At 41.5% G+C, this 72,089-nt stretch overlaps 1 protein-coding gene across 5 annotated transcripts; it reads right to left on the bottom strand.

The window, feature by feature from the left end:
* Window positions 1-18,566: 18,566 nt before the first annotated feature.
* On the bottom strand, window positions 18,567-31,436 carry LOC111149218 (cyclin L1). 5 transcript variants are annotated; one of them, XR_002640751.1, is made up of 11 exons: window positions 31,012-31,436; window positions 30,632-30,706; window positions 30,046-30,155; window positions 24,265-24,385; window positions 23,120-23,184; window positions 21,309-22,879; window positions 21,100-21,204; window positions 20,860-21,001; window positions 20,305-20,416; window positions 20,102-20,200; window positions 18,567-19,383 (listed from the first exon to the last, which is right to left on the bottom strand). XR_002640751.1 is itself a non-coding variant. In XM_022506169.1 (11 exons), the coding sequence occupies exons 1-11, from the start codon at window positions 31,312-31,314 to the stop codon at window positions 19,035-19,037; spliced, it is 1,581 nt and encodes a 526-aa protein (XP_022361877.1). In that variant the 5' UTR covers window positions 31,315-31,436; the 3' UTR covers window positions 18,567-19,034. The 5 variants fall into 5 exon arrangements, 3 of the variants coding, with proteins under 3 accessions (XP_022361877.1, XP_022361884.1, XP_022361890.1); XM_022506169.1 differs by having other exon boundaries at window positions 21,309-21,408; XM_022506176.1 differs by having other exon boundaries at window positions 18,567-19,371; window positions 20,102-20,194; window positions 21,309-21,408.
* Between the last annotated feature and the right edge of the window lie 40,653 nt (window positions 31,437-72,089).

The raw sequence follows: 72,089 nt of genomic DNA, 5'->3' as shown, positions 1-72,089 counted from the left end.
CATAATGCTGTGTCCCCTTGCCTCAGCCCTGGCCACACTTCACCAGGGACTCCTTGTTTCCAGAACCTTCTTGGTTCCTTTGAATCACAAAGATGCTCTCTGGAACTCTCTGTGGACTTTTGCCACATCCATTCAGTTGGGTTCTCGTGTTTCCCCTGAAAAAGTGAACAACCCTTTTCTGCTCATCCAGCAGAGAAATCTACCTTTTATTTTCACAGGGCTCAGGCACTGCCCTCACTTTGAAAGAAGGAAACTGAACACAAATTATCTGTGTTGTAAACTAGCTTCCCCTTCAGTCCAGACCCCAGTGCAGAGTTGGCCTGCGTGAGCTGGGCTCTCTTCCTCCTGGGTGTGTGCTTAGCTGCCTAGGAGAGAGAAAGGCCTATTGTTCGAGCATAGCTGGCACTCTCCATCAGGCCACAGGCTGGGTGTTCCCCCTGGGACGTGGGAAAGCAGCCTCCAAGATCCCATCATCTCCTGCCTGTGCTCTGTTTGCTTTTGTTTCTGGTCTTTCCTTGTCTGCTGTGTGCTTTTGCCAGGCACTTGGTGCCTCTCTAGTGCTTATTTCTTCCTTTAGCCTTTGCACAGTGAATGCCTTTTGTATGCTTTTGGCGTTGCTTACCCTTCATGGAGCAGAGTGAACGTCTCTCCCACCTAAGAGGCCTGCTCCTGGCTGGCCAGTGGATCAGCTGGGCCTAGGGAATGAACAAAGGCCCATTTGGCCCCCAGGGAGCTTGGGGGTAGGACCTGGGTCTGGAATGTTGGGTCTCCTCTGCCTGGATTCAGAAGGAGGGCTGCTGCTTCCCAGAGAGTTGGGGTGAGGAGTGGTGGCCGGGGAGGCTTGGGGGTTGAAGGTTGAGCTTGGCCTTCTGGTCCTACCCTTATCTGCTCAGTATCCAGCCCAGCTCAGCGTCTGAGAGAGAAGCATGGCAGGAGGAGCCAGGAAATTCTAGTTGGGCCCGCCTCTGCCACCGTGTGACCCAGGGCCCCACGGGGCCTCCCAGGGTGAGCCTTCCTTCTCTGTCCCAAGTTGGGCAGTAACTCCAGCCCCACCCACCTGCTTCCTGGGGCTGATGTGAGGAGCGAACACAACACTCTGTGAGAAGCAAAAGCCCTTTGTGAGTCAGCGGTGGGAGTCATTGCTCTGTCTTTCCCCATTACTTACCAGGCCGCCGCTCCACCCGGGGCCCCATAAGCATCTCGTGAGCTCGTGCTGCCCCCTAGTGCCCAAAGTGCTCCTCAGCCTGCATTTCTTTTAAAGTAAATTTCTATTAAATCCTAAAAAGTAATCCTGATGAATATACAGTCATGGCCCCGCCTGGATCATACCCATTTTTATATCAATTCGTCATAAAATTTAATTTCAGATACCATTTTAATGGAGCAAGTGGCCTACGAAGAAAAAAGTGCCTACTGCAGCACTAGACTGGAAGGGGGAGTGTGTGTGAGCTCTGTGTCCCCCATCTTGCTCCCCAGGGGCTGGCTGGGGCCTGATGGTGGCCTTTCCCCAAAAAGGCCCATGTTCCTCGTAAGATGCTGGGGATGAGGAGGAACATGTGAGAGAGCAAAGCACTTGGCTCTTCTTCAGGCCAAAGATGATAAAAGGCCTTGATAAATCGCTATCTTTCTCTTTGCTGATAATGAGACAATGCTAGTTGGCCTGGAGAGAAGTTAGAGTTCCTACAGATTAGAAATAACAAGTGAGGGCACCTGGGTGGCTCAGTTGGTTAGGTGACTGCCTTCCACTCGGTCGTGGTCCTGGGGTCCCGCGTCAGGATCCCTGCTCGGTGGGAGTCTGCTTCTCCCTCTGACCCTCTCCCCTCTCATGCTCTCTCTCTCGCTCTCTCTCAAGTAAATAAATAGAAAAAAAAGAAAAAAAGAAAAAAAGAAAAATAACAAGTGACCCAGTAGCTGTGATGTTCCCTTCTTTTTGAGAAGCCTCCTCACACATGTTCTCACAAGACCGCTCACTGCAGCCTGGAGGTAGCAACTGCTTTTATTTTCAGGTGAGGAATTTGAGGTCTCAGGGTCACATGTGGGTCAGAGGGGAGCAACAGCTTGAAACCGGGTGTTTTGGCTTCAAAGCCCTCACCTTCTCACCACACTGAGTGCTTGGAATTGAGTTCCCCCAGCCTTGCAGGATGAGAACAGTCCACAAGGTGGGGAGGAACCCACTGCACACAAAAAAGTAACAAGCTTTTCCCTCCATACCTGTGGAATGAAATAATCTGGTCAACAGTCCCCCTCCAGTCATGATGAATAGTAGACTGAAAACTCATGCCCTTTGACCTGGATAACCACTTTCCTTTTCCTTTCTCATCTGACAGATTGCTTCACAGCATTCAGCATTCCAGTAACTCTTTACTTCCCTTACCAGCTTTTTCCCAGGCCTCTGAGGAGTTTCCTTTTAGACTCAGCTTCTGTCATTGGGACAGGGGTGAAAGGCTGCTGGACTTCTGGAACTTTCACCCTGTGTCCTCCCCTCCTGCTCCATGCGCTCTCTGTCCTTCTCCTCCTAAGCAGGCAGGATGGTAAGCATCTAGGGATTCACTGCCCAACTAAGAATTTTGTCCACTGGTGCCAAATATCATCCTGCTTTGAGGGAACCAGGGAGCATGACCCTGAAAAGCTTGGAGGGGGCCTGACAGTGGAGGGGCAGGTGGATAGCTCGTCACAGAGGCCTGGGGGACCCAGGAAGGCAGTCGACAACCCATCATGGGAACTGCTAGTTCCAGGACTGGGTTTTCTGAGATGAGCCTCTGACACCCACAGTGCCGAGAAGTGACCTGAAGGCTTGCTTCTCTACCCACAGGAGACAGGTACATTCCAGCACGTGTGTAGAAAGCCTTTTTCCAGATCCTCCATCCCTGGGGTGGAACTAAGTGAAATTATACCTGGTTTCCTACCTGATCTAGGAAATTTCACATTTTACAAACCTCTCTCGCATGCCAGCCCCTGGCATTTTTGCCTATGGCACTGCAGTTAGCCCTAGCAAAAGCCTGTGAGGTGGGGGTTCTTTGTCTTGTAAATCCTGGTCCGGAGAGCTTCAGAGAGATTTAGCCGAGATCACAAAGCTCACAGGGAGAGTACCAGTGCAAGGCATGATATAAGCTTCAGCAACATTGTTGAGACTGTAGTTTGCCTGACCCCACACACCTCTGGATGCTTTTCTACTTGGGGCTGAAGGGATCCCCTTGTAACATGTTAGTGGGGTGCCTGTGAGTTTCCCATCAACTGGATTTATACTTTGGTGACTTAGTGACACATACATGTGCCTGCCACCGGCACTGGCTTTTGTTCTGGTTTCCTGTCTCCTTCTGCCCCTGCACGTGGAGGCCAAGGCATGAGGGCCAGTCCCTGTGGCCTCATTTGTCTGTCTCCCACAGACGTCTGGGCAGCATGGGGCAACTGACCCAGATAAGCATGGGAGAGAATATGTGCTTTGGAGCAGGTGGGGTTAGGTTTAAATTGAACATCTGCCATATTTTGAGGAGAAACAACGCTGTTTCTAGGATGGGGGTGAGGGCAGGGATGAGGAGGAGGGATGGAATCCTGGGGTCTCAGCCTGCTTCTGAGGAGAGGAAGGAGCAGGTGACAGAGCCAGTCCTCTCCAGAACCACAACCAACAGGACCCTCCTGCCCAGAGATGGGGACTGGGGCACTGCTGGTCACTGGTAATCCTCAGCTCCCCGGGACGCAACTTGCGGAGCCCAGACGAGACTCTGTGGCTCCTGTTCTCCACTTTCTCTTCCATACTCACTTTTAAGGCTCCAGGTATCGGCCAGAGGGAACTCTCCCTGGAAGGGGGTGACACGCTAGTGTCAAAGCAGCATGTAATGCGGGGAGGGCCCTGGTATGGAGCCCACCAGAACGTAGGCTCTACAAGTGCTTGTGTGGCCTCTGTTTTCTTATCTTGAACACACAGTAGCTGATATTATATAACAGTGACTCACACTTCCGTAGGGCTGCTCTTAGCACTTTTTACATGAGTTAACTCATTTAATGCTCACAGTAACCTGATCCTCGTTTTCCTGGTGACGTGGCCTGTAGGTCAAATCACCTGCCCAAGGTTACAAACCTGGACTTGAAATGCAGGCAGCAGCATCTCTGCTCTTGACCTCCACATGGTGCCAGCTCTTATGGTAATAATGGGGCCTTCCTCTAAGGTAGCAGGGCCAGATTAAGAAAGATCATGCTTCTAAAGCTCCTGGCACAAAGCAAAGACTCAGTTCATGCTCTTTTCCTTCCCCGGTCTTTGGGTTTGAGAGGAGAGCGCCACAGCCTACCTCTCCTAGGAGGGGTCTGTCTTGCACATATACATGGTCAAGCAGTATCTGAGGGACAAATGGAAGGGCAGATTTGGATAAAGTCAGAGGTGGTAGTTGGGGCAGGTGGGAGGGGTGGGCACTAGAAGTAGAGGCCTATATGTGAGGCCAAGGTCAGGGGGCTAAAGCTGTGGCAAGTGATGTGGTTTTCCTGGGGACTCCCTGCCTGTTCAGGAATCACCAGGCTGACTAGGGGGTTGATGCCCTGATGTGGGCTTCAGCTGTTAGCCATCCTCATGTAGGGGTGTGTGTGTGTGTGTGTGTGTGTGTGTGTGTGTGAGAAACTGGATCCAGCACGGGGTCTGGGGGACGGGAAGGAGGCACTTGCCCCACCACCCTTCTGTTGCTGAGAAAAATGTGAGGCTACTCATTGGGGGGAGGGGCAGCGTGGTGGCAGGGATGGGAAGCTGGTGTAAGGAAATAGAGCTGTCCTGTTCCAGGCTGAAGATAGCCCAGGCCCACACCCAAGCTGTGGCTGCCCCACCCCTGCTCTGGCCTGCGTCAGCCAACCACTGACACAGGAAGAGTACTTCTTAGAACCGGCAGAAGAGGTTCTGTAGGGGCAGACAGAGCCCAGCTCTCTGATGGAAGGTCTCCAAGCCATCCTAGTCCAATTCAGCCAGACCCCGGCTTCACCAATACAGGCTGTCTGGGCTGCGGTTATGGAGGTGGATTCCTTTCTGTTTATCAAGATCACACTGGCCAAGGCCAGGTGTACCCGGGCCAAAACAAGCAGACCTTGACCCGGCAACATACCAGCCCATTGGTTTCACCGTGTTCTCCCTGAATGTCTTTCAGCTCGACTGATACATCACGATCGGGATGGTTTATGTTGACTAAAACCAACTGCACCCTCCAGCCCGCCCCCCCACCCCACCCCATGCCAGCTTCAGCCATTTCTGTTCATAGGCGCAGCCTGCGTGTCTGTGCAAAGTGAAGTAAGGTGGGTTTTTTCCCTTCAAGGTGGAGGCACTGAATCCCCATTGCTTGGAATGTTTTAAAAATCCTACCCACTGCTTTGGTTTGCTCTTTGAGAATATGTCCCAGCTCCAGGAGAGGTTAATCCACTGTGCTTGTTGTATTCCGTGTGGCCAGCTGAATGGGGCTTTTCTTCTTCAAGATTTGCAAAGGATAGTCAAGATCCTGCTTCAATCACTGGCATTTCAGAAGGGTTCTTGAAATAACAGAATGGTTGCTTTGCACTGTCGACATTTTCGTCAGTGAATGTTTATGAAGTGCCCACGCCGATGTTGCTTGCCAGTTCTGAACCCAGATAAGAGGGAAGGTTCTTTTTTTCTGTTGCAGAGGGAGGCTTGGTCAGTAAATTGCATTTCTTCTAATTCCTGAAGGCCTTCCTTTTCCTGAGAGGGGGGTGGGGGAGAGGGGAAGTCATTTTGTTTTTGCAAATGAAAGAGTAAAGTTTTTGCTAATGCATTGTATTTCCTCACTTATCTCTTGGTTTTCCAGATGGTGCTTTGTTTTCCAAAACCCTCAAATCACCTGTCTTTGCACTAAAAATAGTCAAACATTGTTTGAACTCATACTGTAGCAACTTGTGAATTCAACAGATAGTTTCAGTTTTTCTGACCCACTCTCTCTCTTTTCATCCACTGCACCCAAGAACAAATCATTCAAATGCTGCATGGCTGGAATGAGTCCCAGGGAGGGAGTCCATCACTGACCAACTTCTCTAGCCTGGGCGGTCTTACACTGACCCCTTGTGGTGAGGACAGCGTGGGCTGTGTCCTTGTGCTCGCCATGGAGGGCAGGGGCTGCTGGGCTGGTCTTAAAGAGCAGGTGGCAAAAACAGCTTGTGAGGTCCGAATGGCCCCAGGGTCCTCGGGCACTCAGTGCCATCATATGCACTCTCCACAGTGAAAAGGCTCTGGGCTGTGGACTTGGCTTTACCTCTTGAGACACAGTAAACCAGACTTCCTCAACAGAGGAAGTCATTCCCTGGGACGAAAAGGTGCGTTACCCGTTCTAGGCCTTAGCAGGAGCTTTTAGTCAGAGCAGGAGCTCCTTTGGCTGGGCTTTAAATCACCTCACTCTTCTCAGAGCCTGGCCCGTTGCCCGACACTTGGTAAACACTCCATAAATCCTTGCAAAGTAACTTCTGTTAGTCTCTCATCAACAGTCCTTTACTGACCACTTACTGTTTGGGGTCCTTGGTTAAGCCTAGGGATATGAAAACGTGTAAAGGACAGTCCCAGACTTGAGTCTAGTTGGAGAATGAAGCCAGGCACAAGAGAGGACACTCACCGGCATGGAGGGATGTGTTTTCATTGCTCAAGGAGTAACAACCGGCAGAGAGAGGCACTAGTGTTTGGGGAAAAGGCAGAGCCACCTAGGACACGACATCAGTCAGTCACTCAGATTGGGAATAGGGCTCTACTTTTAAGGAAGTGATAAAAGTAAAATCTACCAAGTACCTCCTACCCTGCGCCAGCGTCCTTTACGTACATCCTTAATTCTCACAACATGCGTGCTGGGAAGTGTCTCCATCGTCTACCAGGGGATGAAGGAACTCAGGCTCATGGAGCTAAGCAGCTCTGCCCAAGGCCACACAGCACTGAGGAGCACCAGGCTTCTGATGCAGTCCGATCGAACACCAGAACCCATGCCCCCTTTCACCACCCTCTCTGCCAAGGAGGAGAGGTAAGGAACCTTATCAAGTACCTTGGAGAATTATTTGAAGCTTCTTCCAAAGCCAGATGCTGCAGCTCCTAGGAGGCAAAGGCCAAGCTGGTGGCCTCAGGTTGTCTGAGTGCAACACTGAATGGGGTGGTGGTGGAGCTGCTGGGTTCCTGGGGTTGATCCCAGGACCTGGCCAGCCTGCAGCCACAGAGGTCACATTGGGCTCAGGTGTGGGCACAGGCATGCCTCCCCTGGACTAGTTCCCAGTGGCACACAACTGATAAGAAGCATCCACCGCTAATCTCCAAAAGACCTCTGATGCTTTATAAAGAAGCCAAAGTTTCCAGGCTTGAATATAGAAAGATTTAATTACAGTGGGACTCTAGAAAAGCCACACAGGTTGATGCACAGTAGAGTGGTTAAGGATGTGGACTCTGGAACGAAGTATTTGGGTTTGAATCATGGCTAAGCCACTTACTGGCTATGTGAAATCACCTTTCATGAGTTCCCCCCAACACACCCCATAGGGTTTTTGAAAGATGTGAAATGAGTTAACATATGTGAAACATAGTGCTTATGTAAACAGGCGTCTCTTGTCTTTATTTTTCTCCCAGCAGAACTTAGCAAAGTTATGTACCCTTCGGGTTGTCATCCAGGATTCAAATCTGGATTAAGGATTTAAATGAGGCTTAAGTGGACACGTCTAAAGACATTAGTGTTCCTTTGGAAATAGACAAATCCTTATTGTGCTCAGAGTACAACTTGCCAGTCAGCTGGTAAGAGATTTGGAGAGAAATCTTTCACATCTAGCCAAAAGTGACCTCTAATGGGCGGAAGTACTTATTGCTAACTCGTACTGCAAACTAAAATGTTCTTGTAAGGGAAAGACAGACTGTTGGGAGTATGGGAGCTGATCATGGGTGAGGAAGGCTGTCATGGGCCAAAAGGAAACTGTCGTGAGAAGCCCTATACGTTGGCATTGTGGTGACCATGACCTTTAAAAGTCACTCTATCTCCTCTACAGCCAGTGCTGATGAGAAAGCCCAAGGGCTTCTCATAACACACTCCTAGAGAACGTACAAATGTGAATATTTTGGAAAGTCACATATGTGAAGAATAGTCTTAAAAATATTCATCAGTTGGTTAAGTGGCCGACTCTTGATTTTTGGCTCAGGTCATGGTCTCAGAGTCTTTAGACTGAGCCCTGCATTGGGCTCCATGCTCAGCATGGAGTCTGCTTGAGATTGTCTCTCCCTCTCTCTCTGTCTCTCCCCTACTTGTGCTCCCTTGAGTGTACTCTATCTCTCTCTAAAATAAATCTTTTAAAAAAGTATTCATCTCAAAAGACAAAGGAACTAGCTTAAAAGCAATTCTTATTGGCCACATCTTAGATAATTATAGCAAAATAAACGATGGTAATGGATTATGACCCACAAGATGGGTACACACTGATATACATAAACAAATGAGTAAATGAAGAAGGGAAAGCTCTTCCTTACAGTAGGATTCCAACTAATAAATATGGAAGGAATGCTGGAATTAGAAAATCTTTTTCAATAAATGTTTCAGGCTAACATCAGTAGATGCTAAAATTAGTAGGCAGAATGATGATAAAAACAGCATTTATGTGATCTCAAAACACCTCTTCCATAAGGTACTATTACTTATAAAGGGGGAACTAGTAACATTTAAGTAGAGAACACTGGTAGACACCACCTTCATCGATGACCAAAGTTAAAACCATCAGTCATGGAACCAATCAACATGGGCCTCCTAATCTGATGCACTGAGGAAGATACCACCTCACTTCTGTTGTACTCCTACCAAAAACACAAAACCTGAGTCTAATCATGAAACACCAGGCAGACCTCAATTAAAGAGCATTCTACAAAGCTCCTGTTTTACCCTGGGAGGAAGGAGCAAAAGAACTCTATAGTGATGGAGTAGAATTGGAGGTTTCATACGAAAAGACGTAAAAACGATGATACCAAGTAGCAATGAGTCTACCTTCTGCTAGAATTTGGTCCCTCACTAACAGGAACTTGTATTTCTTAGAGGAATGGCTTGTTCCGGGGTTGAAGCAGAGAAAGTACAAGGCGAACCTGGACTATCTTGTTGTACAAGAAAGTAACATAATGCCCAAAACTAATGGGGACATATCGAAAGGTCGAAGGAGCTAGCCTACAGGAGTCTCCACTGGCCTAATTTGGGATGATGTCAGCATCACAATGAGAGGAATTTTTTTTTTTTTTTTTTAAGATCTTAAGAGTCTATAGATACTTGAAATAGTAAGGGATGAAGGGAAAGCTCTCTTCATAGAAGAATGCCAACCAACAAATGTTTAAACAGCTAGAAATAGAAAAACCACCATTTTCCAACTGCTATAGTAAAAAATAAAACAAAACAAAAACTTGATTCAGGTAAGACCATTAATGGATGCTAAAGCCATGGGTGAAAACTATCAAGGAACAGGGAATTCACTCAGTCTTCATGTATAACCCCACAGAGTACAGATTAAAAGTACCTTTATAATGGAGGACTATGGTAGACACCACTTTAGTCAAATGACCAAACTTAATGATAATGGGACAAATTGACATGTGCCTGCTAAGTGATACACTGAGAACACAGTATCATCTATGTAGTGTGCCTACCAAAAATGTTTAAACATGGATCTAATCATGGGGAATTTTCTAGATTAATGCAGCTTAGGAGATAGTAAACTAAATACAATATATAAACTTTGGACCCTGCATCAAACAACCAACCCCCAGTTATAAACAACCACAATTACAACAATCTGGGAAATTCTAAGATAACTGTATATTACATATCTTTATCAATGTTAAATTTCCTGTGATGACAGTTGAGTTGTGGCTATGGGGGCAAATGTCCTCGATCTTTGGTGATATGTGTTAGAGTATTTAAGGGTGAAGTGACTTAAATGGTTCAGAAAACAAAAATATGTGGCTACATATATATACCCAGAGAAATCATGCGTGTGTAGCAAAATATAATTACTCATGAACCTTGGGTGAATATAAAGGTACTGGTTGTTACTACTCTTAATTTTCCTTAGAGGTTTGAAATGTATCAAGTTATAATGTTGGAAAAAATAAAGCTCTTCAAAACAAAAAAGATTGAGGCCATGAAAGACAGACAAACTGAGGAACTATTTCAGAAGAAAGTAAATTAAAGGCAATATGTGATTCTAGATTGGATCCTGGACCAGAAAAGGGCATTGGTAGGAAAACTGGTAATATTTGATTAGGTCAATATAATTTTTTTTAAATTTCCTGACTTCAATAATCCTACTATGGATATGTAAGATAAAGATCCTTATTTTTAGGGAGTATACACTGAAATACAGGTAAGGGGACATCATGACTGCAACTTACTCTCAAATGTATCGGAAAATCCAGTACATACACACGTGCAGAGGGAGAGAGAGCGATGAAGCAAGTTGGGAAATCTGGGTGAAGGCTACACAGTAACTCTTTGTACCATTTTTGCAACTTGTATTTTGTAAGCCTGAAATTATTTCAAAATGAAAGTTAAAAAAATGTTCATTTCAGTTTTTTTCAACTTGGTTTTCTTATGTCACTGCAGTGGGTTGAAAAGTGTCCCCCACCTCCCCCAAATTCATTTCATCTAGAACCTTAGAATGTGACCTTATTCGGAAATAGTGTCTTTGTGGCTGTAATTAGATGAGGTCATACTGGATTAGGGTGGGGCCCAAATCCAGTGACTGGTGTCCTTATAAAGAGGGGAGAAGACATAACACCGAGAGAAAAGGCCACATGAAGAGGGAGGCAGAAAATGCAATGACATGGCTACGAGCCATGGAATGCCAGGGACAGCTGGGAGCCACCGGTGGCTAGAAAGAGTCAAGGAAGGATTCTTCCCTAGAACCTTCAAAGGGAGCACAGCCCTGCCAACACCTTGATTTCAGACTTGTAGCCTCCAAAACTGTGAGAGAATCCATTTCTTTTAAGCCAGCAAGTATGTGGTAATTTGTTACAGTGACCCTAGGAAGTTAATAGTCACCCACCTGCTTAACACAGTGGCTCTCTGGTCTACAAGTCACCACAGTCGGGCATCCACAGGCCTCTGACAATGCTAAAATGGTGATACCACTGACTGACCATTCACTACAGGTCTGACACTGTGCTAAGTGCACCACATACATACATCACGTCTTTTAACCCTCGTACCATCTGAATACAGCAGACTCAATGACTCACTCTTCAGATGGGAAATGGAAGTTTGGAGACATTAAGTAGTGTGTACAAAACTAGATAAAAACAGTGACCGCCAGCAGTCCGACTCCTTAAGTCCACTATTGCCTGCCTTCTCTGGCCACACAGGGCTGGTGTTCCCCCAGCACACACTCCACAGTCCCCCTTACACGCTACCTCAGTATTACATTGCCTTTCCTTCCTGGCCTTTCAAACTCTTTCCCATCCCAGGCACCCCGCATGTTTCCTGTTCCCTGTGAAAACTTTCCAGGGTCTTTTAGGCCACAGGGGTCCCTCTTCCTTCTTTAAACTCAGCACTCATTATACTGCTTGCCTGGCCCTAAACTATACTGAAGATTATTTTGGATATTATTTGGATTACTTTGGATGTTATTTGGCTTTTTAAATAATGGCCTCCAACTGGAAAGCAAGTACCCTGCAAGCAAGTATTAATTATATGTAGATATTTGCCACACATCTAGCCATCGAGACTTTCTCTGCCTTTATTTCTCTAGGTAGAAACCTATCATGGTAGCCCTCATCAGGTTCAGTGTAATTATGGCAACACCTGACATTTGTAATTTGACTATTTTCAAGTAAGTCGAAAATTAATTTGCTCTTCATTTCACTTGTGTGGAAAATATCGTCTGCCAGGACTAACCAGTTTCAACATGACGTCATTGTACATTGTTAATCCATGTTGCAGTAATTATTAAATGAATAAGACTTGGTTTGCTTGAGAAGATCCAAGGAAATAAAACATTTTGAGCAGGAAGTTAGTTTTGTAATTTAGGGTGGAAAATACTGAACCTCATGGTGGCTTAGATTTATGATGTGCCTTGTCTTTGTGCTGTGGACAAAGATCTGATGTGTCAAATGCTCTGTATAAAAACAGGAAGAATCCACTTGCGGAGTTTTTCCACAAGCACTCCAGCAATGCAAAAGCTTGTCAAAGGAGAAATTCCAGTTTGAAAATGTTAGCCATAGAATACTGGTCAGCCAGTAGAGAGAGGTTGGGCACAGTATGCATATGGCCACTTTCACAGACGTGGAGATTTGTGGAGGTCTTGGATTATCCTCTGTGATGTCAGGGGTCTACTGCAAAAAGACCAGGCAGGTAACACCAATGAGCAAAAAGAGCAGGATTCAAGAAAAATACCACTGTTAGCACACTGACGGATGCAAACTGACAGCTGGCTTCAGCGGCGTCAGTGCTGTGATTAAGAGGGAAGAGAAGGAGCTATGATGCATTGGTATGTATGCACCCCAACCAGAGAGCTACTTGGGGCCAGTCAGTTGATGCCAGGGATTGTGGATCTCATATATTTTTTAAAAAGAAGCTGGAAGTTTAGGTTTTTATGTGACTATTTCCAATAAAAATATGTAGCAGCTAGTTCATTTAAAACTAACATTGCACAAACCAAATACATGCGCAAGCTAGGATTTGGCCATGGCCTACCAGTTTGCTGGCTGTTGTTTACAGGTCTCTGGTCCCCATTTTGAGCTCCAGGAACCTAGAACCCTGTGAAAGGAATACATACATTCATAGAGGGGCATTTGGATAAAGAACACATTGAAAGTTGAGGGCTTAAAAACGTCCATATTAGCAGTAAGTGAAATTCATTCATTCCTCAGAATTTACTACACACCCTATTATGGGGTCAGGCACAGTTGTAGGATTAGGTGAAGGGCATACGATAATGAACCACTTTTTACTGCTCTCTTGAAGCTTATATTCTTGTGAGTAAGAGTCAATGATAAAACTAAGTTAATTTCAGATAGTGGTTTTAGGAAAAAATTAGTGCTAAGGAATAGAACATGATGAGAGTGGTGTCAAGAGATGCTTATTTTGGATACGGTGTGAGAGAAGCCCCCTGTGGAAGGGCACATGGATGATGGAGCCAGGGCATAAGATTTGGGAGAGCATCCCAAGTAGGAAAGACAAATGCAAAGGCTCAGGAATAGATGTGCATATATGAGAAGGAGAAATGGGTTGGTTGATGAAGAGGCTGACAAACATTGGATTATGTACAGCCAGAGTCAGGGGTTTGTATTTTATTCCAAAGGAAGGGGAAATCATTGGAAGCATTATATATTAGAGGAACACGATTAACGTTTAACTAGATTAGCTGCTGTTTGAAAGACTGTGGCAAAGGCATAGACAGAAATGCTGCTACCATAGTGTGAGGTGATAGCTGATGAAAGGAATGGGGTGACATATAAAAGCAGGCAGAGTAGCAATTTCCTCTATGTGGTACTGGGTTAGATGTAAACTAACCATCAGTGGCAAAAACAGAAGGGTTGAGAGAACACCTGGACCAGTGTTCTCATGAAAATCTTATCCAGAATCAGATCTAACTTTGGTGAAGTAACATTCTGAAATTACTCTATTTTGAACTGTGTTCATAGGAAATGTAGAATTCAAACTCTAAGTATTTGGGGTGCTTTCATGTAAGAAACTGTTTGAATTTTGAGCTAAAATTAACCTTTATATTTGCCCAATATATAGTCAAACAAAATGCTCTGAGGTAAGGCCAAGGGCTGATGAGGTTAAGTAACTTGCCAAGTCCCCTTAGTGGAGGAGTATGAAGTCCATCTTCCTTTCATTAACAAAATTTCAATGAACAAAATTCAAGTGGCTACAAATTCAAGCTGTGACTTCCAGCCACACACATAGCTACTCTAGGGGACATGCAGGGATCAAAGCCCAACCAATGAATACTGCCCCCCATCCCAATTTCCCCAGTGGGGAACTGATGGTTTTCCTTATCAAACCCCATGTACATCTTCTCTCATCCAGCTAAACTAAGCTCCCAAAACGCCTATGATTTTATCATTAATTCTGGAAAAACCTGGTCTTTAAGGGAAAAAAAAAACCCCAAAAACGTCACCATTATCTATTACAGCCCTAAGAAATGGCCCTTAGGACAATGAATATTATTATGAAATTCCCTTGTTTTTGGAAACTCATGAGAGCTACGTTTAAATTTTTAAAGAATGGCTTTTGATGGAGGCTGTGGGTGTAATAATGTGGTTACTAACTGATGGTAACAAATATTTAAAGCTTTATAAAACAGCTTTCTCCTTGAGGAGAACACAGGCAGCAGCCTCTTTGACCTCAGCTATAGCAACTTCTTCCTAGGAACATCTCCAAAGGCAACGGAAGCAAGGGCAAAAATGAACTATTAGGACTTCATCAAGATCAAAAGCTTTTGCACAGGGATGCCTGGGTGGCTCAGTGGGTTCAGCCTCTGCCTTTGGCTCGGGTAATGATCTCAGGGTCCTGGGATCGAGCCCCACCTCAGGCCCTCTGCTCTGCAGGGAGCATGCTTCCCCCCTCTCTCTCTCTGCCTACTTGTGATCTCTGTCAAATAAATAAAATCTTAAAAAAAAAAATTAAAAAAAAAAAGCTTTTGCACAGCAAAGGAAACAGTTAACAAAACCAAAGACAACTGACAGAATGGTAGAAGATATTTGCAAACAACGTATCAGATAAAGGGCTAGTATCCAAAATCTATAAAGAACTTAGCAAACTCAACACCCAAACAAATAATCCAATCAAGAAATGGGGAGAGGACATGAACAGACATTTCTGCAAAGACGACATCCAGATGGCCAACAGACACATGAAAAAGTGCTCCACATCACTTGGCATCAGGGAAATACAAATCAAAACCACAATGAGATACCACCTCACACCAGTCAGAATGGCTAAAATTAACAAGTCAGGGAATGACAGATGCTGGCAAGGATGCAGAGAAAGGGGGAACCCTCCTACACTGTTGGTGGAAATGCAAGCCGGTGCAACCACTCTGGAAAACAGCATGGAGGTTCCTCAAAAAGTTGAAAATAGAGCTACCTTATGCCCCAACAATTGCACTACCCTAAAGATACAAATTAGTGATCCGAAGGGGCACATGCACCCAAATGTTTATAGCAGCAATGTCCACAATAGCCAAACTATGGAAAGATAGCCATCAATAGATGAATGGATAAAGAAGATGTGTACATATATATAATGGAATACTATGCAGCCATCCAAAGAAATGAAATCTTGCCATTTGCCAGGATGTGGTTGGAACTAGATGGTATTATGCTTAGTGAAATAAGTCAATCAGAGAAAGACAATTATATGATCTCTCTGATATGAGGAAGTTGAGAGGCAACGTGGGAGGTTTGGGGGGTAGGAAAGGAATAAATGAAACAAGATGGGATCGGGAGGGAGACAAACCATAAGAGACTCTTAATCTCACAAAACAGACTGAGGGTTGCCGGGAGGAGAGGGGTAGGGAGAGGGTGGTTGGGTTATGGACATTGGGGAAGTTATGTGCTATGGTGAGTGCTGTGAAGTGTAAACCTGGCGATTCACAGACCTGTATCCCTGGGGCTGATAATACATTATATGTTAATAAAAAAATAAAAAATAAAAAAAAAAACCAAACACCTCAAAACTTAGACCTCAGTAAAAAGGTAGTCATTTTGATGCTCACTATTTACTAGTCTTCCTTTAAGGTTAAGATACCAATCATTAAGGACAAATGTAACATTCTATACCATGAAAGGACTTACGTATTTAGAATCAGATCATTAGAACAAATACTAAACAACTCATCTGCATTACAACTTAGGGCTATACAGGGGAAACACAAGATAATGAGAGAACATATACAGAGTTGGGGAAATAGGCATGCAAAGCTATCAAGGTGCAGGCACTAATTAAGAATCAGGAACTCAGGGGCACCTGGGTGGCTCAGTGGGTTAAAGCCTCTGCCTTCGCCTCAGGTCATGATCTCAGAGTCCTGGGATCGAGCCCCCGTGTCAGGCGTCAGGCTCTCTGCTCCACCGGGAGCTTGCTTCCTCCTCTCTCTCTCTCTCTGCCTACTTGTGATCTTTGTCTGTCAAATAAATAAAATCTTTAAAAAAAAAAAAGAATCAGGAACTCAGTGAAACAGCTAGTCAATGAGGCAGCCGTCCAGTAACACCTGTAGAGTAACACATAGCCTGGGTTGCCAGACTTCTAAAATTTCAGACTAGTAAAATAAGAAAAAAAAGACAAGTTACCAAATCTGAATCTGACCAAGTCTTGAGATCTATGAAGTTTGTAATACAGGAGACAGAAATGTATGTCCAGGGATTCCACAGGGTTACAGTGAGCAAACCCAGAATATGAAAATGATCTCAGAACAATTTAAGGGTAAAAGGGTGGGAGAATCTGTGATTAAAACCAATGTAACATATATGGGCTTTGCTTGAACATCCCAATATAAAAATAAATTAAGAGATATAAGGATAATATAGGTATTGACTGGGTAGTTAGGCATTACTGTTAATTTAAGTATAATAAAAGTACTGTGGTTATGTTTAAATCCTTACCTTTTAGACAAATAGTTGGGGATGGTTATCAGTTGTCTGGGATTTTCTTCCAAATAAGCGTGCAAAGTAGAATGGTGAATTGGTAGGTATGAACAAGGTAGGCTGACCACGAACTCATCACTTTTGGAGCTGAGATATGAGTATTGTACTACTTCTACTGGAAAATTTCCTTAATAGAAGTTCAAAAATTGATATACTTCAGTTTATAAATTCAGGTAGAGCAGTAGCAGGATGTCAACTTCTTGACAAAACCTAGAAAATGTTTTTTTTTTTTTTGCCTGTTGCACAAGGCAAAAATTAGGATACCTGGAAAAAGCCATCTCTGCCAAAGCCATCTCTGCCAATACAAATCTCACCCCACATGCAGATGTGTTCCCTGCCTCTTCCATCTTCACAAGCCTCACCCATAGTGCTCTTTCCAAACAAGGGTAAGTAGGTAAAAATTTAAAAACTATTAAGAGTTCAAGACTATAATAAACAGGGCCTTTGCTGACTTTTGCCTTTGCCTTTCTTCAATGCCTATCTTGTAAAGGAAATAGTTCCTGTTTAGATATAGTTTAGGCTCTTCAGAAACAGCTATAGTTCAGCAGTATTACAAAATCATATATAGAAAGGACGTTTTTCTTTTAAAGATTTTATTTGACAGATTACAAGTAGGCAGAGAGGCAGGCAGGGAGAAGGGGAAGCAGGCTCCCCACTGAGCAGAGAGCCCGATGTGTGGCAGGATCCCAAGGCCCCGAGATCATGACCTGAGCTGAAGGCAGATGCTTAACCCACTGAGCCATCCAGGCACCCCTAGAAAGACTGTTCTTAATACTATTCACCTCCTTTCAGAAGTTACTTTTATACTAGGTCATGTTAGTTTCTAGTTAGATATAGAACTTATTTAAGTAGCACACCCAACATTTTAAAAATCAAAATGAGTCTTGTCTCCTTCAATGTAGCTGCCTTTTCTTTTTCCAGCCCCACTGCCCACCACTGGTGAACCTGTTTTAAGTCTCTGGAATCCTCTTCAGCAGCCTTTTTTTTTTTTTTTCCTTTTAAACATCCTTAGTGACAACAAATCTCTTTGTGGATCTATTTCTTTTTTTGATACACCAAAAAATCATTTGGAGCCAAGTCTAGTGGACTAATTATCAAGCTATCAGGTGTATTAAAAAATTAATGGAAAAACCTGTTTTAACTATAAAATAATGAGATCATGTATGGCCTTCTATGATTTCTAGATTCAGGGGCATCTGGGTGGCTCAGTCAGTTGAGCATCTGACTCTTGGTTTCAGCTCAGGTCATGCAGGGCTGTGGGACTGCCCCACATCTGGTCCCATGTGAAATCTGCTTGAGTTTCTCTCTCCCTCTTTGTCCCTCCCTGCTTATGCTCTCTAAAATAAAATCTTTAAAAAGACTTCTAAATTCACTTGAAAATTATTGGGAAAATAACTCTCAGTGTGAATAACTTAAGTATTCATTTGAATATAAGGACTTGTGGCTCTGTCAACAAATTTCATTTTGTGATCACACTTTTTATCAGCCCCAGCCAAGTCCGGTGGAGCCTCATTTTACTACTGAATCTTCCTAGCCTAAATAAAAACTATCACTAAATATCTAATATAATTTTAAAAAGAACTTTAAAGGTCAATAGGTCTGATTTAGTGTCATTTTAAAAGTTTTGATTTGTTCAAGAGGGCAGCTCACTTAAAATAATCATATGGTACCATTTCTTAATTTTAAGTAGTATTTATGTGCAAACAGATTTCAATTTGGAGACTGGTTTAGTGCTACAATGTAACATTTAATATTACATTGTTGCACAGCTCCCATTTGTTTTGTCCATTTATAAGGCAAAGACTTTTGCAACAGCTCCCAATGCAGGTAATAACTGCATTTAATAATCTTAATCCATAACTAATAGAAGAATAGGTCATAAAATCAGTACAGGCACTTTACTATTAAAATTTCACTTTTTAATAATTTATTTAAATAAGATATTTGAAGCAGTTTAGAAAAACAAGATTTGTATTTTATTTCCTTGTAAAAATCTTTACACATGCAGACAAACCAGTGTTAAGAAAGTATTCACCATCATTTAAACAAATAACCACTTAAATAGAACAGTGTCTGCAATTTTATCTGTATAAAAATAAGATACATTTTTACAGAATTCACGCTCCAGTTCTTATAGCAATAAACAATACACAACTATAATAAGTACATTTGAACCTGACCATGGTTTTCAATTAGATACTGCTAGGGCATTTTAATGTGCAAAAAAAAAAAAAAAAGAAAAAAGAAAAAGAAAAAAACAAAAAAAACCCCAAAAACAAAAACCAAAAGGAAAATAAACCTAGAGGGTTTTACAAAATCAAATCCTAATCAGTTCGCTTTTAATATTTTTGATTATGAGTCCATACATCACACTGTAGATAGGCAAAACCAGGAACTGATGCAGGCTCAAAGGAAGAAGTCAGCGCCTGTGCCTGCCATGTCCTGAGCGACTGCCACCATGGTGCTTGCCTTTATGGGACCTCTCAAAGGAGCGAGACCTTTCACGCCTGTCCCTATGATGTCCCCTTTCATGCCTGTGTTTCTTGGCAGCATCTGAATGATCCCGAGACTTGCTCTGAGATCGAGAACGAGATTTTTTCCTTTTATGACCATGTCTATTTGAACTTTTTAAATCATCTCTGGTATGCTTGGCCTTAAGGTGAGGAGAACCATGATTATGATGTCTTCTTGGGCTTTCACTGTGACTGCGGGACCTGCTTCTTGATCTTGAGCTGTATGTTCCAGATCGGCTCCGCCTATTATTATAACTTAGATAATAAAAATTTGAGGTTTAGATTCAGCTTCTGCTGAGAGCAGATTATTTTGGTGGTGCTTATAACAGGTTCAAAACAAAACTACTGACCTGTAGCATGTAGCAGTACATGTCAGATGGAAAACTTCCATTAATCTCCCTACTCCCCACTAACTCCCATGCAGCCTATATTAGAGAAATCTTAAATGTACTGTATTATATCTATATGCCAAAATTTTTACAAAGCATCCTGGATAGCTATGCTTTTTATTGAGTATCTCACACATGTTCAAAGAGCCACTAAACAGACACAAGCAGCTATCAATCTAATTACAAAGCTAACCAGGAAAGACTCTGGCTATGATCAACTTGAGTTTTGGTTGTTATTAAACAGTTAATAAAATATTAGTATTTCCTAACTGAAATTGAACAAAACAACCATTTTCACACATTATAAACAGGATTATCATAGCTTTCCACAGCACTTTGTGGCCAGCCCCTACATTTCAAAAAAATGGGCAAAGACAGAATAGAATACTTGGTAAGCTACACCACCCCAAAACAAAAAGCCACATATAGGCAGGACATATTTCCAAACTCCTTTTCTCATAATGTATCTCATGTTAAAAAACTAAATCTAGCCCAACTGAGAAAATATCTAGGTTCAATTTTTTTAAAAAGCAAGAACTTTTACTCCAAATATGACTGCTTTCTCTTCAAGAGTATTTACTTACTGTCTTCTTGGAGTATGTGATCTAGAACGTGATCGTGTTCTTGACCTTGATCGACTAGCACTCCTGCTATTTCTACTTCTCTTGCTGTCTTTTCTTACACTTAAGAAAAAAAAAAATCATTATTTTAGATACATGTTTAGTATGTTAGAAATTAAATACAAAGAAGATTCTTTAGACCGGTTTTCTAAGTCAAGTATACTCACCCATTGTAAGGGCTTTTGGAAGCCTGTTGTCTGTCCTCAGGTTCTTTCTTGACAGTCTTCACATTAACGGATATTGGTGACTTCTCTTCAGCCTTCACTTCTCTTGGTGATGCTTTAAAAACAAAAAACCAACAAAAAACAAAAAGACATGTTACCTGTTGGGATTTAACAGAGGACCAAAAAGTTGTTTCTAAATGTAACTCAAAGTACCATGCTTTCAAGTATTAGTCTTGAGCTATCATGAAAGAAAACAGTAACAGCTTCTCGTATCACTGTTTCTATGCCACTATTAAGTAATGCTACTTTTTTTTTAAAAGAGGTTTTATTCATTTACTTATGGGGGTGGGCAGAGAGAAAAATCTCAAGTAGACTCTGCACTGAGTATGGAGCCTTGACACAGGGCTGGATCTCATGACCCTGAGATCATGACCTAAGCCGAAATCAGGAGTCAGGTGCTCAATTGACTGAGCCACCGAGGAGCTCCTAAGCGCTAAAGCTTTCTAATAACCACACACCTGCAGTGCTCAAATCATTTTAATTCTGAATATATCTTACATGGTTTGGAGGCTGGAGAAAATCCACCAAGGGTTGAAAGGGCTGGAGTTCCATCGGGATTCAATCCCTTTGCTTTTAATTTGGCTTCCTGTAAGGCTACTTTTCTTTTCTCTACTTCTTTTTCTAGCAATTCATAGTTTGGCTGATGGAAAAAAATGAAGTTAGTATTTTTACCTTGTATTAGTTGGAACTCTTTTAAGTACTTAAAAAGTATTAACACAAACATGAGTAAACTACTACCTTTTTTCTGGTATAAAGCCTAAGTGTTTCTATGCAGATTTCTTGGATCTCTTCTTCCGTAGTACCAAAAAGAAGAAACCAATGGGGACGAGTTGGTAATGGAATCTAAACCATAAAAACAGAATGGTTTAGATCAAATTTCAGTTTATATCGAGAATGCGAATTCTTGAGATTTATCCTATAGAACACAACAGGCTATATATACCTACCTGAAGGGCTCTAGCTGCAAGGTAGATACAAGCACATGCTATTGTCTCTGGTTGAAATCGAACAAATACATTCGTTCGAAGACTGTCATTCATATAATTCCTGAAAGATATTTCAACCATAAGCTTTGTACATAAACACAGTCCTTCTGAAGCTTACATAAAAATTGGAGACTCAATCTACTTTATTCTTTTTTCTTCTCATGTTTATATTCATATCCTCGTATTCTAGCATATAACAATTCTTAACTCAAAAATCAGTAAGAGATAAGAATTTAACACTAGAACCATTCTTCACTTTTCCTATTTATGACCAAAGTTCTTTAAAATAATTCCACATTATTATTCCAAATAGAACTTTAAATAAATTTTCATGTATTTCTATGAAAAGCAACGCTTTCAAAATCAATTTTGACATAACTTGTTTCAGAAATGATAAACCACTCCAACAATACTTCAAGCCATTAATTATTGACCATCTCTCCTTTTATCCACAATGAAAAGCAGTGTCAACCAAGTTCTTTCAAAAACTCAAAATACTGTGACAGGGGTAAAAAGGCATTTTCAGTAAGCACTCACCAAGTTATATTAAGAAATCTCAGCTACTGCAGAAAACTTAGATAGGGAAGAGCAGTAAATACATAAAACAGCCTTGTTTACATACCTTTTTTTGTGACTAAGTATAAACAAAAGCAATAAACTACTTCAGTTAATAAATTGCTGGACAATATCCCTGAAGTATTAAAGAAATTTCACAAACTGATTAAAAGGTTAAACTAAAAGACTTTCTTAAAAATCCTTACCCATGAAATAACTGCTTAAATGTTTTATAGAGCATATATTAAAAATGTCATGCATTTTATAAACTCAATTAGACTTTTCTAATATTACTAATATTTACTGAATCCTAAAGAAGCATGGCAGTCATTAAGTCCAGAACATAAAAATTAACTTAAGTCCTGCACATCATTAACAGTCTTGAAAAAAGTAGTTGTAGCTGGACCAAATTCCTTATTTTACCTTAAAATAAGCCAGCCCTCCAAATCAAACATCTTCATGTCAAAAGTTAAAAGTTCTAAAGTGCTTATGTTAATATTAACATTTCTTTTAAAGACTGTACTTCTATTATTGCCTCAACAGTCCAGCAGCTGTACTTCATCCAGTATGGGAATGGTGCCCATTTTAAGCTGCAAGTTGTAGTTTCCTTTGGTAGAATCCATGCTATACATACTAAAAATAGAAATCTAAGTCAAATTCCTAACAAAAAAGTCATTTAATTCATAATGGCTGGACAACAAATCTATCAAAAATGAACTATTCATTTTGATAGTTACAGGTATACATTATATACATAGGCATGTTGAATAGTTACTTCTAGAAGCAAATATACAAATCCTTTTGACACCCCGACAGAACTAGAAGATGCTGCCAGATGGATATGGACCACTTCAGTGAATCTCGGATCAGAGCTTGCACTGGATTGGCTGGAGAGCAGGGCAGCCAATCAGGCCATCCTGAGGTCATGGGCTGAAGTGCAGAGGGCAGAGTTCTATGACTTACCATCATGGACTACCCTTTAATTAAAGAGTAGAAAAAAGAACAAAGTTAAATTGAGTTCTCCATTGAAAGCAATTAGTCAAGCCAAGAAAACAGGAAGCAGAAATAAGCATTATTTACCTTTTGGTTAAAAAACAAAAAAAAACAAAACGCACCAAAACAAACTCCTCTCATTATTTTGGAAAGGGAAAATGAAACTTACTTTATTTCTGCTTCTGTTTTCCTGGCTAGGAAAGAAATGTAAAAAAGCAACTTACCAGGCAGTCTGAACCAGGGTTTGATTACGTTCACATTCTAAGACTTGTAAATACATAACAATGATCTGAAGGACAAGGGAAAAAAACTCAATTTAGCATATGGGTGCATCTTTCAGAGTACTGAGTTCAATGAATTTAAATAACTGAAATGTTAGATGCAAGTTTTAACTCTTCTACAAACTGCACAGATAATACAGACCAACCTAAAAGGTACATTACCGGCAATGTGAGTTATTCTGCTACTAGATTATCTAAAAACTTTAAATATGAGCCAAAATTGCACAGGAAAGAGTTAATCAAAGACAATATCTAATTTCTCATGAACACTTTACTATGTGACAGGCACTGTGGTAGGGATTATTTCACCTATTTTCCAAGGAACAATTCTCCATGTCTAAAAACCGTGCAGACTACGCTTTTAAAGTTACACAGTAAGTGTAATCATATTATGTAATACTGTGGGTATTACAATAAATAAACACTACACTTTCTGCAGTGAAGCTAATCATGTTTAAGAGTATAAGTAAATACTACATATAAGTAGCTTCACTACAGTTCAAGTCAGAGCTTTCTGAACCTGTATAATCAATCATTCCCATTTTACAATCTTGAAGATGTAGAATCTGAGAAACAGAGATATTTGCCAGAGTCCCAGAGCTAATGGCAGAGACAAGTTTCTATCACAGACAGTCCTATCCCAAGAGCACCCCTACAGTAATCACTGTGTTCTAATGAGGATATGATCATCCAGCCAAGAGGTACTGGAGAAATCTATAAATGTACAATAATGGTAACAAGAGAGCAGCCACCACGCTTTGAACATTCTACTGTGTGACAGGTAGTGTCCCATGTACTTCTGCAGATGTGTATTATTTACTCCTGGAAATAAAGTATTTCACTGTTTTCTAAGTAGGGAAACTGGGTTAACCACAGAGGGAAAAAAGAATTTCTCTATGCCCACACAATGAAGAGTGAAGATCTGAACCCAAAATCTTTTTGACTTCTATTTTACTGGCAAACTTATAAAGAACACCTTTTAAAACCATGGTTACCTCTAAAAAATAACCATAACAAATTCATCTAAGACATAATTTTAAGAAAAACCCTAATACTTACGAATGTAATTTCTGCATTCTACAACTCACCTTATGGGGATGCTTGACATGGACACAAAATCCCAACTCCTTTAGCACCCTCCTCTCTGCCTTGATAACTTGATTTTTGGTGTTAATGTAGTTCTGATCAAGGATCAGGGGGCTTGGAGTCCTATAGTTTGTAAGAAATAAAATCAAAACTGTTTTGCACATCCAAAAAATTTTATTTGTGGCATCTCCATTTTCCCTTCCAACCAACTATTGGCAACAGAAACCAGCTTTTTAAACTCCTGCAAACAAGTTAAAGCATTAATCTTATGCTGTCCAAGTTATGCTAATTAAACATATACTTAACTAAGTTTCTATAGGAACTAGCTCTACCCTGTAGTGAAAAAGTCACTCTAAAGCTTCCATCTAGCCGTTGCTGATCTTTTTCACAGGATTATCTTTCAGGTGTGATGTATATAAGATAAACTTAAGTGACTGTTGATTTATCATCACAAACACCATTAGTCTCTATCATAGACTCTTTATGATGACAAAACTAATTTTTAGCTCTTGAAAATATTTACTATAAAGACTTCATAGATTACAATGATTTTACTCATTTTCTAAAATAGCAACTCTTGACTACTTGATGGCCAAAGTAAAAATCAGAGAGGAAAAAATAGTAGATAGCTAATCCAGATTCTAAGTGGACATTCTGCTTAAACAAATTTTTCTAAGAATCAACCACTGTCAAAGAAAATCTAAAAACTAAAGAGTCAGCCCAATTAAAAAAAGAAACGTTTTAAAAATCAGACTCAAAATTAATAGTGATCAACGAAAACTAAACTTGTATTTGGTCTGATTTGTCCTTATCAGGCAGAAAAACTTTTATTTAGTATGCAATGTAAAAGAGAAGGGAGCATAATGAGGGAACCAGAACACTCGAGGTGTCTGTGCCAGACTTAATTCTGAAAGCTTCTAAAGCTGTAACACAGAAAGCTATCTACCAATGGTTCAATGCTTTGGAAATAGCATGTTCAATTAAAAGACTACCTGCTTTAAATCTTAAATTCAAAACTGGTTTCTTCCTGAGTCCTGAGAAGTTTGTTTCAGTCAGGTCTTGTGGACTTTCATTTCCCAATGTCCTTCATTTGATACATTTTTAGATCCAACCACCAAGAAATACATTTTCATTAAGACAAAATTATAAGGTATATATATGGGGAGAACATTTAAGTATTTTCCCCCATACTGAATTCATTGTCAGCCAAAATATTCAAGAGTTTTTGCTCTGGGCAGAATGTTAGAACACCCCAATTCACAACTCATTTTTACCATGCACACCAAATCCAGTAAAATGTAAGCTCATATTTAAATACATCCAATTGAGTATTAGATAAAAACTGAAATGAGCTATAATTAATAACTAGCCCTGCAATGACATACTATCTAAAAATCTTTCATTTATCTTCCTTTCTTACACCCATCTAAAATTATAAAAACTGGAATGCTCACTAGACTATTTCAAATTATTTATTTCATACAATATGATTTTTATCAAATTACATTAAACAGAGTTGGCAAATCGGAGATGGAAACTAGCTTACTTAAATTAACAATGCTGAAAATTGGCTTCCCTCAGTTCAATTCCCATTACAGCTATGAAAAGTATGAGGAATGAGGCCACCAACTGGACAGGGGACCGATTTCTACCATAAAAATGTAACCATGAATCTATCTGATCAGAACAATAGACTACAAGTTAACTGCTCTTTGGGAAAAAAATTAACTTCAGAGCAATCAATGTACCCATGAAACTGTACCCTAAAAATCTTCAGGTTTGTAATTTTTCAGGGTTTATCACCGTAACAGGAAATTTGGAAAAGTCAAACCCACACCTCAGACTCTCAAAACTAGTTATTTTATGGCCCTCCTTCAACAGGTATTAGGAAAGAGAGTATCTCCACTATTATAGCTGCCTGCCACTAACTCTCTACCCTGTCATTCAGACCATAAACTGCACCATTACAGTCCTAAAAATAAAATTTTACAAAATTAATTTTCTTTCCCCCTTTTTGTGTTGAGCAAACTCATCTACACCTTTTACTAATAAGCATGCTTTAAGAGTTGCCTTCAAATTCTGTTAAAAATTCATTTTTTCTGCAATTAACCAGCAAACACTTGTTTGAATAATGGCTACTATCTGATCCCAAATCAGGCTTACTCATTCATTAATTCAGCTTAAATGAATTGTTATTTTCCATTCAATCTGCCACAATTTTTGCTTTCCCTTTGTATATCAAAATCCCAGTGACACCAAAACTCGACTAAGAAAAGCAAACTCATTACTTATTATAATTCAACTATAATATTCATCTTCTTGCTTAGACCTTCTGTCACCTAGTTTTGATAAGTGTACTTTTTTTTTTTAACTTTGTACCGATATAATTTGTTATCTTCATTTTGTTAAGAAGTGGTTTTAAATGAGGCTGAATGAACATGTAATTTACAACTACCTTATAAAGATTACTTTGTATCAGAAAGAGAAATGTGTCCCGTTAAGTCAACAGTAAGGAAAAGTTAAAACTGTCTAAGCAAATGGTTTCCTTACTTATGTTAACAAAGTATCAACTAGTACTGCTTATGGCAGCAAGCCTATAAAACTGAACTGAGGCTTTAGAATTTCTTCATCTCCAATTTGGTAAACTTTCCAGTAAGATTTAGGAGGTGACATTCTTAAATCTCTTAAAAAGAGAACTTTCATCTACTCAGAGAAAAAATAATTTTCATTATCAACAACCAACCAAACCTAACTCCACCTCTCCCGTTTTTGAGTTTGTCAGATTTTCCAAATTAAATTTCAATGAGAAGAACAATTTTCAAATTTTAGTTTTAATAGGAAATCTTGGGCTTTGGTCACTGGAAATTTTATCTGGTCTCTCAGAATAATTTTTCCTTTAGCATAATCAATCTAGTTGAAATACAACTTAACAGGAAAAAAAAAAAAAAAAGAAAAAGAAAAAATAATTAGAAATAGGAAATCCAAACATGGTCACTCTCACTCATGTGATACAAAGACCCAGAATATTTGGAACTAGCTCTTCAACAGACTCTATTAAAAAATGAGATTAAGTAGTTTATAAGGAGCCAGACTGTTTTTCAATATACAGAAATGTGTAATACCTATGCCAAAGGAATGTTCCCTCTTTAGCAGTGTTTAAACAGATGAAAGCCACGACCTTTAAAGCCACCAAAATAAACAGAGAAGTTGGACTAAATGACAAGATCACTTAATACCCTTCCAACTTCATCTATGATTTATATACATATTGAAAATACCACACCATATTCATCAATGAGTGGTTCCATCAGCCTGAAGATTTATCTTCCTTTAGAGAAGCCTTAAAGGATGCATGTGGGCTCCTTACAATTATAGAAAATGCTTAATTTTCTGGAAACATGCTGCATATCAAAACCAAATTTGGAAACTACTAAAAAGGCTATTTTCCTTTTTGATTCACCCATTTATTCCGAGCTTAATTATGAAACTACAAAAAATTGGAGGGGAGGAATCAAATAACCCAGGACAAGACTTGGATAATGGTACTTTCTAAAAGCTCCTCTGGTGATTCAAATGTGTAATCAGGACTGAAAAATGACCTAAAGGCTACAAAAACGATGCCTCCTCTGTAATTACCAAGATCATACTACAATTTAAAGCTGTGCATAAACCACATTAAAACAGCATTATTAAGATAAACTGATATGCTATTTAACTAAAGTGTAAGACTGATAGTACTTTCTAGCGATATTACTCTACATAAAAATATACCAAGCTACAGTTCTAATAACTTGGACAGCAAAGACAAAAGCTTGTAACAAGAAACAGGAGTTCTTCTAAACGGTTCACCAGTGGCCAACCTGTTAGTCCCCGATTCCAGTGACCTATTCTCAGAGCACTGGCTTCTCCTTGGGGATTTTCGATACTTCACTCACTGTTGCCATGACGACAGCTTCATCTCTATGTACCACTCCACATCACCCAGGCTTTGGTAAATGTAGCTGGTCGCTGTATAGTCGGTTGCAAGGGAAAAAAGAGTTGAAGTTAATAACATATACAAGTTACGTGTCTGAGTAAACTTGTAATATGCATAGAAACACTTTTACATCCTGCTTTAAGAAAAAGGCTTCCATGCAATTAACAACTCCTTTTAAATTTCATGCTATAATCAGACTTGTAAGATTGAGACAAAGTCAATTTCTCTGTAATAATGACCAAAACACACTATTACATCAGACACAACAGTCAGTCAGGTGAAATGTTTTGATTCCAAGGTTTTTATGGTTAAGACCTACTCTGACATCAAGGAAGAATACTCTAAGTCTCATAGAAAAACTTCAAGGTAGATAATCAGTATTAAATGATAATACAATAGTTGGCTCAATGATTCGAAGAATACGGACAGAAAACTCCTTTAGGCAAACACAGAATCCTTTGACTAAGGATAGAAAGCCTTTCCACTACTGTCATTTTGTTTTAAACACCCTGAACAATCAGCTAGGTATCTAAAAACAAATTTTAGCTCAAACCATACTAAATACCAATTTGAAATCTTCCCAATTTCCAGGGATTCCTCACCAAGAAGCTAAAAGATATTTTAAAATGAAATAAAAAATTAGTCTATCCCTGGATATGGTTAGGATGAAGGAGAAAAGATGGAAAAAGAATGTAAGAAAACTGAAAAATGCTGTGAAAACCATCTGGGTAGCAATGTTTCAAACTTTTTAACTAGACTAAAGATTACTTTACTGTTTGTCTCTGGATAGTTCCATTACTGCCAACTTATAGATTAAACCAATAACGACCACTCACAAAGGATTACTAATCTGCCACTAACTGACACCCAACCCCCAACAACTTAAAATCCTTTTATAACTAACTCCCACAGTGTAAGTGTATCTAACATCACCACAATTTCTTAAAAAGTTAACACGAAAACTAACCTACACCAAGTATATCCTTCTGCAGCGTGTACTAGAAGTCACCTCTAGATGCAGGAAGCCCTGCAACTAAAACTTTTTGGCACTGCCTCACATGAACACACAGGTCCACATACAGTGTTGTCATGTAGCCACAAAATCTGTAAGATAACACTATTTGGTCTCTATTTTCTTACTTCTTACAAGATTGAATAAAATAGGCCTTATCTAAATATAACCCGATCAATTAGTTATTTCTCTACCCCACTCACTGATACTGTATCTGACCAAAACAAAATACCTGTTTAATCCCTTTGACTTCAAACTTCAACCTTTATCATCCTGCAGTCCTTTCAGATCCGGTATTATGCGATATATCGTAGTTCAATGTTGAGAAGTATTCTAACAAAAGCCAACCTCAATTGATAAAGAATTAACTGGACTTCGAGTAGAAAAACAATCTACACAAAACTTTGCCATAATATTAACTTGAACTGCAGTGTTCACACTTCCAGCCTTCAGTCTTCCAAGAGAGGGGGGAGGGGAAATAACTTACAGAATACACTCACACTTGAGCCAAACGTATTCCCTTTCTTGTTTAATCTTAAGCCACAGGACTGGCTTCACAGCACTGTTAGGATTGTCCATAAATGCAACTGCCTCTACAAACTTTAGATAGCTGGTTAATTGTGGTTTGTTTTAAATTAATTTAAGTATTAGTGAGTTCCTATGTGAATTTTAACACCTAAATTAAAGCCGTTTTTCCTTTGCATCAGTTTTGAGAGGAAAGAATGTTTTGATTTGATGATTGGTGCACAATACAGTAGCAGCAAGAATTACTGTGTTCAATAATGCCAATCTTACCTTTTTCCTCTTAACTGGCGTAGATGATGAAATACATTAATCACATCTCTTATTCTTCTAGGTGCTTCTTCAATTTTGGATGCAAGATTAATACAAGCCATGGCAACAATCTGAAAGAACCCACAAGCCAATAAAATGTTGTTAGATTACACCACAATCAAGTACAATTAGGAAGATGTACACCCCAACAAAATTTAACTAATTCTGATGAAAAAAATTTAGGACACAGTTGGGACTTTTGGTGAAATAAAAGTCCGACTGGCTTTTTCAGGCTATAGGCCTAACAGATTTGCTAATACTATGTTTTTTATTGCTTAAATAATCTTAATTTTGAATCCAGAATCAAGCTAAGTCTCCCAAACTCTGAATTTGGTTAAAATGTTAATTTTTGCTAAGAGAGAAAATGGGCTCAAGATACGCTTTCTAGTTTTCAAACACATTCCAAAACTCTCTGCTGCTGAGCGAGAACTAGGTACAAAGGCCTAAACTAACCACTCCCTTTCTAGAAAAGCTGGCTGGAGACACTACCCCTCCTCCCCGCTTCCGGATGAAGAAATCCCTTCACACCCGCCCCCGCGATGCTTACCTCGAAACTATGTTTGACGAAAGACTTGGAGTAGAAAAAACGATGAAACAACACCTGCCCCGTTGCCATCGCCACCTGCAGACGAGAGAAGAACGGAGGCGCAGGGGTCAGGCGGGACCGCACCAGGCGCCGCCGCCATTTTGTGCTGCCGCTCGCTCCCCTTCCTCCTCCCCCTCCCGCCGCGAACTGCTCGCTACCGAGTCCTCCCTTCGCCTCCGCGGCCTCCCGCCCTCGACACGCCCGGGATCCGACTGGGACCCGTGGATGGAGAGGCCGAGGAGGAATACCCACCCTGCCGAGACACGGTGAAACCGGGATGCAGCGGAAGGGACAGCGGGGAGGGGGGGCGCATTCTGCCGGCCCAGGGCCGGCGCACTGACCTGCGGCAACCGGAGGAGAATGCCGGCGGCCTGGATAAGCTCGCAGCCCAAGATGCGCAAATCGGTCTCGCTGGGCAGGTCGAGCCCGTCCTGCATGGACGGGGTAGGGGAAAGCCGCTCCTCCGGAATCAGCGAGTGGTCGATGGTGAGCGAAACTTCCGAGTAGAGGCGGTCGCCGATCAGGATTCCTCCTGTCGTGGTTGTCGTTGTGGTTGTCGTCCCGGAGCTGGAGCCGCCTGCGCTCGGGGCGGCGGACGAGGCGGCGGCGGCAGCGGTCGCGGTCGGGTGAGGCCCGGACGCCATAGTCTCAGCGAGCTGCACGCACGCCCAACGCAGCCGGAACCCGGAGCGAGACTAACCAGCGTCCTCGGCGCGACGGATATTCCCGTGACCGCCGGGTTCTGGGCCGCTTCACGCAGCGTGCGCTTCCGCCCTGACGTCACCACGCCCGGCTGGTGCGCGCCAACTAGTCCCTTCAGGCCTTCTCTAGGCTTGCGTCGGGCCGGGGGGAGCTGCGGGCGCCGGTGTTCACTTCTCCTGTCACCTGGTGACCTCTCGGCCGGGGCCCCGGAGTGGTCGAGGAGGTCGTTTTTTTAGCTAAAACGGTCTTAGCCGTCGCGTTTTTAATCGTATTAGACACAAGTATAATAAGGGAGCTTTACAAGCTATCTGGTCCCCAAGGTAAAGTTGGCAGAATTTGCTATAATTCCTGCGCGATTTCGGTAATTTGTCTAGAACGTGCGTCGCTTTGCTGCCGTCTCTTGCTCTCTCCTAACTTGGGGTATCTGCGCGGCGCAGTTCAGCGGGTACAAAGGAAAATTTAGGGCCGACTTTTGCCCGCATTGGCGAGTGGAAGCGGTTACTCGGGTGTCGTGCGCGGCCGAATTCTTAATTTAAAGTGATCCGCAGGGAGACCGAAGAGGGCTGCTTTTCAGTATTTTTAGACAACACGAATGTGAACGACATTCCCCCCCGCCCCCCGCCAAAGCTCTCCGATGAGCATATAATTACCCGTGGTATCGGAGTAAGGCGAAGGCGTCCTAATGACCTGGAAGAGAGGCTGCTTTCGCCTGTTGGCTTGCGAAACTCAGGCCTGAGTCAGTGACTTCGCCACAGTTACAGTAATCTGGAAAAATCCCTACTTTACAAAAAAGAAGGGCGAGAACTTTACAGAGGTAATTGGATTTTACCCCGGGGATCAATGTATTCATATTGGTTACCACAATTGAGCAGAATGGGAAAAGTCGGTCTCATTTGTGTTTTTTTTTCTTCTGGGATATTAGCTAGCGATTCCCAGAATTTCCTCAAATTTGAAGTAAAAATAAAGATACTGTTACAAACTACTAGAGTATAATAGAGTCAGGAAAAAATGAGTAGATCTTGGTTTACTCCAATTATCTTTTTATCCCACACTTGAACCTCTGAGATGGTTGGCTAGGGATGAGAAGTCCCGTTATCTTTCTATTAACAGAGCTTCGGTTTAAGGCTTACTTTATAAAAAGTGCACTGAACCTTGGCTCTTCAGAGCAAAGGAAATTTGAATGTATTTTGATATTTGTTAGTGATATCACTGAAGCAAAACATACTCAGAAACCTCATTTTAAAAAAAGCATTAAGTCAGTTTTATTTAGTAAATCCTTAACATGAGTAGTTCTGAAGTCTTACTGCGAATTAGAATCTTCTGGGGAGTTTTAAAAACAAATTGATGCTTGAGCCTTACCTGCAGAAGATAATGTAATTAATTTAGGGTGGGCCCAGCCAGTGTTTGGATTTTGCCCATCCTCCAATGATTCAAATCTTCAGGCAGGAGTAAGAAATACCGGTCCAAGAGTGTAAAATTCTGGTGCTTACTAAAGCGCTTAACTTCTCTGCCCATCATCTCCCTGACCTTTCTGACCAGGCTGTTTCCAAAGAAACTTCCCTTCCCAATATTCACAAGGGATTTAAAAATTCCATTAATTTTGAAAATTTTGGAATCTCAAAAACTAGTTGATGATATGCTATTTTCCTGATTGTCATAACCTACTGTGGTTATGTAAAATAGTAGTGTTGGGGAGATTTGCATCAGTGACACATAGGAACTCTGTCATTGTTCAAACTGAAAAAAAAAAAACCTAATTGGTGACATTGAGTTTCAGTGAAATCACCACCTGTATTTTTAATGACCTGAAAGTAATATAATTTAACTTACTTTTAAGATATTTCTTAATGGAAATTTTTTTCTTCTTTGGGGGCTTTTCCCACCCTGCCCCCTCAGTAAGCTCTTGGTGTTGTCTTGATATATTTTAAAATACATTTTTACTCTCTAGGTCCACAATATTTCAAGTTCACAAGTGTAAGAGGGAGTTCTGGGAGGTGGTAGGATTCTTAGCTCTGTTCCTGATTATCTTTTCCCAGGACTTCCCACTCCCTGCCTCCTGTGTCTGACACTGATTTCCAGAAGAGCAGAAACACCCTGACTCTTCTATGCTTTGGGCCTATTTTAAACTCCTTCTGACTGTACCCTAACTTATACCCAATAGTTATGAGTATTTTCACTGTTCTTCCTTCAGCTTTAACAAAGGTGGTAGAGGAAGTGGGCCAATACTTATTTGTTTAGCATTAACTCCGCAAACTGAGGTTACTTTTAATTTTAACTTTAAAAAAAAAAAAAAAAAAAAAAAAGAGCTGCGACTAATCCAGAGGATGGGATGCAATAGGTCTAGTGGTTCTGCTCCACAAGGTTATCTAAGGACAAGCGTTAAAAAAAAAAAAAAAAAATTATGATTATCCTTTGCAGGGTCAAATTCCAGAAAAACCATGGTATAGAAAGTTGTTACATTATTTCTGAGTTATTTTGAAGAAAGTAGTTTTTCCACATACCTACTTCCAGAACATCAACATTAAAATGTAGAAAGACGAAGACCTATTTAGAGCTGTAAAGGTTCCAGAACTGGAAAGAGTAAAGCATACGTTTTAATTGTGTAAAAGCATTGGCATTAGGAAAATTATTCAGGCAAGTGAGAGAGTTCCATTAGTAAGGTCAATGTCTGAGTTGTTACTCAAAAGAAAAATGGAATGGTCTGTAATAAATTTTGTATATTCTTTCTCTCTGTCTTTTTTTTTTTTTTTTTAAGATTGTATTCATTTGAGAGAGAGAGCACAAGCAGGGGGAGAGGCAGAGGGGGAAGCAGACACCCCGCTGAGCTGGGAGGCTGAAGTGGGTGGGCCTCAATCGCAGGACCTGGATATCATGACCTGAGCCTAAGGCAGATGCTTAACCATTTGAGCCACCCAGGTGTCCCTGTATATTCTTTCTCAACAAACAGATGTTCTGTTAGTAGACCCTGAGTTCACCCATGTCTAAAAGGAAATCAGTGATAACTAGAGTAAAGTTGCAGTTTTTACCGTTTTAAGCCCTCCAGGGTTCAGATGATGACTGGAGAGACAAATGGATTTATTATTGGCCTTCCTGTGACTACTGAAGAATCACATTCTTGCTGCTTTAATCAGTTCTCATTCCATTAAATTGTGTAGCCTCTCTGGGGATCATGTTTTTTATTATTATTTAAACTTTCAGGTTCTTTAATCCTAAAATAATAATTGGTCTTCTTACTTTCTTCAGCAGTTGATATTCATCGGTATACTACCAGAGGCTAAAGGCAAATGAAGTATAAGTCCCCACCAGAAGAAGCTACACTTAAAAAAAAAAAAAGATTTATTTTTATATATTTGAGAGAAAATGGTGGGAGGAGGGGAAGAAGGAGAGAATCTCAAGCAGACTCCCCACTGAATGCCGAGCCTGACACAGGGCCTCAGTCCCAGGACCCATGAGATCATGACCTGAGCCAAAACCAAGAATCAGATGCTCAGCCGACTGAGCCACCCAGGCTCAGTGTATCATTCCCTTAATAAAGGGAATTTAAATGTATCATTAAGTGTATTAAGTGTATCATTCCCTTTATTAAGGGACTATATAAAAGGGAATGATACACACAAAGATGAATGTTAAGGTCACCAGTAAGTGCAAAAAGCAGGCAGAAAAGAGATAAGTCATCATGGTTAATGTGATCAGGGAGAAATTATAACCTTAGGAAGTTACCAATCAAGTTTCTGTTTATAGCAGAGATCATAGAATATTTGACTTTACACATGAACTCTTCATGTGGCTACATGATTTTTTAAATTTAGTCTTGTGTTATATGACAATAGATTCTGGTCTTGTTGCTGTCATCATTAAAATAGTTATTCTGAAAATGATTTATATGTAATTAACCCTCAGGCATCTACTGCTTGGTAAATCCCATAATAGCACTGGCCTGGCCATTCTGCTGTTGGCTCTGCTGAGCACTAGTTCTGAGATTTTAAGCAACCATAGTTGTCTCATTTCTTAAAGTGAGGGGGTCTAACTGGACCCCGTGCATGTTTAAACTTCTGTGACTCTGCTTATCCAAACATTTTGAACCTCAGACTCCTCTTTGGTTCTTAATTCTTTATTTTAATCACCTAGTCTTATTATTCCTTCCTTCAAGGAAGGAAATTGTTCTTGAATCTGTTGTTCCTCTGGACCATTATAGTAGTTTTCTAAATGGTCTTCTTGGCTCCATTCCCACCCGTTCCTCATTCATCCAGGTAAATCTAAATTAATCTTTGAAGTATCAGTTTCCTCACCTCACTTTCTCAAATAAAAACTTTGGAATAAAGAATAGAGATTAAACACCTTTTGGCAGTTGAGGCTTTGTACAATATAAAATATAAACTTACCAGGGCACCTGCCTGGCTCAGTTGGAAGAGCTTGTGACTCTTGATCCTGGGATGGTGAGTTCAAGCCCCATATTGGGTGTAGAGATTACTAAATTAATAAAACTTAAGAGAAAAGGTTTAAACTTGCCTTCTCATTCATTTCCTCATCAAATTTCTACCTTGCCTTGTTCCCATCTATGTCTTTGCCTGAACCAATACCAGCAGTGGGCCACTTATATAGCCACAAGCTCTGTTCTATATAGGCATGAGCTGCAGAACAGGAGGCCTGTTGGCATTGTTATAACCAGAGTTGTGGCACAGGACAGGAACTCGCAGAAAGCAACAGAGGAGTAGTTTGATGTTTGAGTGTAGACAGAGGCTCTGGGACAGTTTTTGGAGGTGTGTCCCGATATTTGTCATGTGCGATGAAGAATTAAGGCCGGTGCCAGTTAGATAAAATGAACTGTAAAGCAAAACCATCGGTTTGCTTTGGGAGCCAGACAAATGTTATTACCTGGTCTGATCTCTTTTTCACACTAGGAAACTAAGGTCCAAGGAGGAGGCTGCAAATAGTAGCTACTCATTAATATTTGCTGATTGCAAAAATTCCATGCAGACTGTGCTTGGATGGATTCATTGTTTATAGTATTTAATGTCAGAAATTGGACAACTAGTCTTGGTTTTAGTCACCTATTCAAGAGTAGTAAGAACTTGTTTGTATGGCCTCCAAACAGACTACATCAGGGGAGTGTGCCTCTGCCAGCACCCAGTGAAACTAATTTGGGACTTCTGGCCTATAGAACTGTAAGATAATTTTTGTTGATGCAAGCCACTAGATTTGTTGTAATTTTTTATAGCAGCTCTAGAAAACCAATGCAGTAGGATTAGCTATTTCCTGATATTATTTAAGAAATGTTTCTCAAACTTAAGATGCTCTACCTGGGTGGAGCCTGCAAGTCCCAATTCTAAAAAAAAACCTCACGAGTTATGCTGAAACTGCTAGTCCAATGGCTATACTGAGCAGCAGGTTTTATTTTTCATTTTTATTTATTTTTTCAAAGACTTTACTCATTTGTCAGAGAGAGAGTGTGTGTGTGCCCAAGCAGGGGGAGTGGCAGGCAGAGGGAGAAGCAGGGTCCCCACTGAACTAGGAACCTGATGCCGGACTCAGTCCCAGGACCCTGGGACCAGGACCTGAGCCAAGGCAGATACTTTAATGACTGAGTCACCCAGGTGCCCTGACAGCAGGTTTTAAAACACAGGAGATGATTTTATGTCTTTTGTAACTCCCAGTATGAAGGAAGTAGAATCCAATTATTGAGAGTATTGGAGGCTCTGGAGTTAACTGACTGGGAGAGAAATCCTGTCACTTAATAACTATATAGGTAGCAACTTTTGGCAAATTACTTAATTTGCTTAAGTTATTTAGGCAATTATTTAAGTTCAGTTTTCTCACCAATAAAATGATACCAATAACACCTGCCACAAAATACTATTTGTTGGGTGAAATGGTTGTACATAAGTTCATTTAACAGTCCTTGGAAATGCAATTTACCTAATGTTGGACAGTGATTAATGCCTGTAATTCTGGCCCCAGGGACTTTTGGGCAACTGAACAGTTTGTATTCATTCATTCATTTACTCATCTTTAAACTCTTATTGTTGACAACTGAGTACTAGGCTCTATTCCGGGCTTCGGGGATATGGTGATGAATGATATATTCTGCTTTCAGGGAGCTTGTAGATGATGTGGATATACAAGTATGATAATTTTGACTAATTTTTTTTTTAATGGAAGGATCTTTGAGATAGTAAGTGAACAAAAGAAAGTTCCAGCACCATACATATAGTGTGATTTTTTTTTTAAAGATTTTATTTATTTATTTGACAGAGATCACCAGTAGGCAGAGAGGCAGGCAGGGGTCGGGGGGAAGCAGGCTCCCTGCTGAGCAGAGGGCCCCATGTGAGGCTCGATCCCAGGACCTGAGATCATGACCTGAGCCGAAAGCAGAGGCTTAGCCCACTGAGCCACCCAGGCACCCCGGGTGTGATCCTTTTTATATGAAATTAACTGCATATTTATGAATTACTAGTTAAATGATTTTTTAAGAGTTTTAAAATGCATATCTGAATTGTTTATTAGATTCAACAGATGTAAGTTACTTTGCCAAATTGCCATAACATTTTCTAGACACTCTGAATTTCTGTACTTATCTCATTAACTACCCATAACAAACAGTTTGGATTTTGGTGCCAGCCCATGGGCCATTCTTTGGTATTTTTCTTTTAATTTTTTAAAATAGTGAACATTCATTTCTTGTATAATTGCAATTGTTTTGAAAAAAAAAAAATTCCAGTTCAGTCTGATAATCAGCATATAGGTACATGGTATAGAAGTGGTTCCGAGGATGGGGTAGTTTTATGGACAAGCAACAAAGAAGGTGGCAAAAAGGAGGTGATACATGATCTGGATTTTAAAGGCTACATAGGCATTTGTCAGAAAGGTAAGTGTGGAAGAGTATTTTAAACAGAGGGAAAACAGGAGCCATGGCAGGGAGGTATGAAATTGCTAGGCGAGTTGAGAAAGATAGTGGACATCTTTCCCTTGGGGATCCATAACTTCTCCAGTGTAGGTGGTTTGGGTAGGGATGACCTCCTCCTAGCTCACAAGCTAATCAGCATTTCTTATCCCTCTTTACTTCCTCCCAGTGATTGGTTCAGGACATCAATTAAGTCCAGGACTTTTGCTGTAACCCTGGCTAGAGCAGGAGAAAGAAGTATGTGTCAAGAGAGGAGATAAAAGCCCAGACCTACAGAGTGTCATCTCACTATTGGACAGGAGAACCAGTTTGAGAATGGAGCCAGCAGAGAAAAAGAACAGGGACCAGAGGTAAAAACCCAATCCAAAGACTTCATTTAACATTTGCATGTAGCCATACCTTATCTTCTACCCCTGGGATTTTCAGTTACATGAACAAATAACTTCCTTTTTATTCATTTAATCTTAAATCCTCTTTTTAAAATTTTTAAAAAGATTTTATTTATTTATTTGACAGAGATCACAAGTAGGCAGAGAGGCAGGCTGGAGGGGGGTGGCGGGGAGCAGGCTCCCCGCTGAGCAGAGAGCCCAATGCAGGGCTCAATCCCAGGACCCTGGGATCATGACCTGAGCTGAAGGCAGAGGCTTTAACCCACTGAGCCACCCGGGTGCCCCTAATCTTAAATCCTCTTAACTGAAAGACCTACATAAAGAATGTTATGGTGTGCTAGAATATTTGTGTGTGCATACACTAGGGACTAATATGCTGCAGGAGTGGGCAGGGTCTAGACAGGCTGAGGAACAGGTCTTCATTTTAGGAGGCTCTCAGGAGCTCTGGAGGCTCTAAAGCAATGTTAAAAGGGAGTCACTAGTGCTAAGCCCACATTACCAAATCAAAACTTCTAACTTAATTGCAGTTTCACCCTGCTCCAGGAATGTAATCTTAACCTATCAATCTAGAATTTCTTGGTAGGCAGTAGTGAGGTGATTTGTCTAGTAGGTCCCTTTTTGTCCCCCAAAGGAAGGTGATCTTGCCTAACATAATCCTTCTCCCTCACTCCCCAATTAACGACTTCCTTGTCCCACTCCTTCTCTGGCTTTAAAGCCTTTCCTTTTCTGTAGTTCTTTGGAGCTCTTTTCTGTTTGTTAGATGGAGTACTGCCCAATTCATAAATTGTTCAATAAAACCAATTAGATCTTTAAAATGTACTCAGTTGAATTTGTTTTTTTAACAGCAGTGATTACGTCAAGAAAATGAAGAGCTATAAATCAGAAATATTAAGAACACTTCCTTCCTCAGGTTTTTCTAGTGGTTTCATTTTTATTCTGTTTCTTTACCTCTGGTTGGGGCGAGGCAATTAAAACTGGAAAGGACCTAGCAAGTCCTTGAAAATTACATATTAAAAAATACTGTTTTCCTTTTAAGGATTGAGAGTTATAATTTTACTATAATTTACAAATTATAACTTGGAGCAATGAAGTAGCTGATTCCATTGACTGGTGTATTCTGTTTCCAGTGAGCATTCAGCATAAGCAGACTTTCACTGAAGAAACTTGTAGGAATATTAAGAATCAACTTTTCTGAAGCACCCTACTTATTTAATTAGTTTTCTCAACAGGAACAAGAAGTAACTGGGAATCTGAGGAACACTTTGGCCATTTGGGACATTATAACAAAAATAAATGAGCTTCACATCAATTTCCCTATATACAATTATCATGCCTCTTTAATATAGAATAATTACCTAGGGTTTTTTGTCTTCTATAATATTTTTCATGATTCCAGGTCAGTGGTTTTGCTGGATATTCCCCAATTTGGATTTTTCTGATTTTGATTAGATTTAGGTTGAACATTTTTTCCAGGAATGTTCCATAGATGATGTACCCTCAAAGCTTCATAGCAAGGGCTATACAATGTCAAATTACTGCTCAATTTTTGGTTAATTTTGATGATTTGGTTAAAGGTGGTATCCACTGGGTTTATCCATTGTAAAGACCTTTACACCTTTGTAATAATAAGTAACCTGTGGGATGATTCTTTGGCAATAAATAGTATCTCAATAACATCTTAGGTACATTGTTTCAAAGAAGAAAAATGGCCCAGCTGAATCCTTATAGAGTTGGAAAGGATTATTTCAACAAATTTCTAGTGAGTACCCACTAAATTCTGTCATGCTAGGTACTAAGACCACAAAGTAGTGAGACCAGAGTCAAACAAGAGCAAAATACCACAGGAGAATTTGGGAGAAGGACAAAGACCACATTAAAAGTGAGGAAAGGAAAGTTCAGAGATAGGAAATGACCAAGATCGAGTGTCGTAAGATTAGAACTCTGGTTTTTCTAATAATGCCCAGTACAGTATTCTCTCCATGACAGCATCTGAAGATTGTATTGGAAAGCTGGTTCTCTGGGACATATGTAACATTTGTTTCCGCAGTGAAAAAAAGTTCATGACACCTTTCTGTGTAACTAAAAGAACAAGCTTTCTCCAGGCCCACCATAGGGTGCTTTAGAAGAAATGTTATTTAGATTGGTTTAAATTTCGCACTTTGTGACATTAAACTCTTTGGAGACCTAGTCTAGTTTTATCTCAGGGAAAGATTTCCTCATAGTGGTAGGGACACACACACGCATAAACACACACACAGTGTTGCTCATCAGCCACACCTTTAAACTACCTCGGAACAAGATTTTTCTATTCACAAGTCAAGAAACAATTCAGAGGTATTTAAATCCTACATCCTGGGACCACTTAACAGTCGACACGTAATTCACGTAATTGCTTTATGAAATACGGAATGTTTGCATATGTATCACTGGAAATCTCAAAAAGTTACCCAGTAACTCCTCAAGGTGGGAAGCACGGATCAGTAGATATAGGCTGGATTGCTAATTGTCTTTGCATTTAAGAATCTCTAGTGTATACTTAATTTTCAGAGCAGAAACATAAGGGGGAATAGTCTCATACGTTCATTTATTCATATATCTATGTCATACATTCACTCATTTTCAGGACTACCTCGGCTTCAAACTTAGAAGCTGGTCTGGAGACGGGCTGTTTTATGCATGTGATTCCTTTTGAGCTCAGTTTTGGATCTATAGACACTGCAATCCCAACGTGGCTTTTCCCTGATGGGGAAGTTCAGGGAGAAGAAATAGGTGGACAGGCTATAAGCTGGAAAAGCTCAATTCTACCCCCTCAGACGTTTCAGTAATTGTTTATAAACGTAAGGCCACGATATCAATTTGCCCTTTACTCGCTCTTAATACGGAACCTCGTAACGTTCTGCGTACTTGGGATAAATGAATTTTAACAGGTAAATGTTATTTACAATTTTTACGTTAGGACTCTGATCGCTTCTCGGCCTTTTAGCTAAGATCAAGTGTACATTAGGACTCTGGCGAGAACTCCCAACGCCAGCGGCCAAAGGGCCTTCCCTAATCTAGAGGAAGCAGGGTTCCTCAAGGGCTCTACCGTGGAGGAAGTGACTTAAGTGAGCTGCCCCTTGCTACAAACTCGCCGAAAGCTTAGTGTCCACACCCTGTGAGACAACTGACCTGAATGAATCGCCACCACCCCACACCCCTAGGCCCCAAGCCTTATGGTCCGCCCAGGGACAAACGCACTCAGCTGTCGCTGAACTCAGACAAGTCCAGACTGGGCTGCGCAGGCGCCAGGGGAGAAATGATTTCTCAAGGGTCAAGAGGGAAAAGCGCGCCCGAGCACTCCGTCATTTCTAGGAAGCTCAGCGTCTGCCAGGGTGCGGGGGCAGACAGGCAGGACCTCACACAAGCCAGAACCTCACACAAGCCAGAGCACTGAGCCCAGAGCCAATCCGCGCACGCGCAGCGCGCTCTTACTTCGCGTGGAAGCGGTTGAGCGGCTCCCTCCGCCAGCTGCCGGATCTAACTTGTGGGCCCTCTCCGCTCGCCTGACTTCCGTCTCGGAGCGGCGGTGACGTAGACGGTCTCCTCCCCTCGCCCTCCGCGGCGCCGGTCTCTTGTGACGTCAGCAGCAGAATCCTCTTGGTCTGGATCTAAGGCGGAGAGCAGGGCGGGATGGGTGGTCAGGTCGTCTGTTCCTCCCCCTGGCCTGAGGTTGTTTCGTAAAGGAAACTACTGTAATTTCCTAAGACTTCATATTAAGTGTTTAAACTGTTCCCCTTTCCTAATAAGGGAGAAAGGGCCCCTCGCATTAGTTCCAGCCCCTTCCAAGCCGGGAGTTCTGTTAGACGTAAACCACAAAATGCGTCGTTATTTGGATTTATTTGGAAGCTTTTGCCTGTTATTTTTTAGGTGTTCTCCTAGTGTGTAAATTGGAAGAAAGTTGACATCCATAAAATCGTAACTTTGTATATGGAGGCAGGGATAAGCAGTACCTGGTTTGGCTTGGTGAGATTAATTTTAATTTAGCTTAAATTTAGTTTCCATTTGAATTATCCAGGAGTGGCATCAAGAAAGGCTGGGTATAAAAAACGGTTAAAAAGCTCCCAGGAGTGTTTGTTTCGTAAGCTGTTAAAAGCCAAGATGAAAATCAAGGTGTATTAGAAATAAAAAGACTTTAAAGTTTAAAAGGGTGAAGATTTTGTTTACAGATAGTGAAGCAGACAGATTTCTGTGACTTGCTCAAGAGGGATGGAATTCAGGCCACTGCTTTCACAATGCCAATACTCTTGCCAGTTTGACTAAGACTGTGTCTTTAGAACCCCTGCCAGACCTGGGCATCTGTTGCTACTTTTCTTGCCTTCCTCCCTCACTTTTCTTTCCCCCTTTTCTGTGATTCTGCTTCCCTTCCTGAGTTCTCTTGTCCCCCACCCGCTTTTGCAGTCTGCCTTTGGTTTCTTGATAGTTGAGCCAGGCTTTCCTTTCCTCTCCTTTCATGCCTCTTTTAAAAATACCTGTAAAAGAAAATAGAAGAATTTTTAAAAGTTTATTTTCTTGTTTTAAGGGAGGCTTTTAGGAGGCGGGTAAGTTTGTATATAGGTAGATATAAAATTTCCTCTGGTAAAAGCTGCCTTCTCCTTTCTTCCATAGCAGTGCAGTGAAAGTAGGAGTGTGTGTGTGTGGTGAAGAGAAGAGGTAGGGGAGAGGAGGGGGTGTATAGTGAGCTGTTTGGAATCAGAAACAGGAGAAAAAAATATATAGAGAGAGGTGCTCTACCTAATTCAAAACAACATAACTGTAGGTTCTATGAAACAAGAAACACATCATTTCCAACCATTCCCTGCACATGCCTCCACAATCCATTTCTTTAGATGATTTATGTCATTCTTAGAATAAACCTGTAGCCTTAGCTGCCCCAGAATAAGTAGTCACAGGGATTAACTATTAATTTCATAAATAATGAAAAAAATATATCAGTGCTTCCAGACTACATAACCACCCTATAGTCTTCTCAGTGTGGTGGCACCTGTTTCCAGTTCTGCCAGTGGATGCTGCTATCCTTGTTCTACACTTGGGAAACCTGAAGCAGAGTCACTTGCCTAACATTATAGACCTTTAATGAGGCAGAACTGCTGCTGCTTTTCCCAGTTCTCTAGTCTCTAAGTGAACATGTCTAGTAAGAATATCTAATTTTGAATGAATAATAGAATTCACTAAAATATGCTAATGCCAACTGAATGAAGTATACTCTCCTAGTACCAATTTATTTCTTTGGTGTTTGTCGTATTGTTTGGTCAACAGTAATTTATAGGAATTGGTTGGAAACCTATTTTGTATATTGCTAAAATATTTGAGGATAGTCCTGAAGGTTGGTTTATGTTTTAGTTCCCTATATTGAAAGAAAATACACTGCTCTGTATTCTGTAATTTAAAAATAATTAGAAAGTTGAATAAATTAAGTGTAATAGAGAAAGACAAATACGATACTATATTTACCATTCACCCAGAACTTATTGCTGTTATAACTGGAAGTTTGTACCCTTTGACCAATATCTCCCCATTCCCCACCCCCTCCTGCCAACCACTGGTAATCACTTTTCTACTGTTTCTCTCAGTTTGGCTTTTCTAGATTCCACGTATAAGTGAGATCATACAGTATTTGTCTTGCTCTGTCTTACTTCACTTAGCATAATGCCCTCAAAGTTCATCCAAGTTTTCTCAAATGGCAGAATTTCCTTTTCTCATGGATGAATAGTGTTCCATTATATGTACATACCATATATTCTTTATCTATTCATCCATTGGTGGATGTCTACATTGTTTCCATATCTTGGCTATTGTGAATAATGCTGCAGTGAACATGGGAGTGCAAATATCTCTATGGGATCTGGATTTTAATTCCTTTGGATATATATCCGGAAGTGGGATTGTTGGATCATATGGTAATACTATTTTTAAGTTTTGTGAGGAAGCTTTGTACTATTTTCCACAGTGGCTGTACCAATTTATATTCCCCCCAATAGTTCATAAGTTTTTCTTTTCCTTCACAACCTTACCAACACTTGTTATCTCTTGTCTTTTTGGTGATAGCCATTCTAACAGGTATAAAGTGTTATCTCATTTTGAAGGGAGGGATGTGTTGCCTACCCTTACTGTGGTAAATGTTTCATAATATATATGATATACCAAATTTTGTGCACTTTAAACTTACATAATAGTATATGTCAGTTATAGCTCAGTAAATTTGAGGAGAAAAATAAAAAGAATTGTTGATTTCAATGCAGAGTAAAAACAGAAAAAATAGTATCATCTATGATATTCAACCCAAACATTTATATTAGAATAAATTATTTCCATAATGTCTGTGTAATATTATATGTCTATTCTGAAGTTTATCATTCACAGAAGACTGTTATTCTATATTATTCCTTCCCCCCACCCCGCCCAAATTCTACCTTCCCAGAGTAGTGATTCTTTAAGTTTTGTATCTTATACCTTATCATAAAGTTAGGAACCTGGATCCCAGGACGGTAGAAATACAAAGCTTGCTTATTCCAAAAAACTTTTTATATATTGATAGGACTTTATTATTATCCTTATCATATGCACTATTTAAAAACAAAGCAGGAACATTGATTCTTGAGGGTTAATTTTATTTTTGTGACTTAAAATACAAATAAAAATGATTATATTAGTCTTTAAAATGTCAGCAATGGTGTTGACATTTTTACTGCTAGAACTGTAAAACATATTGACATGAAATAATATCATCATCTGAGAAGTTATGCTAGTCAGTTATTGGAAAACTTGGGATGCCTTTTACTACTATCTGCACTCATGGGATACAATTTGAAATGTGGGCTCAAGCAACAAGGTTTACTAACTTTATTCTTCTGTCTTAGAACTCTCACAATTAACTACTTTCACAATTAACTACTTAAGTAGTCTGATCAGAAAGCATTAACGAAGGACAACTTTCATCGCTCTGAAGCTCTCAAGTGGGATGACACATATGTAAAAAAATTTCTTTAGATTATTTGGAAAAACTTCATTCCAAAGTATTGTGACCTTCCATTCTGCAGATGATTGGAATGTTTTTGGATAATGAATCTATCCATCCATGCTGATATGTCTTTGACACTCCCATTCTGGTGTAGTTACTTTTGCTACATAACGAACTTAACTAAATGTGCCATCTTGAAACAACTATTTTACTATGTTCATAGTTTTTGTGGGTCAGAAATTCAGACCAAGAACAGACGGATTGATTATTTTCTTTGAAGCCCCTTGGTCTAGCTCAAAGATTAGGACGCCAATGGGAGCAACTACCCTTGGCTACTTTGTGTGGGTTGGCTACCTTACAGCTAGTGTCCTCTGAGTAATTAGACTTTTCTGTGGCAGAGCAGGGCTGCAGCCTCAAGTGTTCTAGGCATAAGGCCAGTGCTGCATTGCTTTTTATGACACAGCCTCACTATTGTGTCCTCTGTAGTCTATTGGTCCAAGGAGTTGACTCTGTATTTAAAGGAATTCCTTTAGATATTTTCTTAAAATGAAAACAGGCATATCTCATTTTGTGCTTTACTTTCTTATGTTCACAGATATTAGACTTCTTACAAATTGGAAGCTTTGTGGCAACCCTGCCTTGAACGAGTCCATTGGTGCCATTTTTCCAAAAGTTTTGCTCTTTTCATGTCTCCGTGTCATATTTTGGTAATTCTTGCAATATTTCCAACTTTTTCATTGTTATTATATTTGACATGGGGATCTGAGATCAAGTTACTAATTGCCAAGAGCTCAGATGATGGTTAGCATTTTTTAGCAATAAAGTATTTTAAAAAATATTTTATTTATTTATTTATTTGAGAGAGAGAGAGAGAACACAAGCAGGGAACAACAGATGGAGAGGGAGAAGCAGGCTCCCCACTAAACAGGGAGGCTGATACAGGGCTTGATCCCAGGATTCAGGGATCATGACCTGAGCCAAAGGCAGATGCTTAACTGACTGAGCCACCTGGGCACCTCAATAAAGTATTTTTTAATTACTTTAACATACTTAACAGACTGTCGTGTAAACATAACTTTTAAATGCACTGAGATACCAAAAATTCATTTGATTCACTTCACTGCAATATTTGCTTTATTGCAGGTGGTCTAGAACCGAATCCACAATATCTCTGAGGTGTCTATATGTGTATTTGTGTAGGTTAGCACTTGGAATTAAGCAGATGCCTGTACCCCCAAAACCCTACTCCTCCAGAGACCTTTTTCAGGCCCCAAGCTACCCTCACCTTCACTGCCCACCATGTGCAGACTGTACTCTGTCAGCTGGCCTTTGGTTCTTGGCATCCTCCAGGCCTGTGCTCTCTAAAACCTGCATAGCCTCCCTGGTGGAAGGTGCCCACCCCTTCAAAACGTTTCTGAGGTGGAAACTTCAAACCAGTGACAAAAAGTGCCCGTTTGGACTGGCTGCCTGGTGTGGTCCTGGGCTTATTCAATTGTCAATTCTCCCAGGTGCCTGTGTTGGAGAGTCCCCAGCCCTGCTGGCTGCCCCACCCTGGCAAGTTAGTGCACTTTCCTCCAGCTCTGCCCTCAGGAGGAATGTGCACATTTGTGTAAACTAAGGCTGGGAATTAGGCAGATGCCGGGTACCAGAAAAAGACTGCTGCTGTGACCTGGCCTTACCCTGTCCCAAGCTCCTGGCCACCTGACTTACATGACACGCACAGGAGCAGTACCTATCCCATCAACAACCCTGGGCAGCCAGAACCCTCCAGGCCAGTGGAACTAGGGCCCATCCTTAACCACTGGCATATCCTGAGAATGGATGGAGATGTCCCCCTGAAAACCACTCTGAGACAGCCGCTGAAGTGGGCGGCTAGGACTCCATGTGGATTTACTGTCTGCTGGAGTCCTGCATTTCTGCAGGAATCAAGGCTTCCAGGTGTCCTTAGAGGAGATCTTGGCCAGACCACACATTCCATCTCTGCTAAGACAACCCAGGTTATTGGGGCTCTGCCATTAGTGGGAATATGCACATTTGTGTAGATATTATGGATTATGTCTTGGAACCCCCAGAGCCTGCTCCAGTGAGCTGGCCTCTCCAGATGTTTGCCCTGTTTAGGTCCTTGGCTACCCTGGCCTATGGCCGCCCCCTCCCCCCGTGTGCACGCACACTTCTTTAGCTGCCACTTTTTTGCACTCATAAGCAGGCCTTGGGTGACCTGGCACTGAAGCCCATGGAACTCTGGCCAGGCCCCCAACCACCTGCATACCCTCTGGCATGGTAGGAGCCCACCTCCTGAATATTGCTCTGAGTTGGCAACTGAAAACAACTAACAGTGTTTATACAGACTTGCTTCCTTATCCCACTAGAGACTAGTACTCCCAGATGTTTCCTATTGGAGGATACCCTGTCCTGCCTGCCTGGCCCCTTCCTGGCAAAGAAGTTGAAAAACTTCCAGTTCTGCCTTGGACAAAGAGAATATTACACAATGGTAGGTAGGCATTACAATTAGGATAATGTTTTGTACCCCCAAGAACCCACTCCTGTGACCCAGCCTCTCCCAACACTTACCTGTTTCCAGGATCCTGGCCGCCAGGATCTGTGAATCTGGTACACACACAGCACGTGCACTGTCAGCTTCCCTTGAGCAGAAGGGCCCTCCAGGCCTGTGGAGCTAGAGCCTAGCCCTAACCACCTGCATTGTAGAAAGTGGAGGGGGCCCACCCTCCACTCCCCCAAAGGTGCTTTAAGATGTCCGCTGAAGGGGCACCTGGGTGGGTCAGTGGTTTAAAGCCTCTGCCTTCGGCTCAGGTCATGATCTCAGGGTCCTGGGATCGAGTCCCATATCGGACTCTCTGCTTGGCAGAGAGCCCGCTTCCTCCTCTATCTCTCTCTCTGCCTGCCTCTCTGCCTACTTGTGATCTCTCTCTGTGAAATAAATTAAAAAAAAAAAAAAAAAAAAAAAAAAAGATGTCCGCTGAAGTGGGAGACTGCCAGGCACCCTGTGGACTACTGGCCAGGTGGGGTTCTAGGCTTCCGCTGCAATCAGGCTCCTAGATGTCTCTTTTTGGAGGATACCTTGGTCAGCCAAACCAATATAGACTTTGCAAAGCAGTCCAGATTCCCTCAGCTCTGCCTTCCAGTGATTATGTGCATTTGTGTCTCAGAGGCTTAGAGTTAAGCAGATCATTACCTCCAATAGTCCCCACCTGTGTCTGGGCCTCACTTGACATAGACTTATTCCAGGTTCCTGGCTGCTCTGACCTCCCAAGATATCCTTCAATAAGAGACACCTGGGAGTCTTGGTTGCCACAGAGGCCGCAGTCCCCATCATGCAGCCAGGCCATGTGAGCTGGCTACAGACAGTTTAAAGCTTCTTCCTCAGGAGGACTTTTGGGTGAGCAATGGACACCCAAAATACTAAGCAGGTGGTTGGGGACTGGTGTGAAATCCTAGGCCTGGAGGGCACTGGAGGCTGGGCAGGCTGATGGGTGCATACTGCACATTCATGGGCCGTGCAGTTAAAGGTAGCCAGGGACACATGTACAAGGAAGCCAAATCACAGATTCAGGCTATTGGAGTACAATGCTTTGCCTAAATCCAAGCCCTAACATACACAAATCTGCCTGCTCAACTGAGGGCAGAACTGGTGGAATCTGCCCCACAAGATGGTCAGGGTACCCTCTAATGCCAGACGCCTTGGAGACTTGTTTTCTAAAGTACCCAGGACATCATCTGGCAGTCCACCCGAATGTGGACTGAGCACCTTCAATTTCAAATGAGACTGAGAAGTGCTTTCAGTTGGTGGGCTCTCTGCACCCCGAGACCATGTAAGTGGTTGGTGTCCTACCAGAGCCCCATGGACCTGGAGTGCCCCTGCAGTCCAGAAATGCTAACAGTGTGCAGACTGTACACACGTGGTCAGTGCAGTTGGGGTTAGCTGGGGTCCTGGGACAGGCCACTGTCCCACAAGGCCCGTTCACAGGGCGAAGCCCTGGGAGTAGCTGCCATCCGCCTAATTCAAAGCATTCACCTACACAAATGCTCATATTCCACCCGAGAGCAGAACTGGAGGAATCTGGACTGACCTGCCAAGGTGGGTCGGCACAGGATGGTTGGGGTAACCCCCCAATAAGAGCCACGTGGGAGCCTTGATTACTGGAGAAGGCTAGGATCGCATCAGGCAATCCATTCCAAACAGGGACTGTCTGTTGCCAGTTAAAGCTGTAGCCTTAGAAGATTTATGAGGAGTGGGCACTCTCCACCCTGAAGCCTATGAAGGTTTCGGAGAACAGCTTGAGCCCAACAGACCGGAAGGGCGAGGGCAAAGTGCAGACTGTGCATGTACAGACAGCTGGGTCAGGGGAGCGAGGGGCATAAGAGAGGGCCGCTGTAGGGAGAGGCCGGGTCACAAGGGCAGGCTCCTGGAGGTACTTGCTTCTAATTCCAAGTGCTAATTTTCACCAATGTGCATATTTCCTCTGAAGGTAGGGCTAGAGGAATCTGGACTGCCTTGCCAGGGTGGGTCAGTACAGGATGATTGGGAGACCCCCCAAGAAGAGATACCTGGGAGCCTTGATTGCTGGGAACCCCAGGACCCCAATAGGCAGCCAGTCTATAGGGAGACTGATTGTCAGCAGTTGAAGTCTGCCTCAGAGTTTCCTAGTTTGGGCTCCCTCCACCCTAAGGCAATGCAGGTGGTTGGGTCCCCCCTGGAACACCAGAGGCCTGGAGTGCCCCCTTCAGCCAAAGGCCAGCTGATGAAATACAGACTCTACATGTGTAAGCCAGCCAGGTTTGGATAGCCAGGATTTGGAACAGGCAACTGTCAGGAGAAGCTGGGGAACAGCAGCAGGCTATTTGGGGTACCTGGAATCTGCCTAATTCCAAGTCTTGCAAACAAATGAGTATATTCCCCCTGAAGACAGAGCTGGAGGGAAGTTGACTGCCTTGCCAGGATGGGGTCAGGTTCACTGGGCAGGAACTTCTCTGATGAGAGGCACCTGAGAGCCTTGGTGGGCGTAGCCAGGATCCCTGGCTAACAGCTGGTCCAAATGAGGACTGACCTTTGAAAGCCAGCTGAAAGCTATTGCCTCAAAGAATTTCAGGGGCGGGTTTTGTCTGCCCTGGAGGCTATGCAGGTGGTTTGGACCAACAAGCTCCATGGGCCTGGAGGGTACCAGCTGTCCTTGGTAAGCTGATGTCCTTGGTAAGCCAACCATGCATGTGCAAGCTTTGCAGGTCAGGGTAGCCAAGGACCAAAAATAAGACAAGTATCTGGAGAGGCCAGGTCATATGATTGAGCTGCTGGGAATGCAAGGATCAGCCTAATTCCAAACCTAACCTACACAAATGTGCTAGAATGTTGCACATGAAAGTACAGCTGGAGGAGTCTGGCACTGCCTTGCCACGATGGCGCCTGGTGTGCTGCTGTGGCATCCTCTAGTAAGAGATGCCTGTCAGCCTTGATTACTAGTAAGCCTGCGACCCCCTCAAGCAGCTAGTCCAAATGGGTCCTAACTGTTGACAGTTCAAAGCTGCTGTCTCACAAAGATTCCTGGGAGGTGGGCTCCCTCCACTTTGGAGACTATACAGGTTTGGGGACCAACCCAAGCTCTGCCAGCCCGGAGGACCCAGGATGCCCTCAGCAGGTTGACATGTGCAAACAGCACAGATTTGGGGAGCCAGGGAGCTAGAACAGGCAGGTTTCTGGAGAGCCACAGGAGTGGTCTGTTGGCGTTCCAAAGTATTTACTTCATTCTAAACTTAGTTTACACAAATGTGCATATTCTTCCTTTGGGCGAGAGGATAGAGAAAGCTGGACTTCCTTGCCAGGGTGGGCCTGTGCGGGATGGCCTGGGTACCCTCCAATAAGAGACACTGGGGAGCCTTGGTTACTGGAGAAGCTGACATCAGGGAGCCCTCCAAATGTGGACTGACCCCACCCAGTTTAAAAGGGAGCTTTAGAAATATCAGACTGTGGGCTTTCTACACCCAGAGGCTGTTCATTCTGGGGCTTGGGGTTCTGCCAAGCTCCATGGCCTGGGTGCCCCTGGCAACCTGTGGGATGTGATTTGAGCATGTTACAGCCTTAGGAGGCTGACAAGGTAGGGCAAAGCTCGTTCATAGGAGGGGGCTGTTGGGAGCACCTGGCATCTGCCGAATTCCAAGCCTTAACCTACACGAAGGTGCATATTTCCCCTGAAGATGGAACCGGAGGACTCTGAGCTGCCTTTCTAGGCCTGGGTAGAGAGGGATGCACAGGGTACCATCTACTAACAGATGCTTGGGGATCTTGAAGGGATGCTGAAGCCTGGAACCAATCGGGCATTCAGGCCAAAGAGACTTGCCAGATTAAAGCTGCAGCCTGGGAAACATTTACGAGGTGGGCACTTCTCCTCCTGGAGGCTTTGCAGGTTTTGGAGACAGGTCTAGAGGGCTTCAGCCGTCAATGTCCAGCTGACAGACCACAGAGCGTGCATAGGTGGGTGGCCCAGATCGAGGGAGCTAGAGACTGGAAACAGGGCAGCTGTAGGGAGAGCCCAGGTCGCAGCAGCAGGCTAATTCCAAGTGCTAATTTTCACAAACGTGCATATTTCCCCTGAGGGCGGGGCTGGAGGAATCTGGACTGCCTTGCCAGGGTGGGTCCACCCGGGATGGTTGGGGGACCCTCCAGGAAGAGCTATCTGGGAGACTTGGTTGCTAGGGAACCCTAGGACCCCATCAGGCAGGCAGACCAAACGGGGACTGACTGTCCCCAGTTTAACGTTTTTTTGTTGTTGTTTTGTTTTTTAATTTGACAGACAGCACTAGTAGGCATAGTAGGCAGAGAGGCAGGCAGAGAGAGAGAGGGAGAAGTAGGTTCCCTGCCGAAGCAGAGAGCCCAGTGTGGGACTCGATCCCAGGACTCTGGGATCACAACCTGAGCCTAAGGCAGCGGCTTAATCCACTGAGCCACCCAGGCGCCCCTGGCTGTCGGCAGGTTAAATCTTCCTCGGAAAGATTTTCCTGATGTGGAATCCCTCCACCATGAGGCCACGCAGGTGCCTGGGGTTTTTGCAGAGCTCCAGACGCCCGGACTGCAGTAGCCGATGGCCAGCTGAAGGAAGTGGACTTCCTTGCCAAGGTGGGGTTGCAGCCGCTGGTCAGGGTCTCCTCCAATATGAGACACCTGGAAGCCTCGATGACTGGTAAGCTCAGGACTACATCAGGTAGCCAGTCCAAAACTGCTGTCCCAGAAAGATTTTGGGGAGATGGCATCCTCTGCCCTGATAGTGATGCAGGAGGCTCCGACTCACCCTAGCTCTGCTGGCCTGGAGGGGAATGTACCGCACATTCTCAAGCTGTTCAGGTCGGGGGGAGACAGGAACCTGGAACAAGGTAAGTGTCTAGAGAGGCTGGATCATGGGAGTACATTGTTGGGTGTCCAAGGCATCGGCCTTAATTCTAAGCACTAATCTACACAAATGTGCATATATCCCCTGGGGGCAGAGCTGGGGGAATCCGGACTGCCTTGTTGGGGCAGGTGAGGCTGGATGGTCTAGGAACTCTCCTAGTATGGATACCTGGGAGCCTTGATTGCTGGAGAAACCTGAGGCAGCATCAGGCAGCTAATCCAAGTGGGGACCGACTGTTGCTAGTTTAAATCTGTGGCCTCAGAAAAACTTTCCCTTAGCGTGTTCCTCCTACCCTTTCAGGTGGTTGAGGTCCTCTGAAACACAGGTGGCTGGATTGCCACCTGCTGGGACTGGGTGGGGGATGGGTGGGACAGGCAGCTCTGCATAGCCAGGGACCTGGAATGGGGCAAGTGTCGGGAGAGGCCGGGTCACTGGTGTGGGCCATTGTAGGTCCAAGTCATCTGTTTAATTCCAAGCCCTAACCTAACACAAATAGGCATGTGGGGACAAAAGGCAGGCTGCCCCCAAATGTGCTATTTCATCATATTATTTTGGACTAAAGTCACTTAAATAGCCAGTGCAAGAATAACGCTCTGAACTCTTTGTCTCTAGAAAGTAGGAAATAAATCTCAAGAAGGTACGGTCCCTGTAGCAGGATGTAAAGATAAATTTTAATTGCCAGATAAGGAATTCAGAGCTAAGAAGGCTATGTAGACACCTTGTTACTAATTTTACTACCCCAGGTCAAATTCTGTTAGAATTTCTTTAAAATTGAAGCTTACAAATATGTTTTCTTTGTACTGTCAATTCATCACAGTTGTGTTGTTTTTACATCTAAAAATGCCTTGAAGCTGCCCACCTTGGCGGTTTCCTTGGATCTTTCCTTGGATCTCAATGTTAATATCAGGCCTCTCTGGGTACAGAATTAAACTTCCTGTTTTTCCCCTGTTAATCTGTGTCTTGCCAATTTAATTCTTTTTTTCTTTAGATTTTATTTATTTATTTGACTGAGAGAAAGGGAAGGAGAGGGAGAGAGTGCAAGCATTGGGAGCGGCAAAGGGAGAGGGAGGGAGAGACAGAGGCAAACTCTTGGCTGAGCAGGGAGCCTGATGTGGGGCTCAATCCCAGGACCCCAGGATCATAACCTGAGCTGAAGAAAGATGCTTAACTGACTGAGCCACCCAGGCACCCCCTGTGTCTTGTCAATTTAATTCTTAGATCACCTGGAAGAATCTTCCAGGGTAGAGCATCATTCTTCCTCCTCAACAGCTGGTAGAGTTGGCAGGATACATGCTAACTGGCTGGACACTGCTGCGGCTGAGAGATGATGGGGCATCTGACAAAAGCTGGTGGGAGGTAAGAATCCCCACCACCACGTCACCTCCTGGATCTCTGCCTGCACGGGCTAAATTTAGATGAGCAGGAGGAAATATTTGTGAAACTGGTTTCTTGGCTTTAAGGACTCTGGAGACATTGATAGAGTTCTCTTGGCTTGAGAGATCCACTTCCAATGAGGGATGGCCACGGTTTCTCTTTGTCCTTGTCTTTTGTGTCAGTTGTTGTTAAAAAAAAAAAAAAAAAAGAATTACTCTAGAAAAGAACACAGGCATAGGTCCAATCAGCCTGCTGTTTGAGTCTCACAGACTGGTGATTTTGAAATTATCATCATACCTGCATCTGTTTAGACAAACTTTGCTGTGGGTCCTCTGTGTAAAAGCCAGAGGAGGATTTTTCCTTTTGTCTTGTTTCACGTCCTAAGAGCTTTGGTTTATGATCAGTGAGCATCTTCTCTCTGGTCTCCACACCTCAAGTGTTCACTTATCAGTGTGCACCTTGTTGTCCCCTGAAGCAGCTTGGGGTACTGAGACTCACAAGCAGTACTCCCATTGTCCGTCCATGCCAGCTCAAAAGAGAGTGTGTTCTAAGAGGTCCCAGCCCATAAGGGACATTTGTCATCTTAACCTTTGTGAGCTCTGAAAAAGTCTCATTACAGTAGTTCCGGTCTCATGTCACAGATTTGTGGGTCTATAAGTGGAGATATCTCACATTTTTGTGTGAGACTAAAGGTACTGTTCTCTCTATACATCTTTACTGCGTGTGCAATGAAGGCTCTTGCTATCTTGGGCTTTTTAAGTAAAATTTTGGACCATGGGGGATGCATCATCTATGCTTTCACCAAGGATGCCTCTTGGGTCCATGGTCTAAGCCTGAAAAATTGCCTTTGGGCCTTCCCATAAAAAGGCTTATGGGATGATTAAGATCCTAGTCATCATTGCCAGACAATGAATTCTTTAAATTGGCTGCGTTTGAAAGAGAAATATTATTTACAGAGAGTTCTCAATTATTCTGTTAGGATGATGGCTAGCCTTTGAAGCTCCCTTGACAAGGTGAAAGAACAGTAATTGGACTTAAGATAAAAATCATTGTCCACAACCAATGTAAACTCTCCTTCTTGAAATCCAGCCTCTTCTGCCTGTTTTAGCTTCCTTTATCCCCCGCAAGATTTAGACCGAGCACCCCAGTCTAATCCCTAGGTTCAAAGTACGCAGGTTACTCCTGTAAATGCCGACAGCCAGGAAATCAGTTTAACTGAAGCAGCCAAGACTGACAGGCTTGCTTTGCTCTGACTTTCCAGGCTCTGAAACTGGGCTCTGCCAGGTGCAGGCATGACTGTGCAATGTCCCTTGCATGTGTATCCTGGACACTCCCACCCCATACAATTTTATGTCCTCTGGACAGCAGCAGAGCCTTTAAATTATAAAACCCCTTTTACTTCCACTGTCAGAAATTCCTACCAAATTTAGAGAAGAATTAGGAAGATTAGCGGCCAGCCACAACAGCCCCACACCCACACACCCACACAGATAAGACCAATGACCAAAAATGACCAATGACCAATGACCAATTTCCTAGGCCCTCCTTTAAGTGATCAGCAGGAGGTCAATGTTCAGGGACTAATAGAAACCCAAGATTAAATTGTATACTCAGAAGCTTTGTAAAAAATGCTTTGTACAGGGCGCCTGGGTGGCTCAGTGGGTTAAGCCTCTGCCTTCGGCTCAGGTCATGGTCTCAGGGTCCGGGAATCGAGCCCCGCATTGGGCTCTCTGCTCGGCAATGAGCCTGCTTCCCCCTCTCTCTGCCTGCCTCTCTGCCTACTTGTGATCTCTCTCTCTGTCAAATAAATAAATAAAATATTTTTTTAAAAAATGCTTTGTACAGACTTTTCAAAGGCATAAATATCTTGATTGCATTTTAGTTATAAAACTCTGATATAAAGAAGCAAGTTTGATTTACAAAGGCAGGTCAGTCCCTTGATATTCAGATTGTAATCCACTACATAGTGGAAATTAAAAAGAGCTGTCTTTGTTTTGCAACTCTCAAGTGTTAAAATAATCTAGAAATGGTATGAAGTTGCTTAGATTTTATATGTAGTGGTGTTATCGCTTGTAATTCTGCTTAATATCTTGAATTGCTGTGTGTCTCAGAAATAACCAAATTTCCTTCTTGATTGCATTGTGTGGACTCTGATCAGATTTTTAACCGTTGCCATTTTTAAATCTTTTATCATTTACAGACAGCTTTATACTTTTATTCAGATGCTTTCATAAAAGTGTTCCTACAGAAATGCTTCCTTTTCAAGGAAATTCATGAAAAAGACTCTAGAATATAGGTTTCTGAAAACTTTAAGATCTATAAGTAAAAACTCCAGAATTAGTGGAAAAACTGGAGTCAAACAAAACAAGAATAATTCCATGTGAGTGAATAAACTGAGGAAGAGAAAGAATATAAGTGTTAAATTACTTTTGGTTAGAAACATGACTGACTTTTAAAAATGTTTTATTTCCAGATTTAAGGAAACTTTTTTTTTTCTTTTCAGCTGATTAACAGCATTTTGGTAGATTACACCTTTGTAAGCAGAATTGAAATATTTGTGTTCTTTTCCCTGCCTGATCCCCTCAGAATGCAGAAACTCTCAGTATTTTTATATTTTCGTGGCAGTATATTTATTTACATCAATTCAATAAGAATCTGTTCTTGTGACAGGATACAATTGGAGACACCGGTTTTATTATGAAAGCTTTGGCTGGAATGTCGTATTTGCGGGAAACATGCATAGACTCAGATATGACCGGACAGATTTAAGGAACTGAAGTTGACTTTATGGAGCTAATAAAGTCCCTTGGAAATACCAGCCTGACACCTTGCTTATGGGGTAACCAGCAGCCTTACTAGGTGAGTAAGGAAGATCAACTTTATTGCTGGTACAAGAACCCCAGGGTATTTGGGGACCTCAAGAAAAGAAGAAGTAACTGAAACTTACAGGTATCACAGGCAAAGTCTGCTGGTAAGTGTTTGGTTAGGCTTCTTAGCCTTGAGAAGATATGAAGATTCCTTCTGAAAAGTTCCAGCAGGGGCATCTGGGTGGCTCAGTTGGGTAAGTGTCCCACTCTTGATTTTGGCTCAGGTCATGATCTCAGGCTCATGAGATCCAACCATTTGTTGAGCTCTGTGCCGGGCAGCGAACATGCTTAAGATTCTCTCCCTCCCCCATCCCCCGCCCTCCCCCTTTCCTTTCCTAAAAAGAAAAGAAAAGTTTGAGCAAGGCAGATTTCGATGACCCTATATAATCAAGCACTATAGTTGCCTTTATGTGAAGAACCAGGCCAAGTTTATTAGAAGTAAACTTATTGGGCGCCTGGGTGGCTCAGTGGGTTAAAGCCTCTGCCTGCAGCTCAGGTCATGATCTCAGGGTCTTGGGATCAAGTCCTGCATCGGGCTCTCTGCTCAGCAGGGAACCTGCTTCCTCCTCTCTCTCTCTACCTACTTGTGATCTGTCAAATAAGTAAAATCTTAAAAAAAAAAAAAAGTAAACTTACTTTATAGACAAGTTAGTCTCCATTTGGCCAACCTCAAAAATAAAGGTGACTTCAGGGGGGAAAATAATGTTTCAATAACACTTTTATGAATATTAGATTCTCCTTTAGTTGATTGTCTTCGAGGCTTTGTTTTCTACCTGTAAACTAGACTAGATTCTGAATTCTTCTCATTTCTTCCAATGACTGACTACAACTCTCCAAACAGTGTTTCCAATTTTCTCCTATCCTTTTGACTTAGAATCACTGAGAATTAAAACAGACTTTTTCCCCTAAAGCCCTGCAAACTGCATATGAATAACTTGATGTAACCATCAGAAAAATCAGCACAATAGATTACATCAAGGTAATTTTTATGCCTGTTACTCTCTGGGCCATTCAAAAAGATCACCAGAGGCATTCAAACTTTGAACCAGGAGACTCTCTCCGACAGCTACTATCTTCCTCACTATATTTGAAGATGCTTCAAGCCTGACATTGGGGCGTGGTTGCAGATGGCTCCAGTTCCACACCCCTGAAGGGTCTTGAATGCACAAGGCTGACTAGCCTGGTAGGGACCGGGAACAGGGCAAGTGTCCGGAACAGCTGGGGGATGGGAGGGAGCTGTCGGAGACACAAAGAGTGTGCCTAATTCCAAACACTACATACACAAATGTACAGAATCCTCCAGAATGCCAACCTGGAGGAATCCAGACTGTGTTGCTAGGGCAGGGCTGGGAGGACTCTCGGCTGGGTACCCTTCAGTACCAGACCCTCGGGAGCCTTGATTGCTGAGGATGTCCCAGACCTCATCAGGCATCCAGGCCAAATGGGGAATTACTGCTGCCGCCTTCAGAATATTTTTGGAGGGAGAGTTCTCTACCCTGAGGCCATTCAGAGGTTTTGTTGTGGCAGGAGTTCCCCAGGACCAGAGCGCCCCAGTGGCACAAGACTGGCTGACAAGGTGCAGAGACTGGCTATTTCAGTGACAACCTCAAGGTGATTTTAAAAGGGTGGGCTCCCTCTCCTCTTGAGGTAATGCTGATGGTTGTGGGTGCGGCCAAGCGCAGACTGTTTGTGCGGGGCAGGGCAGGGGAGCCGGGAATCTGAAACAGGTCAATGCTGAGGGAGGCCTTGTTCTAGGAGCAAGCTGTTGGGATACCCGCCACCTGCCTAATGCCAGACCTAACCTGCACAAAGTGCACATTCCACCTGAAAGCTGTTTTGTTGTACAAAACAAATAATGCCCCAAGACTGATTTTTGTCTTGGCCAACAAGGTATTTAACATTGGTTCACTGCTGTGAGCTTCACAAGCCGACAACATACAATGTAATTTGTTAGATTGATTTTAGGAGGTTCGATGTGAAACATTTCTAGTTCTTTGGATAGGTTCTTTATCTTCTATTGACCTCAAGTAATATCTTTTTGCTTTTGTTGCCACATTTATTGCCTGTTCTATTTCTACACATCCCATCGTGTTCTGTGCCTTATTTTTCCCTTCGCTCCAATAGGTTAGGGTGAGGTTTGGCTTAGAGCACAATATCTTGGTCCAATTTTTCTGTGTAATTGGTAGAGAAGGCATCAAGGCCATAGACCCAGGTACTTGTATTATAGGTTTATTGAAATGTCTAAAAGGAATAAAGGTATTTGTGTTCCATTTCACCAACACTTCCTTATGAACTGTTTTCCTTCAGGGCACCTGGGTGGCTCAGTCCATCAAGCAGCTGACTCTTGATTTTGGCTCAGGTCATGATCTCAGGGTTCCTGGGATAGAGCCCTGTGTTGGGCTCCATGCTCAGTGGGGAGTTGCCGGAGGATTCTCTCTCCCTCTGCCCCAACCCCGGCTCTCTCTCAAATAAATAAATAAATAAATAAATCTTTAAAACCAAAAAACCCCCCAAAACGTGTTTTCCTTCCATCATGAAAAGGCCTTCTGTGGCTTGGAGACACCACTCTCCCTTTTGATAACAGACAACCACAAAAGTGAGGTAATCCAATGTTATTTTCCCCACTTGTGTGCCAATATTCTAATTTCATAGTTGCCCAAGAAATCACAGATGTTGGGATGCCTGGTATCTACTTCTGCTTGGGTTCTTTGTTACCTCAGATGACCATTGTTGCCTCAAGATTATAGTTGTTCTAAGAGTCTTCTACATAACGATCTTAACTCCAAAAATGGACAAACTACATATAGAGAAATGTCTTTTATGTCAGTTTTAATATTTTCTTACTTTTTAGCATTTTCTCAAACTTTCTGTCAAATATTTATTGCTCTATTTCCTTCTGTGTGAAATTTGCATATGTTTTATAATATATTGCTAATTTTATCCATCTATATACCCACAGATGACAAAGCTGCTGTTGATGTGTTAAATTGAGACTGCTTGGTTTCAAAAATATTAAAGCTTAATGTGATTTGACCAATTTGGAATAATTGAGAAAATAGCTCTCTCTCTCAAATAATTGAGAAAATAGCTGCCATTGTTCTTTCACTTAAGCCTCTTACTGGTCCAACAAAGACCTGTAAGGGTTTCCTTCCTTAGCAAATCTGTTCATGGCATAGTTTGTAAATTGGGCATAAACAAAGATGGATAAAACAGCACAATTTGGGGATCAGTATCTCAGTTGAAAGTTCTGTTTATTCAATGGCAAAGTGTAGGCTAGTATTGTAGCTTCCATTATGACCATGAGAGGTTTCCTTAATATAAGTTCCCATCTTCTTGAAGTACAAATTTTGTTGTGAGAGAGAAGTCTGATGTGTACCACCAAGGATAATGATATGTTACATGCTGTTTCCTGTGTGTCCTCTGTAGACTTTACAAGGTGGCATCTCTTCTTTTAAAGTCTAGACATAGTGTACATGAATGCATTCTTTATTTTTCCAATAGGTGACTATGGATTAAATGGTATAAGTTGAGAGTGTAGTAAATGATCAATGTTTTGGCTATTTTTGGCTATTTACAAGTGCAGTTGCCCATTCTGGGTATTCAGCAATTGGTCTTACATAGAATAAAGTGCTCCTACACGAAGTAAACAAGGAGTAAAATTGATGTATTTTCAGAATCTCTGGTGTGTGTCCACTGCTACGCTCAATTTAGTAAGATAAAAATTACAAAAGTCAGGACCTGGTTGCCTTGATGTGTATGTATATATGTATGTATATGTGTGTATATATATATTTAAAATTTTTATCTATTTAAAGAGCGAGAGAGCATAAACAGGGAGAGGGGCAGAAGGAGAGAGAGAAGCAGACTCCCATTGAGCAGGAAGCCTGAGAGGAGATGTGGGGCTTGATCCCAGAGTCCTGGGATCATGACCTGAGCCACCCAGGGGTCCCTATCTACACTGGTTTATCATACCAAGAGACAGTTAGTGGTCAGGCCAATCTTTCTCCTTCAAGTCAGCTTCTAATAGTGGGTGTTGTTCAGGGTGTCCTCATTGATTCTAGTGGAGAGTGAAGTGGAAGTTTCCACTTTTTTTAATCAGTTGATTGACAATTTCACAGTGAGTACATGGTGCTTTACAGAAAAGAGGAAGGGTGGAAAGGTTGGATTTGGTAATGCTGGTATCATTTGCAATAAGGTGACTGGGATAGTAGTCTGGAGGAGGAAGAGATGTCACAAACTCTGGAGCTGTATCTGGAACAGAATGTGGCATTCCATTTTGTACTGATGGCACAATCACCATGGCTGGAGATGTCAGGGAAGTATCCAAGGCCGCAGTGAGTATGGTGTCCAATAGTGAACGATCAGCAAAGTAGTATGGCCGGTAGGTAAGCCTGCTGCACTGACCCACATAGTAATACTTACAGGGTTAATAATGCATAGCAGATGATTCATGCCTACAAAATTAAGACAGTGTCCTATAAATTTATATTTCTTTGTAGCTGTTTTTCTTGCCACTCAAGGAGATTTATAGTTTATGCCAAAATTGGGCCATAATTATTGCCAATATTGCCCCAAACATCATCATCCCGCATCACGCTAGGCTAAATATTAGGCATCTAGTGTTGATATAGTAAAACATGGTGTTCTTCATGCCTGAAATTTTTTCAGAGGCTTTATGCTATTTTCCTTCATTTGATGTAAAGTGTTTCTTCTTCGGTCAACCAGTAGACTCTGTGTGTGTGTGTGTGTGTTGCAGGTGCTGTAATTTCTGCAGTACTCTATAAGATTGTTTTTTAATTAGATTAATTTTGATTCTGGGGTGTTGTTAGTGCTAATTCCGATCTCTGTGGATATCTGCAATATTAATTCAATAGGAACTTTTTCTACTTTTCTATAGCTATGGTTTGGAGATCTTGCTGCCTCCCACATCATTTTAGTCCAAGCTTTCATACCTAGATTGTTACTAAGCAACCTAAGCTTTTGCTTGAATAAGCTATACTTTTCAACTGATCCAGAGGCAGTTGGATTGTGTGGCAACCAGAAATTCCACATTACTCCTTGTTTCTTAGCCCATTCTTGCATTGGTTTTCCTGTGAAATGTGTCCCCTCATCTGATTTTATGATGTTTGTGATACCATCACAAATAATCCAGATTTCTAAATCTCTGCTGGTGGATTTTTAATTAAGTTTTTAATTTTAATTCTACTACAGCTAACACACAGTGTTATATTAGTTGCAGGTGTACAATAAAGCCATTCAGCACTTCCATACATTACTCAGTGCTCACTGTGATAACTGTATTCTTGATTCTCATCACATATTTCACCCTTCCCCAACTTACCTCCCCTCTGGTAACCATCAGTTTGTTCTCTATAGTTAAGAGTCTGTTTCATTTGTCTCTCTCTTTTGCACCTTTGTTTTATTTCTTAAATTCCACACATGAGTGAAATCATATGGTATTTGTCTTTCTCTGACTTATTTCACTTAGCATAATACTCTTTAGGTCCATCCCTATTGTTGCAAATGAAAAGCTTTCATTTTTTTATGACTGGATAATATTCCTGTGTGTGTGTGTGTGTGTGTGTGTGTGTGTGTGTGTGTGTGTGTACCACTTCTCTTTTATCAGTTTATCTTTTGATGAACACTTGGGCTGCTTCTATAATTTGACTATTGTAAATACTGCTGCAATAAACAAAAGGGTGTATGTATCCCTTTGATTTAGTTTTTGTATTTTGGAGGTACATACTCAGTGTGATTACTGGATCATAGGATAGTTCCATTTTTAACTTTTTGAGGAATCTTCTTACTGTTTTCCACAGTGGCTGCACCAGTTTGCACTCCTACCAACAGTGCACATGGGTTCCTATTTCTCTTAATTCTCTTCGACACTTGCTGTTTCTTGTGTTTTTATTTTATTCATTCTGACAGGTACAAAGTGATATCTCAGTGTAGTTTTGGTTTGCATTTCCCAGATGATGAGTGATGTTGAGCATCTTTTCATGTGTCTGTTGGCCATCTGGCTGTCTTCTTTGGAGAAATGTCTGTTCATGTCTTCTGCCCATTTTTTAATTGAATTATTTGTTTTTAGGGTGTTGAATTGTAGAAGTTCTTTATATATTTTGGATACTAACCCTTTATCAGATATGTCATTTGCAAATATCTTCTCCCATTCAGTAGGTTGTCTTTTAGTTTTGTTGATTTTCTTTTGCTCTGCAGAAGCTTTTTATTTTAATGTAGTCCCAGTAGTTTATATTTGCTTTTGTCTCTCTTGTCTCAGAGGAGACATCTAGAAAGATGTTTCTATGGCCCATGTCAAAGAAATTACTGCCTGTGCTCTCTTCTGAGATTTTTATGGTTTCAGGTCTCACATGTAGGCTATTTTTGTGTATGGTGTAAGAAAGTGGTCTAGTTTCATTCTTTTGCAGGTAGCTCTCCAATTTTCCAAACACCATTTTTTGAAGAGGCTTTTTCCCAATGCATATCCTTCCCTCTTTTTGGTCAAAGATTAATTGATAATATAAAAGTGGATTTATTTTGGGGTTTTCTATTCTGTTCCATTGATCTATTTTTGTACTAGTAACATGCTGTTTTGATTACTATAGATTTGTAGTATAATTTGAAATCTGGAATTGTGATACCTCCAGTTTTGCCTTTTTTTTTTTTTATTGCTTTGGCTGTTTGGGGTCTTTTGTGATTCTATAAATATTTTAGGATTATTCTAGTTCTGTGAAAAAGTGCTGTTGGTATTTTGATAGGAATTGCATTAAATCTGTAGATTGCTTTGGGTAATATGGACATTTTAACAATATTTGGTCTTCCAGTCCATGAGTGTGGAATATCTTTCCACTTGTTTGTGCTGTCTTCAATATCTTTCATCACTCTTTCATGGTTTTCAGTACAGGTCCTTTGCTTCCTTGGTTAAGTTTATCCCTAGGTAGTCTATTATTTTTGGTACAATTATAAATGGGTTACTTTCTTAATTTCTTTCCATTGCTCTGTTATTAGGATATAAAAATGACACAGATTTCTGTACATTGATTTTGTATTCTGCAACCTTACTGAATTCATTTTTTAGTTCTAGTAAATCTTTGGTGGAGTCTTTGGGGTTTTCTATATATAGCATCATGTCATCTGCAAATAATAATGAAAGTTTTACTTCTTCCTTACTGATTTGGATGCCTTTTATTCCTTTTTCTTGTCTGATTGCTATGGCTAGGACTTGCAAGATTATTTTGAATAAAAGCAATGAAAGTGGACAACCTTATCTTGGTCTTGATCTTAGAGGAAAAGCACTCAGTGTTTCACAACTTTGTGAAGTTTTTGTGAAGTATGAGATTTTCATAGATGGCCTTATTATTTTGAGATGGGCTTTATTATTTCATAGATTGGCCTTTATTATTTATTATTTGGCTTTTATTATTTACTTATATATGTTGAGAGTTTTTATTATGAATAGATGTTGTACTTTGTCAAATGCTTTCTCTAAATATATAGAAGTGATCATATGATTTTTATCCTTCCTCTTGTTAACATGATATACCTCATTGATCAATTTGCAAATATTGAACTACCTCACATCCCACGAATAAATTTCACTTGATCGTGGTGAATGATTTTTTAAAATATATTGTTGGATTTGGTTTTCTAATATTCTGTTGAGTATTTTCCATATATGTTTATCAGAGATATTAGCCTATTGTTTTCTTTGTCTTTAGTGTCTTTATCTGGTTTTGTTATCAGGGTAATGCTGGCCGACAGAACGAATTTGGAAGCTTTCCCTTCCTCTTCTATTTTTGGAATAGTTTGAGAAGAATTGATATTAACTCTTCTTTAAATGTTTGGTAGAATTCACCTGTGAAGCCATCTCATCCTGAAATTTTGTTTATTGGGAGTTTTTGGATTACTGATTTGATTGCATTGCTAGTAATCAGTCTATTCAAATGTTCTATTTCTTCCTCGTTCAGTTTAGGGAGGTTATAGGTTTCCAGGAGTTTGTTTCTTCTAGGTTGTCCAATTGGTTAGCATATAATTTTCCATAACATTCTCTTATAATCCTTTGTATTTCTGAGGTGTTATTTTTCTTTTTTCATTTCTGATTTTACTTATTTGAATCCCCTCTCCCTCTCTCTTTTTTTTAAATGAGTCTGGCTAAAATTTTTTCAAATTTTATCGATATTTTCAAAGAACTAGCTTTTGGTTTCATCAATCGGTTTTACTGTTTTTTAAATCTCTATTTCATTTATTTCTGTTCTAATCCTTATTATTTCCTTGCTTCTGCTAGTTTTTAAGCTCTGTTTGTTCCTCTTTTTCTAGTTTCTGAGGTTTAAAGTTAGGTTGTTTGAGATTTTTTTTTTTTTTTTTTTTTTTGGATTGAGATAGGCCTTTATTGCTAAAGACTTCCCTCTTAGAATAGCTTTTGCTGCATCCCAAAGATTTTGGACTGTTGTGTTTTCATGTTCATTTGTCTCTATTTACTTACTTACTTATTCATTTTTCCTTTATTGACCTATTTGTTGTTTAGTAGTGTTTAACCTCCATGAATTTGTGGGTTTTTTTCTGGATTTTTTCTTGTGGTTGATTTCTAGTTTCATATTGCTGTGGTCAAAAAAAATGCATGGTTTGACTTTGATCTTTTTGAATTCGTTGAGACTTGTTTTATGGCCCAATATGTGATGTATTCTGGAGATTGTTCCATATGCACTTGAGAAGAATGTGTGTTCTGCTGTTTTAGGATGGAATGTTCTGAATATATCTGTTAAATCCACTGGTCAGTGTTACTTTCAAAGCCACTGTTTCCTTGTTTATCTGTTAGGTTGATCTCTTCCTTGATGTAAGTGGGGGACTAAAGTCCCCTACTATTATTGTATTACTATTGAAGACTTCCTTTATGTTTGTTATTAGCTGCTTTATGTATTTGGGTGCTCCCATGTTGGGTCCATAAATATTTACAGATGTTCTATCTTCTTGTTGAATTGTACCATTTATGATTATAGAGTGTCCTTCTCTGTCCCTTTGTTACAGCCTTTGTTCTAAAGTCTTTTTCGGGGGCACCTGGGTGGCTCAGTTGGTTAAGTGTCTGCCTTCTGCTCAGGTCCTGATTCCAGGGTCCTGGGGTTTGTCCCACATTGGGCTCCTCACCCAGTGGGGAGTCTCCTCCCTCTGCCTGCTGCTCTCCCTGCTTGTGTGCTCTCTATCTCTCTGACAAATAAATAAAATCTTAAAAAAAAAAAGTTTTTGGTTTTTGTTTTTTTGTCTGATTAACTATTGCTACTCCAGCTTTTTTTTGGCATCCATTTGCAGGATAAGTGTTTCCTCATCCCATCAGTTTCAATCAGCATATATCTTAGGTCTGAAATGAATCTCTTGTAGGCAGATATAGATGGGTCTTTTTTTTTTTAATACATCTGTCAACCTCTGTCTTCTCATTGGAATGTTTAGTCCATTTACATCAAAGTAATTATTAATAGATATATATTCACTGCCATTTTGTTTCTTATTTTGTGGTTGTTTTGTAGTTTTTCTCTGTTCCTTCTCTTGCTTTCTTTCATGGTTTGCTGGTTTTCTTTAGTCATATACTTGGTCCCTCTTTATTATTTACATATCTATTGCTGGTTTTTGATTTGTGGGTGCAGTTACATTTGTATACACATTTTCTGCATATAGCAGTGTATATTAAGTTGATGGCTGTTTATGTTTGAACACTGTCTTTACTCCCCTCCCCATATTTTTGATATATGGTGTCATATTTTACATCCTTTCATATTGTAAATCTCTTGACTGATTTTTACAGTTAGATTTTTACAGATAAAAATTAATATTGCTTTTGTTATTCCTAGTTTTCATACTCTCACTTATGGCCTTTCCTTTCCCCTTGAAGAATCTCCTTTAATATGTCTTGTAGGGTTAGTTTAGTGGTCATGAATGCCTTTAGTTTTTGTTTGTCTAAGAAACTCTTTATCTCTCCTTCTATTCTGAATGATAGCCTTGCTGGATAGAGTATTGTTTGGGTGCAGCTTTTTCTCTTTTAGCACTTTGAATATATCCTTCCACTTTCTTCTGGCCTGCAAAATTTCTGCTGAAAAATCCCTCGATAGCCTTATGGGCTTTCGCTTGGATATAACTGTCTTGTTTTCTCTTGCTGCTATTAAAATTTTTTATTTTTCACTACTTCTTTCCATTTTAATTACTTTGTGTCTTGATATGGACCTCATTTAGTTGATTTTGTTGGAGGATTTCTATACTTTTTGGGTATGGATATCTGTTTCCTTTCCCAGATTTGGGAAGTTTCCATTATTATTTCCTCAAATATATTTTCTGACCCCCTTCCTTTCTCTTCTTCTGGGATCCCTATCATGCCTATATTATTATGCTTGATAGAGTCACTGAGTTCTCTAAGACTATTCTCAACTTGTGTATTTTTTTTTCTCCCTTGCTCAGCTTGATTGATTTCCATCACTCTGTCTTCCAAGTCATTAATTCATTTCTCTGTATCCTTTAGCCTGCTGTTTATTCCATCAAGTGTATTTTTAACTTCATTTATTATGTTCTTTATCTTTGATTGGTTCTTTTTTTCTTTCTGTTAAGGGTCTCACTGATGTACTCCACTCTTAAGTCCAGTGAGTATCTTTATGAGCAGTACTTTAAATTCTTTATTTGGCATATTACTTCTATCCATTTCATTTAGGTCTCTTGCTATGGTTTTGTCCTATTCTTTCATTCAGGACATATTCCTCTATCTCCTCATTTTGTGTCTTTGTGTCTGATTTTGTGTGTTAGCAAAGTCAGCTATGTCTCCCGCTCTTGAATGTAATTGCCTTGTGAATAAGAGATCTTATAATGCCCTGCAGTGAAGTGCCCCCTATTCCCTAGGATCTGATGCTTCAGGGAGTATCTCCTATGTGTGCTGTCTATGCCTTGGTGTTGTGTCCTTTTAATCATCTGCAGAGGTTCTTTGTTGTGGGCAGAATTTGGCCCCAGCTGGAGTGGGTGGAGTACATTTTAAAAAGGTGTGTGCTGGTCTGCTTGCAAGATGAGACCTGCTGCCACCAGAACCAAGGCCCTGTAAAACCTATGAGGTGTTGGTGGGATTTGCATGAGTCTTCTAGATGAGGGACTTATAGCATGGAGATTGTGGCAAGTGTGACTGGGAAGAGTGGCTCTGAGGAAGTGCAAGGAGCCAAGGAGTGGAGCTGGGTGTAAGCAAGTTATGTAGTGAGTGTGGGACACTGTACAGATTCCCAACAGTGGGCCCTGTGTTTATGCTGGGGGGTAGAAGGGGGGGATAGTGCTTGCCAGTTCCTTTGTTCCTGGAGGAGTCTCCCTACTATTCTTCCCTCTCTAGGACACACTCTGAGATGAATAAATAATTCCCTTTCCTATATGTCTAAGATGTTTTTCAAACTACTGGTTCTACACTATATCTCAGCTGGCTGGCTGTCATGCTCTTTTTTTAAGGGTTGGGACTCAGCTTCCTAAAGCTCTCTGGGCTCTCCCAGAGCCAACTGCTTGGATTTTTTAAATTCCAGGCTTTCTTTAAGACCTGCTGGTTGTAAGAACTTATGAAATTCTGCCCCTTTCACTTTCAGAGCCAAGTCTTATGGGGATTTATCTTCCCTCATGTGGGCTTCCTGGTGTGACAGTCTATTTCTTGCCCTTCTCTGAGCTCCCTCTGGACCGCAGATGGCCATAGTCCATTTCGCTCCCAAACTGTGTTTTTGCCCTTCCTACCTTCTTAGATGTGGCCTCTTCTCTATCTTTAGTTGTAGGGTTTGCTCTGCTAGTCTTTTGGTTGTTTTCTGGGTTATTTACACTGATGTGAGTGTTACCTTGTTGAATCCACGGGATGAGGCAAGCTCAGGGTTATCTTACTCTGCCCTCTTCCTAACCTCCCCAGTTGCTTTTTTTTTTTTTTTTAAGTTATTTATTTGTCAGAGAGACAGGCACAACGAGAGAGGGAACACAAGCAGTGGTAGTGAAAGAGGGAGAAGCAGGCTTCCCGCAGAGCAAGCAGCCCGATGTGGGGCTCAATCCCAGGATGCCGGGACCATGACCTGAGCTGAAGGCAGAAGCTTAACAACTGAGCCACCCAGGTGCCCCCAGTTGCTCTTTTTAATACAGAATATAACTTTCTGGATTTGGTAATCAGGCCAACATCTGGAGTTTCCTTAATGTTAAGTTTTGTCCAGACTAAGTCTTCAGTAGGTCTCTAGGGATCCTCAGGAAGTTTATATATAATCCATTTTATCCCTAAACTACCTCTTGAGTAATTTTGGTAGGATTAGTGAGTCAGGCACATTTGCTATTGTCCTCCTGCCTTTATACATTTTTCACATTTCATTATAGAGTCTTCATGATGGGATGCACACAGTGCATGTGTAAGCTATCCTGGTCAGAGTAGCAAGGGACCTATTACAAGGCAAGTGTCAGAAGAAGCCTGGCCATGGGAATCAGCTTTTGGGGGTACAAGGTATCTACCTAATTCCAAGCCCTAACCTACACGAATGCATGTATTGCCCTGAAGGCAGAGCTGTACTATTCTTTGAGGGTGGGGCCAGGTCCATTCTTCTGGATATCTTCCAATGAGCATCACTTTTGAGCCTGGATTTTGGAGAAGCCAGGGAATGCATCAGGTAGCCAGTCCAAAACCTGACACCTCAGAACGGTTTTCAGGAGGTAGATTCTCACTATGCAGGAGGTGATGTAGGTAGTGGGGACCAGCAGGAGCTCCACAGGGCCTGGAGGGCCAGGCTGCCCAAGGCCAGCTGATGTGGTACATACCATACTTGTACAAGTCCCACAGGTCAGGGAATCCAGGGATCTGGAACAGGGCAAGTATAAGGAGAAGCTATGTTATGGGAGGAGAATCTTAGCGACACAAAGCATCTGCCTTGTTCTAAATCTAACAAACAGAAATATACACTTTTCCTCTGAAGGAATGTGTTGGAGGATACTAGTCACCTGACCCCATGGTGGGGCTCTGCAAGCTGTCTGGGACACCTATCATCTAATAAGAGACACCTAGGAGTCTTGGTTGCTGGAGAAACCCAGTACCCCTTCAGGAAAAATGTCCAAATCAGAACTGATGGTAGCCAGTTGGCAGTTTCTGCTTCAGGGTGATTTTTAGGGCTGTGCCCTTCCACACTGGAGCCCAGGCAGGTATTGGAGCCTGGCTCTGACTCCATCCCTTTGGACTGCCTGGGCTATTTCAGGCAGTGTGTGCGTGCTTAGCATAATTCATGGTAACCAGACATCTGGACAAGGGCATTGGTATTGAGAGGCGAGGTCAGAGGAATGGCTCTTATGGATGTTAAACTTAAAATAACATAGCCAATTATTTTACTAGCAAAATGAATTTATTCGGGAATAGCAGAGTAATTGCTATTCAGGAAAAGCAAACTATGGCAAACCACAGGAAAGACCAAAGAGCTAGAATGAAGTTCAGCCTTTATTGGGTTTTAGGAGAAAATGGGGGAGAGTTGTCTTGAAAGAATGTTCATGGGACACCTCAAGAGTTTGAGATTATGGTGGTTTCTTATTGGTTGCAAGTCTGTAGTTAGTACATTTTTCCTGGGGCAGGGAGAGATCTTTCTTCTTTTTCTTAAAAACAGAAGATAAATTCTTCTGTGAAGTGTCCTCCCTTGTCAAGAGAGAATTATCTTCTTACTTCCTGTTGGTGATATAGGCTGCAATAAGGGATATGTGCATGAGAGTTCTTCTTTCAGGGCTTCCTGACCCTATTTTAAATGAGATTTCTTTTGCTCATTTTCACATTTTCCTTTTGTGATTCAGACCATTCCTCAAAAGCATTGCTGATCAAGTCAGTTTCTCTGCATGTATTGGTTTTGTCTCTCTGTGCCAGAACTACCTTCTCTGGTTGTCACGTCCCCTGTTGGAAGAGAAGTGCACTGACTGGAAACCATGAAGGCCACACTGGGTAACTATCAAGGCCTCCCTAAGGAGATGGGGGAGAACTTTCAGGCATCTTCCACCTGAAGTCTGTATCTTTTCCAGGATATAAGCATTGGAGGTCATCTCAAAGCACTGAGCCAGCTTTACCCTATTTGGTGCATCACTTCTGCAGAGATCTGACAGGCAATAGGGACAAAGTTTAAAATTGATTATACAGGATAAGAGGAGAAGAGAATAATGACTCTAGTTTGTGTCATAGTCCAAAATCAGGAACCCAAGCCTGTAGGCAACTCACCAAATAGATGAAAGGACGATGGATTGTTAGGTGGGATTTGTTGTAGCCAATGTACTCATTGCCTAATTTTGTACAATTTGGATTTCTACTTTTCAGGAGAATTTATCCATGTGCAAAAGGTACTTGCTATTGCACAAATACCTCCTTGTTAACAGAGCAAGTAGATAATCAAAGCCTATGTCATCATACAAAATTATTTTAGCCATTGAATCAAGTGATCCTCATTGGGCTTTTATTGCTTTAGCTGTGGAGTCAGCTAGCTCTCCTAAATTTAGGAAGAGATTTCTGATTATGCATCCATTGGCACTGTGATCCATGGGAGAAAGGCTCTCCTTAGGGAGACAAACCTTGAGTCTATGTGTGCTTCCTTGACCTTCCCATTTATGGCAGACAGGAAGGCTCAATAGGGTGGACAAATGGGAGGCTTCTGATTTGTGATAGATGTTAACAGGGATAGTTAAATGTTCCAATACACATTGACTTCCAATTTACCAGCTATCTAAGCATTCATGTTTCCCTGGGAAATGCTGTCCACTGCAAACAAAAATAAACCCAAGTGGAGCATAAAGAATGCAGCAAAGGTCTTGCA

Source organism: Enhydra lutris, unplaced genomic scaffold (assembly GCF_002288905.1).
Source record: "Enhydra lutris kenyoni isolate GAN:26980312 unplaced genomic scaffold, ASM228890v2 scaffoldscaffold2, whole genome shotgun sequence".
Taxonomy (NCBI): Eukaryota; Metazoa; Chordata; class Mammalia; order Carnivora; family Mustelidae; genus Enhydra; species Enhydra lutris.
The sequence above is the reverse complement of the archived record's forward strand: the minus strand, read 5'-3'. Positions and strand labels throughout refer to the sequence as shown.

Bases quoted from the DNA above. Each gene is read 5' to 3' on its own strand.
- LOC111149218 (XM_022506169.1), bottom strand. From the start codon at position 31,314: ATGGCGTCCGGGCCTCACCCGACCGCGACCGCTGCCGCCGCCGCCTCG. The intron at 21,409-23,119 runs GTAAGTTGCTTT...AATATCTTTCAG, and splicing joins ACCCTGGTTCAGACTGCCTG to GAATTATATGAATGACAGTC. The intron at 21,002-21,099 runs GTAGTAGTTTAC...TTTTTCCATCAG, and splicing joins GGCTTTATACCAGAAAAAAG to CCAAACTATGAATTGCTAGA.